We start from the raw sequence: 72,089 nt of genomic DNA on the forward strand, positions 1-72,089 counted from the left end.
GGCTCCACCCCAAGATTTAATCATCAGAGTCCTGAGCACCAAAGAAGCTAAATTCCAACCAAGGCAGTTCAACTCTGCCAAGGTCAGGGCCCTGGGAAAGAATGGGACCCTGACACCTGGGATGAGACGACTTGGTATATACTCCTGAATATCTTGAATTTGCAGATTCCCTCAAACCTCCGATCCTGAAAAAGTGAATTATCCCTCCCTAAAGAGCTAGCACCACTATCCTAAGGGCTTATCAACCAGCACAGAATCAAATACAACATTGTATTAAACCAGGGGACCCACTTTACCTAAAAAAGATACAGGAGTGGGCCCATGAATATGAGGCCCACTGATGATGTCACCTCAAAATTGCTGGTGTGGCCAAGGATTGGGGCTCAGCAGCAGCACCAGCTTCACGACCTTACTTTATGAGGATGGAAGGTCCTCTTCCAGCTGCTGTACACTCCTTGAGTCAAAGACTTTATATGATTCTATGTCTCCAGTAAGAAGAATACATGGCCCATGAATCAGGGAAAGGAGGCAGGATGTCCTGATTTCTATCATGCTCAGTGACCTACTGAGAAAATGTATGCTTCCCACCCTGCAGCTCTGAGCAGGTCAGAGTTAGATATGTTCATCCCAACAGGAAAACTCTTTCGTCAGAGCACACTGCAATAAGATTCTCATTGAACTGTAAGCTTTAGCTGCTACCTGGGCACTCTGGGGTTCTTGTGTTTAAAGACCAGCAGGCAAGAAAAGGGTAGCGTCTTGGCAGAGAGGACTGGCTGTGACCACCAGGAAGTAGGGCTGCTGTTACACAGTGCGGGGTGGTGGGAACAAATGATGAGAAGAGCAGTGATGAGGTCAGCAGATGAGAAAGAGCAGGCAAGTGGCCCAAAGCATGGGTGAGGAGGAGCAGGAGGAGAGCAGCTGAGGGCTGGGAGGGGGGGACTGGAGGGTCTGAGCTGTGCTCGGGGTGGCTCCAAAGGTCCAGGCTTACAAGGAGGTCAGCCATGTCCCCTGCACACCCACTCCTCTGCCCTCTGATTGCTGCCCAGGCCTGGACTGAGCTGCAAAGGAGTCTGGGAAGTGCTTGTGAAGTTCCCAGGAAGAGGAGAGTCTTGGCCATAGCTGATCTCCAGGGCTTGTCAAGTTTTCTTCTTCTCCACAAGTACGGTTGTCCTCAAGTTCCTGTCAGTCTGGGTGGCAGAAATGGCTGTTTACACAGGTGTCTTGCAATGCTCTCAACCATCCATACCAACTCTAATAAGTCCTTGTTCTTAGAGCTAAAAGATGGAGACTGAGCATGCTCCCTAAGCAACACTAGGGCCTGGCCGTACCCACGTTACATTTGCTTGTAAGAGTGGTCCTCTGGTTCTCTGTTTCAACTGCTTGGATTTTTCTAGGATACTCAGGATGGCACCCTCAAGTTCCCTGGAATTTGCAATTGAGAAAAAAAGAGAACTTTAAAAAAATTTCCTGAAGATTGTTCTACACCAACTTCAGCTTTGGAAGATAAATTGAGACAAAACAAAGAAGGCTTTAGGAATGTGGACCAAATGTTGAGGCATAAACAACTACTTGTGTTCTATTTTCTCTACCTTGACTGTTAAAGTATAACAGTCTCTAAATATCCAGAGAAATTATTTATGCTCTTCAGGAAAGCGGCTCAACATAGGCCATCTAGGTTTGAATTTCAGGGTACTTCTTTCTAGTGGTGAGTCTTGGGTAAGCTACCTCACCTTGCTGAGCCTGTAAAAAAGGGGAAAATATTCATATTCATACTCATGTCCTTAAATGTGATGACTGTTGAATGCAATGGTCACCGTAGCTAGCTGATTGTGGGGCAATGAAAGGAAGTTCTAACCTATGTTGTTATAAAACCCTTAAATTTGAACATCTTCACTTTTATTTTTGATATTTTTGATATATTATCAATTTCAACAACAAATTTAGGAGTTTATCCTAACAAGTGTACTCTGCACATTATTATGGAAATTCTATGACAAAAGAATATGTTTACTGTAGACTAACGGTAACCCGGTAACCCGTGGGAGAATGTGACCTTGTCCAAGGCCTGTATGGGGAGCTTATAGGAGGGGACTCTGTTCCTCAGTGTCCTCTGCTTCTGCTTGATTGGGGATGCAGGGCCTACACCTGCTGCTGCCTCTGTTTTCGATAAATAGATGGGAAGTAAGTGAAGTGGGGGAGCAGCACACTCTAGGGAACCAGTCATGTTGCTGTGCCAGTTTGCTTTTTCCCTTTCTTCTCTGAGACCTCAGGTAATGGAAACAGCAAGGAAAGGGGAAATTAAGAAAATTAAGGTGTTCTTGTGCCAGATCTATAAAGTTCATTGTTTGACAGTGGGGTCTCTCAGTCCTTGCAGGACATGGTGGGGTTTTTCTTTCAGTTTTTGTTGTTATACAAAGGTAATGTGGGCAGAGAAAAGAATTGGGGGTGCCATACATGGGCCATAATGAAAGAGAACTGGTGTAGCAATAGGGAGGATCTTGGAGTAAGTTTTGCTGAATATTTTCCTCCTTAGGGCTAGGATAGAACATGGTATATAGAGACTGCTTCTGATGGATCCATTCAATAATATGAACAAACTTTTCCGATCACTAGCTCAATATTTTTTCTCTTAATTTTTTTGATGTTGTTAATGAAAGGTATTCTAAGACTTCATTTGTTAATTAATTTTCCAGTTATCAATTCATATTCCTTAATATTCTAAAATTCAAGTTAGCCTAAGACTATTCTGCATTCAGGAATATCAGAATTGACAAGCTTAGTTCAACTATACATAATTCCAAAGAGCTATAGTATATATTTTCTCCTTTCAATTATGCTTTTGCTCTCCATTTTGATTATTGCAAGTTATGCAAATCAACAAGAGAAGAGATTCAATTTAATCACCTGTGGGTTTGCTTACACAAATTTGAATATTAGCTGTCGTCTATATGTAAATGACTAGAGAGAAGAAAACTTGTTGCTATGCACTGTGACCAATTCCTGACGCCATTCTTGCTGGCTGACCTTGTGTGAGATCTCAAGGTCAGGCACAAAGTCAAAATGGTTTTGAGACATTGTTTGTGGGCCCTGGAGGAAAACACTCCACCTACCAGGTTTGTGCTCGGGGCAATTCTAAAAATGTGCTGCTTTTAAAATAATATCAAGAAGACTTCCACCTTGTCTGTTATTTATGATTTGTGAGAGAAAACTAGAAGGAGAGACAGAAAGAGGGATTATTTCTCTCTACCAAGAATTTACCATTCACTCAAACGAAGGGGCATTCTTTGCATTCCGGGTCCAGGAAGGCAGCTAAGGATCCATCCCTTGAGGGAAAACAGGAGATTAGGATATTTGGAGTTGTTAGCTATCCAGGAGGAGAGAGAAACTCTTCTTCTAAATCACCCAAAGGTAAAGAACAGAGAAATTATCAGCACATAGTGAGTGCTGAGCCAACAGGGGAGCAGAGGACAAACTAAGAAAGAAGATTCTTCTGGAACCACCGCTCTAGCTGCCCACAAACAAAATACTCATCTCTTTGAAATGTTAACATTGCTTTTTGGCTGGGGGTGGGGAAGAAGAAGAAAAAAGCTGGGAGTTACAGGGTTATAAACACACTATCTGTTCATTTTGAAGGTGCAAGGCAAGTTTCCAGGCCCAGATGTGGTTTTGTTGTAGAAAGCCACACGTGCGTTCTTCATAGGAAAGCTGACCAAATCCTAAAATTGATTTTTCTTTTTCCTCATCCTCCTCCCTCCCCCCTCCTCCCCTAAACTGGGTCAGGGAGTTTCATATTTTTGTTGTTGTTGTTACCCTGCCAGCTCAGAAGTAAGATGATTGGCTGAGACTTAGAGCTTAACAATTAGTGTTAAATCAGGCAGCTGGCTGTGTTTTGATTAAAAGCCACAATCAAGAAATCTGGCAATCTGAAATTTTGCAATGGCTGAAGCCTTTTTTTTTTTTTTTTTTAACCCCATTTGCACAATTGCTAGTTTTTTGGGGCCTTCTCCTTTACTATTGCTACGGTTTTTTATGTTTAAAAAATTGGCAAAAATCCTCTGAAGTCACGCAAGGTCGCTTGGTATCTGAAACAGCCAAGGTGAGCTGTGTTGCTATCCATGTGATTTGTTGTTTCTGCTCTATTTGATGATAATGATCACTGAAGATATGAATCAATTTATTAGCAGAGTGTTTATTATTATTATTATTTTCTTTTCAGTTATGCATAAGTGGGAAAACAAAAAATGAAATCGACTCCTAGTGGTAGGGCTGTTTTGGAGCCTAAATTTTTTTGCTTCTAGGGCCACCTTGTGGATGACAACTGTATTTAGAATTTGGAAGTGAAGGATGGATTCATTTGGAAAGTATAGTACTCTACTGTCAATGTAACTTTGGACTTCTTGGTTATAAAATCTGTATGTAATGACCACTACTTAGTTTCTGTTAGGGAAACATTTCAGAAAATACTCGATGATAAGAAAAATCAGCTGTGGTGAGTATGGAATTTTATGCATCACTATGAGATATATGAAGAAAATCCAGGTTTTGTACGTTATATAAATCACCTGCATTTCCTTACATATCCCCAAGTATTGGAAGTTGGGAAGGACATGTTTACTGACTCTAAGTTTACTGACTCTCACGGTATTTCAGGTTTCTTCTCCTTTCTGCATATCAGGCCTCTTGAAGCAGGTGTGACTTTTGCGAAGGAAACAGACTTCACTTTTCTAGAATCTCCCAAGCATTTTTCCTTTGGATTCTTCCCACACTGAAGGCATAATAATACTTCTATTCAAACAATTGATATTTTACTTTCTATCTGCTGAGAATCCAGTGGAAGAAAAACACATCTGATATTTCCTTCTGTTGGGTAGAAATTCTTGATCGAAAGTTGGAAAAATAGGGATTAAGGCAAGAAGCAGTCATAATTTAGCATTGATGAGCAATATCACATCATACCTTTTTTGTAAATATGATTTTTGTGAATTGTGAATTCTCTGGCTGATCACGATCTGGATAATAGAATATCTATGAGTGGAGCCCTCCCTAAAGAAAAAGGAGAAATTTCCTCTATTTATTTTATTTTAGTGTTTTTTATTTTTATTTATTTTTTTTAAGTTGAGACAACCCTCGGTTGACCTCATGGATTACAAGGAACTTGTCAGCTTACAATCCCTTATTTTTAAAAAATTTTTTACCCCTACAGCACCTGGTCTTCCTACGTGGTCTCCCATCCAATTATTAACCAGGCCTGACCCTGCTTAGCTTTCGAGATCAGAGTGTATGTCTTTTTTAAAAATATGATTTACTGTGCTATAAATATTCAAACAATTCAGAATGATATAAAATAGAAAAAGTTTCTCCACGCGTGTCCCACCTCCTTCAAAAAGTCAACACCACTCTCCAGAGACAATCAACAGTTTTCTGGTGTCAGATCTAGTGGTTGCCATTGGAAATTAATATAATATATTTATACTTCTCTTTCCTGATTGGTAAATTTAAACAGTATTTATCATGTTCTCTTCGGAAAACAGTTGATCCCAAATTTAAGTATTGATTGGAAACATCTTGAGGGTTTCTTAAAATATCCCCAGAGTTTCTGATTCTACAGATCTGGGCTCAGGACTGAGAATCTGCATTTCTAGCAAGTTTCTAAGTGATGCTGATGCTTTTGTCAAGGACCATATTCTGAGAACCACTGTCATGAAGAATAAGAAGGTATTTTTGACTTATACTACTTCCTCTTCTTGCTCATTTTTAAATTGCTGATTTTTAAAAATTATATATATTTTAATTCTGGTGCGTATCTTTGTGTCATATGAAAATATATTTCTGTATTTATTTCTCGATTGGTCATCCTTAGGCAGTATTTGTTGACAGCCACAGCTTTTATAAAAGGTGAGGAAATATAAGAATTATTTCTGCTTTATAATTTAGTTACATGGTGTCAATGGGGAAATTGCATTTTCAACCATTTGGTGCTGTTATAGAAAAATACAATTAATTTATAATTACATTTTGTTCTTATATCTAGTCATTTTGCTAATCCTTTAGTAATTCTAATTAATTTGTAAAGTTTTGCATGTCGATACCTGCAGCTCTAATTTATTCATTGTTACTGTTGTGTAATGCTTTATTTTCTAATTATACCACACATTAATAATTCATCCTCATACTGATGGACATTTGGAAGTTTAGTCTCTTCCTCCTTCTTTTCCTTCTTTGCTATTACATAATAATGCAGCAATAAAATTTTAGTATATGTGTCCTTGAGGTCATATATGATTTTTCTTTTCCAAGACAGACCAAGAAGTGGAACTCCTTAGTTATGGAGACTCAGATATCACTACTTATGCACAATTCGTTGCCTGTTGGCCTGACCTGTTTTTCCTGTTATTGCCATGGCAACCAGCTCTGTGTGAGTTCCCAGTGACTTTGCACAGGCGTTCCCTCTTGTCTGTTTTGCCAGCCTTTTGCTTCCAACCGAGGACCAGGCAGGGGACACTGCAGACCCTTGCTCAATGTCCATGTGTGCACGAACATGAAGTGTGGGGAGTTGATACGCCATGGGTCAAACCTTTGGTGCTGGGAAGTAGAGGTCAGTGGGTAAACCTCCTCTGTACTATGCTTGGACTAACTGCCCTGCAGTGCAATTCGTTTGGTTTCTTTAAGGGTGAAGTATTCTTATCTAAGTGGGGAGGGATTAGCGTATAGGGGTTGTGTAGAGAATACAATCGATTGAGGTTTTGGGACTTAAATACCATAAATGCTGTACATAGGACAACATGGAAATCCAGCCTTCATCTTTGGGTTCAGACTAGACAAAGTTGGTGCTTGCAAAGATTGTACTTTAAGGGTCAGTTTAGAGCAATGAAAATTAATTAGGGATTTAGTCGTATTCTCAGAATCAGGAGGTTAAAATGGATGTGACTTGGATGCCCATTACCAGCTTGGTTTAGTAAACAGCTTCAGGGCAGATGGCTCAACAAACCCTAAATCTTCCCACTTTACAGTTGACATAATTTACTACTGATTGAATGTGTTACCTTATAATCTATGATATGATTATTCATAAAATAAATATTGAGAACCTACTATATACAAGATACTGTTCTAAGTGCTATAAAACATTAACTAATTTAATCCTAAATCAACCCTCTAAGTGAGAAGTATTATCTCATTTTATAGATGAGGAAATTGAGTGACAAAGAGGTTCAATAATGTATCTAAAGTCCCACAGTGGTTGAGCCCTATCGGAACCCAGGAAGTCTACACTTAGGCCCATGCTCTTACTCACTTTGTCACACTGGTTCTCTTGTCAGTGTTCTTCCTTCCTTTCCACCCTTCCTTCCTTCCTTCCTTCCTTCCTTCCTTCCTTCCTTCCTTCCTTCCTTCTTTCTGTTTTTTTTTTTCCTTTTTTCTTTTCAGGTCAAATTTGTTGAGATACAATTAACATATGGTTAATTATACAATAATCAAGATATAGACATTTTTCATCACCCTAAGAAGTTCACTATGTCTTTTCCTCCCTCCCAGCCTTTGGCCATCACTGATCTGTTCTCCCTCTCTGTGGTTTTGCTTTTTGGAGAATGTCACATGAATGGAATCACAGGTGTGTAGTCTTTTGAGTAGCCTTCCTTCCCTGAGCATAAACTTTTGGTGCTGGGACATAGGAGCACATGAGATTCACCATGTCATTGCATTTGTTAGTAGTTTGTTTCAGTTTATCATCGAAAAGTATCCTATTATAAAAATGTATAATAGTTTATCCATTTTTCCTTGATAGGTAATTCCAGGTTTTGGTGATTATGAATAAAGCTGCTATAAGTATTTGCCTAAGACATTTGTATGGACATATACTTTCGTTTTCTTGGGTAAATACCTGTGAGTGGGATTATTGAGTCATATGATAAGTGGATATTTAACTTTATAAAAAAGAGCTAAACTACTTTTCCAAAAAAAGTACCATTTTACATTTTCACCAGCAATGTATGATTTTGCCAGGTGTTCTATATCTTTTTCAGCACGTGCTATAGTTAGGTTTTTAAAAAAACAGCCAATTTAATAGATGTATAGTGGTATCTCATTGTGGCTTTGCTATGCATTTCCCTCATGACGAATGATGCTGAGAATGTTTTCCTGGGTTTATTTGCCATTCATATGTCTTCTTTGGAAAGATTTCTTAAAAATAAGGTTTCATTTTCATTAACCATATGCTTACTAACAAATATCATAAATTTCAACTCTACAAATGAATATTCACATACAATTTCATTAAAATTTTTTTAATCGTTATGGAGGATACAGAATAGTATAGTGGTTAGGGATAGGAACAGGGTTCAAACTGCAGCTCAGTAACCTGTTAACCACGTACCCTTGGGCAAATTGTTGTGAAACTCTGTGACTCTTTCCTCATCTGTTAAATGAGGATAATAAGAGCATCTACTGTAAAGAGTTGTTGTGAGGATAATATGAGATGATTCATGTGATATATGTAATACGGTGCTTACTTAACACATAGCAAGCACTATAAATGTCAGCTTCATCATCATCTCTATCATCATCATGATGTCCATGAATGAGTTCCATGAAAGTATACATTGGCTAATATCCATTTAGAAAATTCATTTATTTCTATCTAATTCCAGAAGTGTAAAGAGACCTAGTCCAATTCCTAAATATCACCAAAAGAAGAAAAGATCTGGAGAGCATGTCTTGATTACATAGCTCACCTGGCCAGCAATTGGAAGACCCTGAAAATACTTTATGAAATGCTAATTCGAATATGGAAAATTTCGATAATTTCCAGAGCCTCTTTGGCATCTGGAAAAACATAGTAACTTGTTCTTCATTGTTCCTCCAGTTTCTCTAGCAGTCAATAAACCCGTTCTACCCAAACTCAGATGCTTCTTGAAAGGCTGAGACTGAAGTTTAAAACATGAGTAGAATTAAACAAATGTGTAAACTATTTTTGCAACTTGCAAAGACTTTTAAGTGAATAGACATCATTTTAGTTAGGTGCAAATACATCTTTGGTTTTTGTTCGTGTAGCTCAGTATTGACTCTCTGATAGTCCATTGTGATATTATAAAATTTTAATGGGGTTTTGGTTGGTGGAATAAATCCTTGGAAAAATGAATTTAAACTAAATTTAATTTAATGCTATGAAATGGCTTTAGCTATTATGTTGGTGACCACCCAAGCAGGACTCCTGTTCTTAAATGTGAAAGGGGAGGATACAGATGTAATTACTGAGTAAGTCCACTAAGGGGAGCCATTTCCATAGGAAAGAGATAATAGATATGCACCGGAGATTGTGTTCAGGATCCAACATCAACTTTAGGATAAACTTTATGCAACAGGTCTTCAGATTACTAACAGCACGACGATTTTATAATAACCAGACACAACAGGTTCAAAAAGGCAACGCAAACACTTAGCTGCACTATTTAAAATAAAAATCCCAGGGAGAATAAAGAATATGTTTTTCCCTCTTTGCACTCTCTTCAAAAATATAGATGTTTATTGAGGGTTTGTTATGTGCTAAGTCTGATATAAGTATTGCAACATTTATCCTCATAATGGTCCAATAAAGTTTGAAATACTTAACATCATCCCCATTTCATAGTTGGTATACAGAAGCACAGAGCAGTAAGTGAACTGCCCAAGGTCACAGAGCTAGTAATAAGCAGGCAATCTAGCTCTAGAAAGGTCAGCCTTAAACTTCACTATGTTGCCTTTCAATAGGAGAGTCCATAAGCCCTAGCTGAATGAATGATGAATGAATGAAGGAGAAAGTGTGATAGCGAGACAATGAAGTAAGGTAGTCTAGGCAATTGTTCCAGTGATCAGGATCAGAAGTATTTTCACTTGAGACCAAGAGAGAAAAGTCAAAGTAGGAAAGTCGGTCCTCTGAACAGTTGCATGAACTAACAGTTGTATTATCACCGAAAGAAAAGAGATGAAGAGGAACTTGTTTTACATATATTTTAATATTGGAAACTTTGTCAAAAGTTCTTAAGGATAATGACTTGGGGAATAGAAGAAGAGGCATTGACCCAGATAAAGTGAACACAGGCATCAGAAGCACATTTTCAGTGAAAAACATGCTCTGTTGTACAAAATCGAATTTTATTATGGTTTCATTTCTCCATGTTTTATTAACATTTCCAAATTTGCTTCATCTTCTGGACTGTCTTTAACATTTTTTTCTCCTCTTTTTTATTTTTGTTTTTGCAGCTGTTTTCAAATACTCTGACTTTGCCATAGTTTCTTGGCCTCGATGATATGTGAACCCCAATTTGCCCGGTGTTAAAACAGGTCTTAACAGAGAAATCCAAAAGTTAGACAGCTAAGCCGGTTTTCCCTGACCTAAAATGATTTCAGTCACACTGTATTCAACACATGAAATATCAAAGATGAAAAATATAACTGAATCATTTATAGCCCAAAAGAGAGGGGAAAAATTCTATTAAAGACTCTTCTGAGAAAAAATATCTAACATGGAGACTAAGAAATATGCTCCATGGTCCTTGGAGGACCTCATGACCCATAGCTGTGTTCACTTTCAGATTATTTTCTTGGCTAAAGAAAACACACAGTAATCTAGAAAAATTGACTTACAGAGACTATCTGGTTTGCCAAGGGAAGTGAGAAAACCCTATTTTATTATCCTTGTGAGTCATCTCTTTTCCTTCGTTCTGTAAAAAGATGGTTATGAAACTCATCAAATATTACTTAGAAATAAAACCAATATTTGTGATTCATTTGTAAAGCAGAAATTAATTCACACATTTAAATGTAATTTTAACTTTAGAATGCTGTAAAAAAGACATTTGCCATTGAAGATGTGACTGTTTGCCGATATCAATTATTTGTCTAGACGCCTTTCTGGACCTTCTCATGTGCCTTATTTCAGTTCAGAATAAGACAGTTTCAGAATTCTAGTCAATTGCTTGGCCATCAGCCTGAATGGTGCAAGAAAAGGGATCTTTTTCTTTTTCTTTTTTTTTTTTTAAACCCCAGTTTGATCTGACCTCATGAAGGGCTTGCATAGCTAGAAGGAAATCTCAAGCCAATGGGAGCCTAGGAGAGTGGGGGGTGGGGTCAGAGCTCAGTCAGCTTTCAGAGAAGGTGGGGGTTCAACCACAGAGTGCCGAGACTAATAACTAGAGAACCCACATCTGTCAGTAAGTTCCAAAGGAACTGGGGGTCTAGGAGAATGAGAGAGCCACCCAGAGCAAGGTCTGTGCAACCACATGCACAAAACAGGGGTTGGAGAGCATAGGCAAGAGAAAAGGCTGTCTAAGAAGCTGCCTCTGATGGCCCTCGGGCCACTGCTTGTAGCGTTGTGTACTTGCCACATGTCCCACAGAGAGGTTAGATCCATTAAAGTTCACGATTGGTCTGAAACCACAAAGTAAAGAAAAAAAAACAAAAACGCCCACATCTGACTATGTTAATAAAAATGTCTTCCTGGTAAATGGCATTTTTAAGAAAAATTAAGATACTCTCTCTTAAGAGCTCAACCCTTGGTCTATAAATGGAGAGAAAGGGGCTGGGCGAGGGAGTAACTTGGGTTGTTTGACCTCACACATATATGCCTTCTCTTTCAAGACCCCCACAGTTTTCCCCTTCACCTTCCTTCCTTACCTTTCCCACTCTAACCATTTTGATGGAAGCTGATAGTGACTCAGAACCAGGGTATCCCAAGGCCCATGACTGGATAGGTATCTGGGAGAAGGGGTTGGAAGAATCTGTGTATAGAGGTTAGAACTATGCTTCTTTTTCACTGTTACACCCTGGGTGTATGATGGCTCCCATGAGTTTCTGTGGGCAAGTTCGAGAATCAATTTTATATATATATATGTATATGTATATGTGTGTATATATATATAGGCAGAAAATATCCCCGAACATATTTCCATTGGGAACTCAATAACTGGATATACAACCTGATACTGACCCATATTTTTTTTTCATTTGAACAGGATCTGAGCATTATTTTGCATCTTTATGGAGCCTCCTTTTCCAAGGAAAAGGATTAAGATGGATCTATTAGAAAGTATATTGACTTGGATCATCTGCTTGTCACACTAGGAACTTGAGGAAGATGCATGATGTGTGTGACAAGATACAACTGTTTACATGAGCACAGCAAACACTGTGCTTCCTTCTAAGTACCTTACGCACTTTAACTCATTTAATCCTCACAAAAGTCCCCTGAGATGGATAATACCCATTTACAGATGAGGACGCTGAGATAGCTAGTAAGTGCCAGGCTGGCTCTGAGGTCAGCTCTCTTAACCATGCTGAAAGCCCGTCTCTGAAAATGGAAGAGCATTTCATTTGTTTTTTTCCCCCTTCATTTTTACGTTAGAAGAATGGGATGAAATATTTTTCTAGCCCCAAACTTCCTGGAAAATTGGATATTCAATCTTTTAGACTCTCAAGGAAAGAGAAATTAGTTTTGCTTTGGGAGAAGTTTCTGGGTCTAATGGGTCATGTACTCTAGAGTGAAAAAACTAGATGAAAAGTGGGCTTGAGATGCAAATGACTTTGAAAGTAGGACAAGGTCTCTAAGACAAAATGAGGTCAGAGGGTGGGGGAGGAGGAGAAGAGGAATTAGAAAAGGGGTGCCTAGGAAAATGAGGCTGATCTGAGAGAAGTCGCCCAAGGAATAAGGATTCTCACCCTGGGAAGACTTGCATGGGAATATACACTTAGGCAAAGATCACCATTATGAAGGATGGAGATATTGCCGCTTTTGTGACTCTGAGTGAATCCTGCCTGCCAGTACTCACACACTCGTGTTGTATCTTCCTCCTGAATCCTTCTTGGGCCTGTGAGTTACTTTAAGCAGTAGAAGGATGCAGAGGTGCCACAGTGCCAGTTGTGGACCTTAGTTTTAAGATCTGATAGTTATGGTTGTGTGTTCTTGGGAGCCTCGAGCTGCCATATAATAAATCTGAATATCCCGCCGGAGAGACCACATGAAGAGGCCATGTGGAGAGGCTGCATGGAAAGGGAGAAGCCCTGAGATTACATGGAGGACACTAAAGATCCCAGCTGGCAGTGAGAATTCAGGCCACAAACCTATGACCCCAATCAAGTGGCTTAGTCTGCTCCCAATTGTTTGAACCATTCTAGCGAAAGCTCCAGAAGTATGAGAGACATACATGGGATAGGAAGAAGCCATTCCCCCTGTACCCTGCCTAAATTCCTGACTGCAGAATCATGAGAAATAATACAAAGGTTGGCAGTATAGGCCAGCCACTAAATTTTGAGTAGTATTTTTTTTACGGAAATTGATAACCTAAACAGGTGGTACTGTTTGCATGCCTAGGAGCAATAGAGAAATGGGGGCTTCCTCTGCTGCAGGCCTAGCCCTCTTTACTTGCTCCCAGCTCCATGGAACCTGGTGACAACTTTACTTCATCTGCATCCAACATCTCACCTAGCAGTAGTGTTGCCATGGAATTTGCATAAAGTCTTTCTCATTATACCATATAGGTACATCCCAACCCCACCCCTCCTACAATATTTTGGGATTTTCATAAACCCAAACAAGTAGAGAGGGTAGAGACTTGGACATCTGGTGGGGTAATGTGATGGTTAATTTTATGCGTCATCATGGCTGGGCCACAGTGCCCAGATATTTGATCAAAGAGCATTCTGGAGATTACTGTACAGTTGCTCTTTGGATGCGATTAACATTAAAATCAGTAGTCTTTGTAAAAAGCAGTTTACTCCCTATAATGTGGATGGGCCTTGTCCAACCAGTTGAAGAACTTTATAGAACAAAGACTGAGCTACCTAGAATAAGAAGACATCCTGGTAGCAAATGACCTTTAGGCTTGAACTACAACTCTTCCTTGAGTCTTTAGATTGGTAGTCAATCCTACTAGATTTTTGACTCACTAAACCTCCATAATTTTGTAAACCAATTCCTTGAAATCTCTATCTATCTATCTATCTATCTGTCTGTCTATCTATCTATCTATCTATCTATCTATCATTTATATATATACACACATACACACACACACATACATACGTACATATGTGTGTGTTTATGAACCTATTGGTTTTGTTTCTCTGGAGAACCCAGACCATTGTAGATGGCAAGGTTTGCTACTATATTCTTCATGTCGCTGAATAGAATAAGCTCAGGACTTTCTGAGCTGGAACAGTAGTGAATGACCCCTTGTTACGTGTATTAAAGCAATTATTAAATTGAGAATTTGGACCTTGGTGTTAGGCTTCTGGCTTTGCCCCTCTACGAACTTGGGAAAACCAATCAACCTTCCTGGGCCCCAGTTTCATTATGGCTATAGCTCTCAAAAATTTTTGTAATTTAAATATGGTTATTAGGATTAAAAAACAAACAATGGAGCCATTGTTACTGCAATAATGAGTGCTTAATCATGGACCAGGTGGGGACCATATAATAAGCTTTTTTAAAAAGCTTTAAAAAGTGGGCATATTTTTCACTTCCTACTTTCTGCAGTTTAAGTTGTGTGAGCTGAAAAGAGGCGGCTTCTTGGGGGTTAACATACTTAATCAATTACCCAGAGACATTAACTGGCACACCTGTTCACATTTACCTTTTTATTACTTGGTCTCAGAGCCAATAAAATTATAGTTTGTCCAATTCATTTTCATAATGCATTGATTACTTTTAATCATACACATTCTCCCAAGTGTCTGAGTGGACTGGGGAGGACGGCCATGTAAGTGTCAGGGTCCGTCACTTAAAATGAAATCCAAACAGATTCTCTTGGCCTGGTCTAGGAGGTGTGCCTTTTGGGTCTGGCCATTTGCTGTCTGGTTTTAGTGTGTGTTTGCCAGAACGACTGCAGGTTCATGAAAGCACAGTAGCATAAAGAAGGTGCCACAACAAGTGTCTCATGTCACTGAATGCCCACTGACCAGGGCTGACTCAGGATATTTTTACAACAAAACAGGTGTGACTCAGGGCCTACAAACAGAGCAGATCTTTGACGTGATAGGGACAAAGACCACGGAGGTGGAATGACTGCAGTTAACGCCTCTTAAGTGCTTTCTGACCCCTGAGAAGACCCTCTCTCTTTTGCTGCCTGAGACTTGGTCTCTGGAAAAATAGTGACGGTAGATTGGGTACTGCTCTTTGAAATTCTGGAACCACTGAGATTTAAGACTGGAAGGTGTGACCTTAGAGATGGTAGGCTAAGTGGGTTTTGAACTTAATTTTAGCTGTGGAGCCTTTCGTTTAAAAGAAATGTGGTGCAGAGGCGCGGTACGGAAAGCTGAGGGGAGACATTTCAGGTTCAAGAAGTCAAGACAGGGTATGAGGGCTCATACCTCTTAGGGCTGCTCCTCCAGTCCTCACAAAGACCCCGAGGGAGAGCCTCTGAGAACCAGCAATGTGGTCCAGTCTTTCTTCTTACATATGAGGACACTGAGGCCCCAGGATGTGAATGAAGGGTCTTCCCAAGAGCATCTGTGAGTGAGCGGAGCAGCCTGGGGTGTTTCTTCCGGAAGTTTCTCCCTTAAGTCATTCCCCATACTACTACACTTCTTTTACCCATAACTTGAAATAATAAAATGTTTTTTTCCTGCTATAAATCATGGTGGGCTGCTTCGCCTGATGTCCTGGAAGAAGTTCTGCTGTTACGTATACCTTCTTGGAGATGCTTCGCTGAAGTGGCAGAGCCCCATCCTAAGAGCTGGTGGCCCCATTTTCTAGTCCTGACCCCCTTGCTGTCTAGCTTCCCGATGATGGGGAAGTTGTTTTCTTTCACTAGGCCAAAGTCTCCTCATCTGGAAAAAGAGACTTGTAACATCTGGGATGCTAGTCACACACATCTGGGATGCCAGTCACATGAGCTTCCAAGCTTCTGGTGGCTACTGCAACAAATCGCCACAGACTTTGGTGGCTTGAAACAGCAAAAATGTATCCTCTCACAGTTGTGGAAGCCAGGAGACTGAAACTTGTTTTACTGGGCTAAAATCAAGGTGTTGTCAGGGCTGTTGCTCTCTCTGGAGAATCTGTTCCTTACTTCTTCCAGCTCCTGGAGGCTGCCACCAATCCTTGGCTGGTGGCCCCACGGCTCCAGTCTCTGCCTCTGTGGTCACATGGCCTACTTCTCTTCCATGTGTGTCAAATTTTCCTCTGTCTCCCTCTTGTAAAGATACTAGTGATTACAGTTAGGGTTCATCTAACAATCCAGGATTAACTCCTTATCTCAAAATCCTTAACTTAACCACATTTGCCATTCTAGATAGTATTTATGGGTTCTGGAGATTTTAGGACTTGATTATCTTGCAGGGCGATGATGTAGCCTACCACCCTAGTCAACCTTAAGGGCTTGTTGTGGTGCACAGGGGAGATAATACATACAAAAATGCTTTTCTAATCTTAAGTGAATGTGTTATATATCACTTTCTGAAGTAATGGCAAATATATTAAAGTATTTTTATTGTAATAATGGTAATATCTGCCTCAATAGCAGAAGGTATGTTAAAGGACTGCAACAGAATAAGATGTTAACAACAATAGAGATGTGAATTAAATTGGGGACAATCATTCATTGTACAAATATTGATTGAGCACCTACTGCATGCCAGGATTTTTCCAAGCACTTGAGGTCCATTAGTAAATAAAGTAGATAAAAATTCCTGGCTTTATGGAACTTATATTCTAACAGTGGAAGCTGGAGGGGGCAGAGAATAAACAATAGACATAGTAATGATAAATTTACATTTATGTAAATAATATAGTAAATTTATTGAGGACATTAGGAGATTAGACAGTGATTATTGTGGGGAATGCAGAGGCTGGAGGTTAGCAGTTGATAGTAGGCCTCATCAAATGGAGATATTATTTGGGCGGGTGTGCAGGAGGTAAGGGCGTGCACCCTGCAGGTGTCTGAAGGAAGAGGGGTCCAGGTTGACTATGGCTGTGAAAGGCCGAGGTAGATATTTGAATAAATTGTTAATAGAAATGAATCAGGTCTCAATTTTTTTTTTCAACACAGTTTCACTGTTTGTCTGTTTCAAGGCTTGTGAATAAAAATGCAAATGGAAGCCAGGCACATCAGTGAGGCAGGCCTGCGGCAGACAATTGGAAGTCATTTAGATGGCAGAGAATGCCTCACCCACCAGGACAGCCCCCCAGCACTCTAGCAGAATGAAACCAGTGAGTGGTCAATCTTTTAGAGGAGATGCTGGAAATCCAGAATTTTCATGTGAAAGCTCCAATTTGAAAATGTCAATGGCTGTCAAATTTTATAACATTCATATTCTGTTCTGTAAATATAATCTCTGCCTTTCTTGTTCTTTTTTATGTTCATCTTTTGATTGACTGAATCTTATTTAAAGATGGTCTTCCTTTCTTTATCTCATATAGGAGAAATTTTCTGAAGTTTTCAGTATTTAAGAGTGCCTGATGTTTACGTGAAGGAAATCAGGCCTTGGTTATTCATTGGTCTTCGCTCACCATTCTTTTCTTAATCTTTTGAAGATTGTAGACTTTCTTCTACCAGTCAGTTCTGCTTATTTTCTTCCTAGAATCACAAAAAATCTTTTCTTTATTTAGTTACTTATTTAAATAAAATTACACACATGTATAATGTTTAAAAACCAAATAATTATGCTTTATTTATAGTAAAATCATAGGACTTACTGATCCAATTTTTAAACATTGAGAGGTATGTATGGAAGGGGAAGTGGGAGAATATATGAGTGGTAAATGTCTTTCAAAGCCTGTTTAAAATTGAAATGTTTCAAGAAACAAAGCATAATGGTTCTAAAAAATAATTTTCATGGAAATTCATTTACTAAAATGGTGGGTCAAACTAAATATCTACAGGCCAGATTCAGCTCAGATGCCACCCCTTTTCAACTCCAGTTTATGGGACGTATTTATCGGACTTTAGAATGTCTGACCAGCCAAGGGTGGGTAACAGTTTCCTCAGGGTCAGCAAGAGGTGTACAGAGTGGGGAAATCCAATGTCTACACTCCATCCTTGAGGTGACCGGATGTCTATCTGCAGCGTGGTTTCCAGTTGCCTTCTCGTGAAGCTCTCGGTGATGTTGGGCCCACACCAACCACTCTCTCCTCAAATCTTTTTATACATAGATTCAATACTCTGTCTAGCCCTTGCTGTTTATTTCATAGCATGTTGTGAGAATTCGAAAGAAAGGAACACTTGAAAACTTTTGGGGATGCTTCTCGCATTGTTGGGTAGAGTTAACATACATGAAAATGTTGTGTAAATTGTAAAGCACTCTATCTGCTTTACAACTTATTGCCTAAATAAGTGCTATGTTAAGCCTAGAGGCCTAGAGACCAGTTGTAATCTGTGAAGACTGTACAACCCTGACTCCCTGAAGTTAGACATGCTAGGTGACTTGCTTCGATTAGTGAAATATGAATGGAAGTGACCTATGTGGCTTTTCAGAGAAGACCTTTAATTGATGGTGCTTCTCTCCAACCTCTTTTTCGTGCTTCGGCAAATGTGGAAACATATACGGGTGTGGAGGTGTGATGCCGAGGCATCATGTGGAGGACAGCTGCCCTGCAGAGTGGCCCTGACCACTAGGTATATTTCATGCCACCACGATTTGAGAATTTGTCTTCATAGATTAATCTTAGCTTATCCTGACTAATATATGTATATTATATAATATGCATATTATATATAATATATATGCTACATATTTTATATATATATATATACATATCTATTTGGCCATTGTACATATATTTAACAGGCCATTATATACTTAATAAGCTATTTAATAAGGCGTTACATATTAGACATATAGTATCTTATGAAATTTACTATTTATAAATGCATTATGCCATTATTTGACGAAAAGTCACACTACGCTATGGAAAAGCACAGGCTTTATAGTCAATCCTGGGTTTCACTCTTGGCTCCTTTGTTTGTTTGCCGAGTGACCTCCAAGACCTACTTTCTGCAATTTTGCAATGGTGAACAATGACTAGGACCAATTTCTTTTGGCTGAATGAAAATGAGAAACTGTGCAAGTCACCTATATATCACCTTCAGGTTTTCAGTGTGTGTAAAAAGTATGTATCCATTCAGGAGGGTAAGACAAACAAGGTGTTCAGGGCGCAAAATGTAAAGAAGTGCTTCCTATCAGACCCACGCCAGAGTGGACACATGCTTGTGTAAGTATCTGTCACTCCCTGTGAGAAGATCCTAAACTTCTTGCTGGCAGAGCTGTGTTGGCTTCATATTCCTCCAGGGCATCGTCCCTTGAATGTTATAATAACATGATTTTCATTTATAGATAGACAGACAAACCAGCACTTTTTCCCCCTGCAATCAGAGTGAGAACTGATACTTCAACGAAAATTCCATGGCTAGCCCTGGACCAGCAACTTCTTTAGAAATAAATGCAGCTCTTGCCTTTCAGTTTGTATTAGCTGCGATGCTTTGAAACAAAGGGAATCTTGGGAGTCAAGGGTCAAGCTGGGTTGTCAGGGGTGGTTGGTGGTGTCCTTTCGGTTCAGATCCACTGTGGTTGGCCAACTCCCAATCCACTTCAGAATGCTGTCAATGAAAAAGCTGGAGGCAATATTTATGCCAACCAGGCACGATTCCAAATTATTGGCTAAACTAGACTAAACTAGGACTCATGGAAAAAACTTGCCAGTGCCTTTTAATAGCTAAGTCAGTTGAGAGGTTTGGATGCAAAACTGTCAGTGTTCTAGACGTGGCACTTAGAAATACTCCAAATTTATCAGGTAACTTGCAACACAGATCACTGGTTTTGCTCCTTCTCTGTCTGTCCTTCTCCACTACTTCACCAATTCACTTGGCAAAAAAAGGGGAGAGAGAACACTCTATCTATTCATTTTGCCTTCTTTCACATGATCAAATGTTCACTAGAAAATGAACTTAGAAAAAGGGCCTGGTTTGGTTTACTTAGCTAATGTAGATGCTCGATGTTTCGAGCTTAACAATCCAACCAGTGTTATGGATTCTCTATACCAAGATTATTACCATCTAGATAAATAGGCAAATATCATTCCATTTCATAGACACAGATGTTCCTGCTGTCATGTGATATGTGCATTCCAAAGAATGTTGAGTTCTGCAAAACTGAGCAAATTAAAGAACAGGGCTTATTTTTGACTTTGCACCTTTGTAACCAGACAACACAGTCATCAGAAAAATATGAACACATTTTAAAAGACATTAAGTTTTTAAAAAATAAAGAAACACCACTAACATATAGGACTTTACCTTTATAAGCTTGATTAAGGGGATCTAATTCAAGGAGGGCCTGCTAAGTTCTGAAGACAAGGGACAGTGCACAAAGTTTGAAGACAACTGAGAAATATGCCTTTGCTATACATAGCACATGGCTGTACTAAGCAAAGAGGAAGGATGTAGAGCGAGTTGGCATCTTGTACAGTATTGTATTCCTTCATGCTTTGCAGCTTTCAGCTGTTATGTACTTGCACTGAGCTGTGTACCACTTGAAAACATGGGGACAAATCACGTATGAATCCATGTAACTCCTACTTATATTTTTCTATTATTTATTAATTATGTATGAAATAGTTTATGTTCTAAAAATATGCATTATGGCAGAACTGACTGGATTATGTTTATATTCAGGCATGAACTGTTATGATTGAGATCAAGGGAGTTTTCAAGGAGCACGAGCAAGTTGAATATCAACCAAAAAGGCTCATATGGTCTCTATTCAACTTTTTCCACATAATTTTCTCTTCTCTTATCCAGAAGGGAAACTTACACCATCTTTTTGTACTGACATATATATAGTATTATTTCATAAAAGAAACTTCTTTCTTTTTTTAAAGCATTAAATTTATAAACAAATGAATTAAAATAGTTTAAATAAGGTTAGTGAAAATTCTCAGAGTAAATGGATCCAGATTCGGATAAGGGAAGGAGGTTTGGCTTCCTGGTTTCTCTTATTTTAGTCACCATTGGTAGGAAAAATTGTTATCCTAAAGGCATCTAGATATTTTAGGAAAAACAAAACCATAAGATTTTTTTTAAGCTATTTTGATTCTTGGCAAAATCCCATATATGTTTGCTGTTTTTGGTTTAGTTTTTGCTGAACATTTTGTCCATTAACCTCAAAACTGAAGTGTAGTTCAAGGGAGAGTTAATCTGCGCAATATGTTTTTCATTATTTGTATATAACTCAGCAGAATGGTGTTTGGTTGGAGTTATTTATTTATTTTTTCATCTCTTTAATTTTCATTGAACCTCATGAATTTTTTCCCATTTCCTTTCTTTGACTTTCATGTAATTAATGTCTTTTTCATGAACAATAAAATATTTGCATTTTGAGAGGCTCAAATTTTGTCGGAACATCGATATTCCCAAAGTGGGACAAGATTAATTCCCCATAAGAAATGCTAGGGTTTCTTATAAGCCGAAGGTGGGGATTTAGAAATATTTTACTACTTCTCTTATTTTTTGACTCACCTTTTTGTTGCTAACATGGTTGCTTCGGTTTTGTGAATAATGGCTTTAGACACAAGAACAACAACAAAAACAAGATCCCATTCTTATCAAGCCCCTCTTTCCTGTACAAACATGGAAACTCAATCTCTAGTCATTGCTTTGAAAAAAGAGTAGCTCTAAAGTAACATATCTAAGAAATCTGCAGTATTTTCATGAGCTAAAAAAGTAAAAGGAGTATTTACGATCTGTCAACTTTGAGATAGTATTAAGGTCTGTTGGGGAGTTTAACTTATTTTCCCTCCTTAATTCTTCCAAACGTCTTCTTTTATCTAGTTCTTTCATCATTCTGCCTTCTTAAGTGAATTTATTCAGCTTTTTCAGATTTTGCAACTTTGACGAGTGTCAGAGAGTGCTTTGCTCCCAGACTGCTGGATTGGAGAGCTGGCCTCAGCAGGAATCCATGGGAGGACAGCTGGTATCCGAGCCCAGAGACTGAGAAGAGTCTATGCTTTGTAGTGGGTCCCAGGCTCCTGCTAACAGCCTTCATTTGCAGAAGGCAGGACTCTGGAGCTTGTTATTGGACATCAGATGTCTCCAAAAACTTCTGCAGGAGCGTACAGGATGTTGGTGAATTCAGGTGGGAACTGGGAACTGAGATCCTAGGGTGAGGGCGGGGTGGCACCCAAGAGGGAAAACAATGGGGATGTAATGGTGTTTATTCTTTGTTTAAAATGATCCAACTGTGCTGTTGGAAAACAGGTCCATTTTTTCCCCACCCATGAAAAACATTTTCTCTGCATAACACCTACTCTCACAAGCTAAAATCTTGAATCATTACTGGTTTTATTTACATGTCCTTTCTAACTTTAATTTATGATATGATTTGCTTGGGTTTAAACTGTATTTCCTTCAGCCCTCAGCAACGCAGATTACTTCAACTAAATAAAATTAATAACTTGTTTAGTTTCCAGATTCACTGCCTGGTATAGGTTGGAAAGTCAGGAGAAACAGAAGGAATGCAATTATATAAAACCAAATTCAAGAATATGGTTTAATATTTTTAAAATAATAACTTTAGTGAGATATATTTTACATACCATAACAATTCAGTAGTTTTTAGTATATTCGCAAAGGTGTGCAAGCATCACTACTATTTAATTTCAGAACATTTTCATCACCCCAAAAAGAATCTGGTACACTTTAGCATTCACTGTCTATTCACCTCTCCCTGTAGATCCTGTCAACCACTAATCTATTTTTTTCTCTTTGAATTTGCCTATTATATGTATATTAAATAAAGTTGTACAATATGTAGTCTTTTGTGACCGGCATCTTTCATTTAATATAGCATTTTCAAGGTTCATCCATGTTGTAGCATGAATCAGTACTTCAATCCTTTTTTTATTACTAAATTATATTCCATTGTGTGTGTGTGCTTGTATGTATTTGTATGTACATATAGATCATATTTTATTTATCTATCAGTTAATGGCTATTTTGAGACATTTTTGGCTATATGAATAATGCTATTATAAACATTCATGTACAAATTCTTGTGTGAACAAATATTTTTAGTTTTCTTGGGTATATGCCTAGGAGTGGAATTGCTGCATCATGAGATAACTCAATGTTATTCTTTCGAGAAACTGTTTGATTGTTTTTCAAAGTAGCTGCACCATTTTGTATTCCTATAAGCAGTGTATGAAGGTTCTAATCTCTCTACATCCTCGCGAACATTTGTTATTATCTTTCTTTTTTATTTTATCCATTCTAGTGGGTGTGAACTGGTATCTCATTGTAATTTTGATTAGAATTTTCCTAATTGCTAATGATGTTAAGCATCTTTACATGTATTGTTGACTATTTGTATATCTTCTTTGGAGAAATGTCTTTTCAGACCTCTTATCTACTTTTAAATTGAGTTTGTATTTTTATTGTTGAGTTGTAAGAGGTCTTTAAATATTTTTGATACAAGTCTCTTACACATGATTTATAAATATTTTCTCCTATCCTGTGGAATGTCTTTTTTGCTTTCCTAGTGGTTTCCTTTAAAGTATAAAATTTCTAATTTTGATCAAGTCTAATTTATCTATTTTTGCTTCTGCTATTTGTGCTTTTGGTGTCTTAAGAAACCATTGCTTAATCTGAGGTTATGAATATTTACTCTTGAATTTTCTTCTAAAAGTTTATAGTTTTAGCTCTTATATTTGGGTCTTTGATCTATTTTGTGTTACTTTTTGTATATGTATATAATACACCCATGGTTTTCAATATTAAATCTGAGGTCTATGGCAGTCAAAGCTATACTACTAAGCTGTTGTTTGCTTTTTCCATTGTCATTCTCTTAGAGTGTACAGTGGAGTTTTCTAGAAGCCAAATGATGTGTGATAATGTCATTGCTCTGAGAGCTAATAGAATGTGTTTTAGAATTTTTTTCTTTTAATATAGAATATGGTAAATATCAAAAGAAATAAGTCTTGTGAACAAAAGTTCTTTCCAGTCTTCTGTTACTTTTTAATTGTAAAGGGATTTTGAGACCAAAACATTTGAGAACTCTTATAAATGGAAACCCTTAGATAACAATACCAATGTATTTTAAAACATCTTCTATATACCAAATATTGTGCTAAGTGCTTTCCTTAAATCATGTCACTGAAACCTGATGTTGAGCCATTGTTATATCTCATTTTAGTGATGAGGAAACTGATCCTGAGAGTGGTTAAGTAAATTGTTGAGGGTCACATGGCTGGGAATTAGTAGAAGTAGGACCTGTACTCATTGGATTTTGTTTCCTGAGCTCTCTCATAAGATTCTTTAGCCTTGGAGATTCAATGGATATTTAATTGCACAGTGAACCCCTGGTATGGGATCTAAGGAGCTGAAAGTCTGAGGTATGTACTGAGCACACTTTTAGATGCCAATTTTGGATTATGAATCTCTAGTTGATTGAAACAAAAAACTGAGGCCAGGATTATGCCCATAATATTCCAGAGATCTTGCCTCGACACTCCCAGCTCTTTCAAAGACGGGTTTCTTGGCTGTCCTCTGTCTCTACCTTGTTAGATTTATGAGCTCTTGACTGCAACAGAGGAGTATGGGCCAGCAGTTTAAGCCCTGGTGTGGGGGCTGATTATTCATGAGCTTCCAAGTGAAACTTGGGCAAGAGAGTAAGACAGCCAGGAAGGTTATGTATGGGCAGGGCTGTGCTTCAGCATGTAGGCTTGTTTTGGTGCCAATGTCTCTACTTTTGGCATTTAAAGAAAAAAAGGGAACTCAGGTGGGGGACTGTCACAACACTGTTAAAAAGAAAGAAAGAAAGAAAGAAAGAGAAAAAGAAAAAAATCCTAACACTTGTATATTGTGAAAAATTCTTGATCTCGACTTATACAATGGTATGGATATCTGAAATTTACCTAATAAATTTCCATTAGTAAATTTTTAAAAATAACTATTTATTATGTGTGTGATCCACAGAAGACACCAAGGCTTGACTTTGGCCATGTCACCCAGCCATGTACAAGCTCATCTTTGGCGGGTGCACAGGCCCAACTCTCTGCTGAAGAAACTAATGACCAAAGAATCTGAATGGTTTGCTTGAACTCCCAGCTGGTTTACAACATAGATATCATGCTATTTTTCTTTTTTCAGATGTTCCACATTTCTGAATTTTAAGGACCAGGGATTTTTTTTTTTTTTTAAAGAAATGGAACTGGGGGGAGAAGGAATATAATTAAGAATTGTCATTTTTTTTTCTTTTAACAAGTAAAGACATTAGGAAGCCATAACCACTATCTGATGTCAGCACTTCTCATAAAAGAAAGGACATTATGTGTATTTTAACATTCTTTGGCTAGCCTAAATTTAACTCTATGTAAATTTAGAGGCAGGCTTAGGTGAACTTTGCCAAAGACAATTCTTTGTCCTCAAGCTGATATTTGATCACTATTGAGCTAAACTTTTAATTCAAGAAGAAGATGGAGCATAACCCTCCCAGGATCTCTTTTTTGGGGTTGGAAGTGAAACCTGCTTTCTAATCATTTGAATAGCAGGTGTGAATTCTCATGCTTGCAAGCTGAGCTCCCAGGACTGGACTACAGCCAGTCCTTTGAGAACCAGAAGCAATGCCTGAATTCCCATGAAGTCACTGTCCCTCTGACCTGGGTCCCTGGCTACCTGTTGAGGCCATTAAAGGGACTGATGAGAGTCTGTGGGATGGTTTTTTAATTTCATTTTCACTTAGACCTCAAACCTACACAATGGAGCAAAAGGTTAATGCAAACATTAAATGTCTTAATTATCTAACCTTCCGCAATTAGGACTCTGCAAGAATCAAGGCTCTAGTTTTTATGAAAGCTGGCCTCAGCTGACCACAATAAGATAGAAAGAAATAAGAGAGCTTACTTGGATTTCTCCACTGCAATCCATAGTCTTTGGCTGTCTGCAAAAATGAAGTTATAAACATATTAGATTGAAATGAGTGAATGAGATGGTACCACATGTCTGCAATTATAGGTCCAAATGTGAAAAAATCCCTCCTCCATGTGGTTGCATTTACTCCCAAGTCTCAGTAAAAAGGAGACCCTCAAGGTTAAGATGTCCACCAAACCAGTGGGATGACCAAGAGGCTTGGTCATTTCAGGTGAGTGGCTGACTTGTAGGGCGATCAAAAGTTTTACTCCTAGAAAAAGGAACCCTCATACACTGCTGGTGGGACTGCAAATTGGTACAGCCACTATGGAAAACAGAATGAAAGGTCCTCAAAAAACTAAGAATTGATCTACCATATGATCCAGTAATCCCTCTACTAGATATTTATCCCAAAGACTTGAAAACTCATATCCGAAAAGATATTTGCGCACTGATGTTCATAGCATCATTATTCACAGTGGTCAGGACAAGGAAGCAACTAAAGTGCCCTATGATAGATAATTGGCTAAAGAAGCTGTGGTACACATATAAATGGAATATTACTCAGCCATAAGAAGAGATGAAATACTGCCATTTGCGACAACTTGGATGGACTTCGAAATAATCATGCTAAGCAAGATGAGTCAGACAGAAAAAGTTGAAAATCACATGATATCACTTATATGTGGGGTAGAAACCTAAAAGCAACGAATGAACAGGACAAACAAATAGAGACTCATGGACATGGACTATAGACTAGTGATTATCAGAGGGTAGGGAGAGGGGAGGAAGGGGAAGGTAGATAGGGTAAAGGGGGTCAAATATGTGGTGACAGAAAAAAATCTAACTATAGGAGGTGAACACACAGTGTAAATATATATATATATATATGTATATATATGCCTTATTGTTAAAGTGTACAGCTGAAGCTTATTGGATTTAGTTAACCAAAATCATCATAAAAAATAAATTCATTAATTAAAAAAAAGTTTTACCCTTAAATCCTAGGATAGTTTTAGAAACTTTTAGGTCTTCTAGAAGGTTCTGAGAAGTCTGAATTAAAGTGAGTTATTGAGGATTTCCCAGAGCAGTGACCAACACCCAACTTGGCACTAACCCTTATTCACATTCCCAGGACACTAATTATTAGACATTATTTTAGATCTGGAGAGTGGTCCTTCCCATCCCTGATCCCTCTGCCCCAACTTCCCATCTCTGGTTTATTTTTAAGGGGGTAACCTGGTGTTTCTGGGGTTGGCAGAGGCTATCGTGCCTTGGAGTGATGATGGGTGTTTAGTCAGAGTTGAGAATATATTTAATAAACCAAGCTAATAAGTACTTCCTGAGCACTTACTGTGTGCATGGTTATATGCAAGTTCCTGACTCTTGTCACCTGTTGCAGGTAATGGCAAAGGAAAAAGTGATGAGAAATTTGGAGTCTTTGGAAAGGGTCAAATTGTCAACATAGGAGTATTGATTTTTTTAGCACATGGTTTATTTAGTACATACTTTCCATTGTGATGTCATTGAATAACCCTGCAAGGTAAGTACTGCTATCTCCATTTTATTGAAGCTCAGAGAGGCAAGGTGTTTTACCTGAGGCCCAGATGGCTAGTAAATGGCAGCACCGAGGTACAAAACTGTAATTCCAAAGCTGACGGATGCCATGTTATGATAATTCCCAAACTTCTTGTCCAGATTCTGTCCAGGAAATAAATTATGAGGCCACACCAGGAACTACAGTGCATCTCAAACTCAATGATCTTTTAATTTAATCACTCTTTTGTAACATTTCAATAGTCATGTAGATCACACCAACCTCACTCCATCTGTCTGAAAGATTGCGATGCGGAAAAAGAATTTTCTGGCATACTTATCTGTGTGGAAACTCAACTGACCACAGCCTAAAGCCACGAACCTAAGGGCTGTAGGAAAAGCCTCTGACTGTCCAGCCTGGTCAGAAGACTGACTCTCCTTCGGCTGAGAGATGACTAATCATTTTTCCTCCTTGCTGCTAAAAATGTCCACTGGGCATGGTGTCTGAGTTCCTGAACCATGAATTACAAATGCAGGTTCAAAAAGGTCTTCAGCAGAATTGGAGGTTCTCAGTCCAATTAGATCCTTGGAGTTGGCTGTATAACACTGACCATCACCATATTCGAAAAATCAGTTTTGCCACTTTCTAGGCCTGAGCTATAGAAATGCCTGAGCTTTAAAGACCTTCTGTGTCCATTAAGGGATCTGATGGGCATGAAGTTTTATAAGGTAAGGATCAAAAATGGATCAGATTTCTGTCATCAACTGGCCATTAGGCCTGCAATAAAGGATGCAGTCGATCTACTTAGCAGATATATTTTGAGGTAGTAAAACTAAAAAAAATAATAAGACCTGTTAAATTTAATGCTTATTCTAGGGACTGATCATTTAAAAGAGAAATGTTTTTCGTGTGACTGGGTAATATGTTTTTCTGCTCTATTTTTCTTTGGAGGTCTAGTTACTTTTCTATTTTCCCTGGGGTGATAGTACACTTTTTTTCTATTGTATAGATTGATTTTTCTTTTACTCTGTGGGGTTGGGGTGGGGGATGAAGCAAACCCCCTGGCTAGCCCTCAATATTGGTATAACCCTGCTTCTCAGTATTTGTCTCAACCTCTTTAACTAAAACAAAAAAAGCATTTTTTTTTTTCTGAGCGTATTATTAACAATCACATGACTTGATAGGGGGTTGGTTAAGAGAGTGAGTTGAATATATCTATCTACTACCTTTTAAGGTCTTGAAGTGATAGGAAAAGTTGCTAAAAAGAATATGGCCTTTGAAACAAGAAAAGATTTCATCACCGGGGAGCCAGAAACTTTGTTCCTGGAATATGAGAGGACATGTGGTTCTATTTTTAGAGAAACCAGAGGGTAGAAAATGTAGGTGCAAAGCAACCTTAGGAGAAAATCATTGTAGAGGTAAGGGCCATTTCAGTGATGCTCTAGATTCATCTGAGTTTTGCTTGCTTCGGTGCAAGTGAAGAACATATGGAGCTGGGTTCAACCAGCATTGGTATTTGCCAAGTGTCCATGACAGCGGGGGACAGGAAAGGAGACTGAGGCTTACATGCACAGAGAGTTGAGAATCTGTGCACAGGATGATGAGAATGACAGGCTATGGGGTCTAGTTTGGGAAGAAAGAAAAGTGACAAAAGAGTGTGTTCAGCTATCTGGGGGTTGTACTAGGATGAGAAACTGTTGAAGGTTGGTACTGAAAGCGATGGTGGTGCTCAGAGACAAAGGGTAAGATGCTTGAACATGAGATGATCAAGGTGGTGTAGTTACAGGTCATGACAAGGTCCAGGAAGGGGTTGGGAGAATTGCTGTTTATATGGACGAGGTAGAGGAAGATGTCGCGTTAAGTGTGGAAGGCCAGGAACCTTGTTGTCTCAAACTAAACAAAAAACCCCAGAGAAGCCAGAGAAAACTCAAACTATAACAAAAACCCACCAGCACCACCACTAAAATACAGCTGTTTACTGTTTAACAGAAATGTGCCTCAAATGAAACAATCTAAGAACATGAAAAATAAAGAGAACAGGCAAATTCTGGCCAAAGGAAAGCCAAGTGCAGGAATACAGACGCCTGACAGCGATAATGTCTTAGGGAAAAGCATTAAATGAGAAGAAGAGTCATTATTTCTATTTGGTAAGATTTACAGTCCACGAAGGAAATGTAATCATGATGAATCTTTATGTTCTTAACAATGTAAACTTGAAACTTATAAAAAATCAAATTGCTAAGAGAAACAGATAATGTTGGCAAACATTAGTAAGTCAGACACTGTAATAGGCACAATTCAGAAACAGCAATGATATACTTACTTTATACACAGATGTAATGCACACTACATAATTTTTTCTTCGTTTAGAATCTATGAACATTTTTTTTAAAAGCAACTACTGAACATGTATATTATACAAATGGCTAACAACATTAAAATCCTATTAGCTATTAGAAGGAAATTCAGTTTATTAAAAGGTAGCTGTTTGTTTCTATCACACCAAAGCTTAAGTCTTAAAATTTAAAAGTGAAGGAATAAAATTTGCTCCAGTAATTTGATAGGATTCTGCCTCTAATGTTGATTCAATTCCTGTTCATGTATAAGGCATAAGCCTTAAGAGTCATTAAATTCTCATTTTAACTGGTCGCCGGCTGTAAGTTAATATGCAGACTTATTTAGCTTCTCCCCCTCCATGCTTATGTGCAATGCTTTGAATGTTCTGTGTTTTCCTTGCCTTTGATTGTCATTTCATCCCGGGATTCTCATTTCCTCCTCTCCCGAGTTTTGGCCGGCATAATTTTGGCACTGAAAAAAAAAATACACATCTTCTGTCTTTTTCTCATAGTCCTCGTTTGCATATTAGTCTATTTTAGATTTTTTCCCCCTGCAATATCTTAATGTGCTTTATTTCCTGTTTTCAAAAGCTTTATATAGCTTAAGAAAAATGTGATCTAAGACATGTCTGGGTTAGAGGTTATTATTTTTTCACCGTAATATGGAATATATTGACCTGTAGAGTATAAACTGGGCATGGCTATTTACAGAGTTGTCTTGAGATGACATTGACTCTAAAGAGGTAATTTTCCAGGGCTCTGCACCTTGGCCACTTGGGAAGGCAGTCGGTGGGTTGCACATGCAGGCATTTAGTATATATATGTCACACACCCTCTTATTTCCAAGGCAAAAGGGATGAAATAGTTTCTGCTCTCCCTTCATTAGTCTCATTTCCTTATTTTTTACATTAACACTATTTTATTATATTTAGCAAAATGCATAAGTCTTAAAGTGAAGCACCATGAATTTTGAAAAATGTATATACCCTGATTAAAATATAAAATAATTCCATCATCGTAGAAAGTTATGTCATACTTTTTCCCAGTCAATTCTTATCCCACAACCCTCAGCTCTGGATCACCACTGACTTGCTTTCTGTCATTATTGATTAGTTTACTATTTTTAAGAACTTCATATAAATGGAATTATATATGTGTTTTTTTATTTATACATCATTTTACTTAGCATTTTTTTTGAGACTCATCTATGCTGTGTATATCAGTAGGTTTTTTTTTTTTTGTAAACTGTATGGACATACCACAATTTGTTTATCCATCTTCCTACTGATGAACACCTGGACTATTTCTAATTATTGCTTTTTATACATAAAGCTGCTATTTATGGGATGGTCTTTTTACGAACATATACATTCATTTCTCTTGATAAACATCTGGGAATGTTATTGCTAGGTCATAGGGTAAGTGAATATTTAAATTTATCAGACAGTGCCAGTCTGTTTCCAAAATTATCATACAATTTTAAACTCCCACCAGCAATGTAGGAGAGTTCTCATTGCTTCATATTCTTGTTAACACTTAGTAGAGTCAGTCTTAATTTTAATCATTTGGGGAGTGTGTAAAGTATCTCACTGTGGTTTTGTTTTGCATTTCCCTGGTGACTAATGATGTTGAGCAGCTTATCATGTGTTTATTGATTGTCTTAGTCCATTTCAGATGCTGTAACAATCATACCATAGACTGAGTGGCTTAACCACAAACATTTATTTCTCACAGTTCTGGAGGCTGGGAGGGCAGTGCCTGGTGAGGGCCAGAATGTGAGGAGACGGCAAGAAAATAATGAGGCCCGGTCCCTGGCTTGTAGATAGCCATTTTCTTGCTGTGTCCTCACTTGCCACAGAGGACAGGGGCAGAGAGAGAGAGAGGAAAGGAGGGAGAGATGAAGAGCACTCTTCTCTCATGTCTAGCCTTATAAAGGGCACTAGTCCCACTCATGAGGGATCCATCCTCATAATCTAATCACCTCTCAAAAGTTTCACCTCTTAATCCCAACACTCTGGAGGATTTAAACGTTCATATTTTGCAGGATGACACAAACATTCAGGCCATAACACTGAACATTTGAATTTCTTCTTTTTGCGAAGTATCTATTTAAGTCTTAAACAAATTTTTATGGGGTTACTTGTGTTTTAATATTTCATTTCTCTTTGAAGTGTTTAAAGGATTAAAATGCTTTTGTCAAGAGTCAATGAGATGTTTGGATTGCCACAAGCTTTCAGATATAATATCTTAATCAGTAAAACAAACCTTTGAAGTCAATGTATTATTTCCATTTCGCAGAATAGGAAACTGAACCTCAGATAGATTGAAAACCACTTTTAAAGTTGCTTTCAAACTTGAAATATAAAGCTGCTCGTATTCAGTTTCACCAGATTTTATCTGAGAAAAAGGTGAGAAGAAAGCCATTGAAGGAAAAAAAACTCACCATCCTTGAAATTGGTCATGGCTTTTATGTTTTAATAGTTTTAGAAAATCTTTTATTTTAAAATGGTTATATATTTATGGAAAAGTTACAAAGATAATGCCAAGAATTCCCATATATTCAGCTGGTCCTGTTTTTTTTTTTTTTTTTTTTTTTTTTATTTAAACAGCTTTATTAAAATGTAATTCATATACTACACAATTCACTTAAAATTTTTTTTAGTACATTCACATATATGTGATGTGTAACCATCACCCAAATCAATTTTGAAACATTTTCATTATTTTAAAAAGAACCTGTACACTTTAGTAATCAGCTCTCTACTCCCCTTTGACTCCTTCCGCCCCTAGGCAATCACTAATTTGCTTCTATCTTTGAGATCAGCCTGTATTGGGTATTTCATATAAATGGAATCATGTAATATGTGGTCTTCTGTTTCCAGTTTATTTCAGTCCTGGCTGTTTTAAGTCTGCCTTTGTTACCACCTCTCCAGTCCTATTCTCCCTGGGCACTCTGCAAACTCCATTTCCAGTCCCCTTGTTGTCAGGTGTGGCAAATGGCTGAGTCCTGGCCAAAAGAGCGCAAACAGAAGAGATGTGTGTGCTGTTTTTAGCCCTGTTTCTTTGAAAACAGAACCAAGCCAAACATCTTAGCCCCTTGCCCTCACACTCTCCTCCCACACTTAGGCTGAATGAAGAGAAATCTGAAGACCCAGAAGAAGGTCAAAGCACGAGATTGAAGTCCAGTTCCCTGAATGAGGAGCAAAATATTCTCCAACTCCTATTGGGCTGTGCCCTGGGCTCTAAATAAATATTTATTGTGTAAAATTAGCCACTGTGATTTAGGAGTTGTCTACTATAGCAGCTTTTTATCTCTCTTTCCTACTAAAACACTCTTTGAAAGCCCATAATTGCATATGCTTCTGATTGTATCAAGGACTCTGATCAAATGTTGTCTTTTTCTTAAGGTGTCTTATGTTGGCCACTCACCCAAAGAATTATAATTCCTTTAAGATGATGCCCTTGCTTGTGGGCACACATTTTTGTTATTTCTGACCAGTCTTAAAAACAGATCTTTCCTAAAATTATATATCTTATTTAGTTGGAAAGAGTCAGAGAGAGCAGTCTTATGGAATAAATCACATTTATCTAAAAATATTTATCAACATCTTTAAACAAATTCTTCGAGCTTAGTATTTATTTCCCTGTCTTTGCTCCATAATCTCTCAGCACATAGGGAGCTACATAGAAAACGTGAGGAACAAGGCTCTGTGCATTGCAGGGCCTTTCATGAATTATAAAAATCTGTTTGGTTCTAAAGATCAAAACTTCCACCCATCTGGGGTATATAAATCCTATGCACAGAATTTATGAGGGGGGTTATCTTGAATTATGTATTGGGTGTTGGGTTTGGCACATAATAAATATAAATAATCCTCACAGGACAGTAGATTAACAGCCAGGAAGAAAAAAATCAGGCATCTGTGGAATTTCAATGGGAAGATGCCCTACTTTTCTCAGAGAGAAAGAGGTTTCTAATCCCCAGGAGATGAAACTATGATCCTTGCTCTTGAGCCCCTTACTAACTCTTCCCCATGGGAGAAGGAGAGACTTCTCTGCTCAGTGATATTGAAAAAGAAGCTGTGCAATTTGGTTTGTTGCTCTGGGTCTTCTCATATTCAAAAGGGTGCATCTGGATGTCTTCTGGGCTGCTAGCTGGCAGTGCTAAAGGAGGCTTTGGATGGCCAGCTGCAGCAGTGATGTGAATGAGTCTGTCCAATTACAAGGGGAGGTGTTAGGAAGCCAACTGAGGCTAATCGTCTGAGCCATACCCTCCAAAACAGTTTCAATTTGTGATAAAGCTCACATTTTCAGTTTTATCTACATGATCCTGTGTCTCTCGACTGGTTTTGAACTTGGAGTGTGGGGAGCATGGACAATGGAAATATTTATTGATTTTTTTGGATTCTAACAGATGCACAGCTAACTTTTGCATGTGGTACACAAATCAGTGAATGCCTTTAGCATCCCAGCTATGTGCAAAACTGCACTGAAATGGCGTGTAATTTCAAAAGAAAAAAGCATTTTTGAGTCTTCTTAAATAGACTATAACTCCTTGTATGAAAGGCAAGACCAGCCAAAGATATAACTAAGAGTTGTGTGATGTGGGAAAGAGTGCAATTCTAATAGGAGTTCAGCAGTATAGGATGCTGTTGTGGGCTGGAATATTCCTGAAGATCGAGGTTGGCAGATGTCTGTGACACTTGGATGTGTGTAAGTTTATCGTCAAAGAGACAAAAAAAAAAATTTCTATTTACCTCAGCTTCTGTGTTTTCAGTGTTCCAAAAGTCATTTCTGGTCCTTTCTGCCCTTTTTTCCTTCTAGTTGTGGTTTCTCCATGGCATATGAGAAATAATATAGTCGAATACACAAAGCTAATCTAAGGAGTTTAAGCTGATGTATATTTATGTGTTTAAAAATAATAATCTATATTTTTTGAAATATTCGTAGCACATCAATGTCAAGGATGTGTGAACAGGAACAATATAAGACTCGACATGATCTTTTGTCTTTCTTGTCTTTACACTCTTCATCATATAGGTTTCTCTATATACTTCTCCACTTATTCTCGTTCCATAATATGTCGCTTTTAAAAAGAGCTAATAAGTCATCACTTTCTAGGACATTATCACAAATCAGAAAAGAATGAACATAGTCTGAAGAATGGATGTGAACATTGGGTATGTGAACACAAGGTCGATACTGTGAAAGCTCTTGTTCCTAAGATGGCCATTGCCCCCGGTTCGCCAACATCTGAGTGGTTTTATAGGTGGACCACATCACTCCTGGTTCTAATTCCCATCAATCACCTGAATGTTGGCCAATATCTGCTCAGCCAACCATATGGCCTTAATATACCTTAATATACCTTTTAAAAAGCACATCGAACTAACCTAATGTTACAACAAGTGGTTCAGTGTCTTTAAGAACAATCCCCGGCAATGTTACTGAGAGAGGGGCACCTTCACTTGGAATTGGATGTGAGGCTCTGGTGGGAAATCCTGGGAGTTAGACTCTGTCTCCTGCTCACTAGCCTGCATCCGTCATCCACGGAGCCGCTTTTTCTCTTCTTCCTTGTGCTGTCCTTCACTTTGTAGGGAAGAAGTTGGGTCAGGAAGCACTGAACTTGAGCACCTTTAAGACTGATTCTGACATGGAGAACCCAGGAGTCTTGCCAATTATGTGGGTGCTCAGTTCTGAGCCCCTTTTACCCCTGGCAGAAGGTCATTCCCAGCAGGAAACTGAGATGGGTCCTGGGAAAGAAGGAAGGAAAATCCTTGGTTTTCCCGAGTGTAGTAGTGACTCCCTCTTGTTAGGGGTGCTTTACCTGTCCTTAGCCATAACATCAAGCACATGTGCCTTTAGGTTTATTGGGGAATATAAAATGAAAATGTAAACCTCATAGATCAACACTTCAGAGACTTTAAAGCCAAGGGCGTTTAATGGCTGACTGATATTCTTGATAAAAGCATGCTTTCTTTTTCATTTAGATTGATTTTTTAATAAGCTGGATAACTTTTAACCTCTGTATTATCTAACATTTGAGGCCATGGGCTATAATATGGCTTTGTTATACTCCAAAGGAGCAAGAATTCAGTCTTCAATACATCATTCAATTTTTCCGAGTGTCTAGTTTCATGGAACTAAAGGCACTATTAAATGCCAGATGTTTAAATGATTTTTCAGGCATTTGTGTCAGACAATGGTAGTTGATTATCTAATATTCTCTCTGGTTCCTTACTAAGAGAATCACATTTTTGGGGTTGGCAACATACCTACCTTACATATATACAATTTTTTAAAAAATTCCTCTTGCCTGTGATATAGTTCTAGCCAAAGAGCTATTAGCAGAAATCACTGGAAGGGGCTTCTGGGAAAAGAAATTTAGAGGAGATCGTCTCAACCGACATACACCTTTTTGTTCTTGACCCTTCCATCTTCCTTTTGCCTGGAATGGCTATTGTAATTGTTGGCTCTCCAGCAGCCATGTGGGAACCATGAAGACACAAAAAGACGGAAAACTATGTGCTAAGGACAGGAGCCTGCATCGGAATAACATTGTAGAAATTTCATGCCAGCCATCAACTTCTCATCTCTACACTTCTTTTAAGTTACTGCTGTTTACGTTTTCTGTTACATTGCAGTATGCTCAATCCCTGGTAAAATACTCAGTTTTCAGATTGTATTACTTAGAGATAAAGCTGAAAAATAAATGTCTGGCATGAAAACACTTCTTACCCAAAATAGTGTTAGCGAGATTCTAACTTTAAACATTGAGGGTGGGGCATGTCCTACCTCTCTATAAATCCTATATAGCATTGAGGAGACCTAGCTTAAAAAAAAAAAATAGTAGCATATTTTCAAGTTTAATTTACCCCAAGGAAAAATCCCTTTGCTTTGACTTAGTTGTCATTATATGCATGCAAACCTATGTTAGTAGAAGTTTCATAGAGGGCAACATGGAGTGTAGTGGAAACTATAGAGGCTTTGGCATCTGGCAGATTTGGGTTTGAATCTTGACACCACTATAAAGAGACTGTGCATTTAAAACTCACCATTGGATCTTACCTAGCCTTAGTTTTCCGATCTATAAAATGAGTTGGCCTCAGGTTAAAAAGGAAGAATTTGAAAAATAGCATATCAAAGGGACCCAGTGGAATACCTAGTACCATATATAATTACTTACTTTCATCTGTATCTTGTGTCTCATTCTTTCACGCAATAGATGTTTATTGAACATCTACTATGTGCTGGGAGAATGTTGGGCATTCAGTTCTTTGAGTCTCCGTGTTTATGCCAGATGGAATTATGGCTTCAGGGCTAAACATTTAAAGGATTAATGTTGGATTTATTCAGTTCACGAGCACTAACCAGGGGAGAGTGGGTTTCAGAGCTTCATCAAAAGGTTTCCGTTAAGAAACCAAATTGAAATCTTAGTGACATGGTGAGAGTTGGTGATCACCATTTAAAACCAGATGTAAGGGCTAGAGATGGTCTGGTAGACACATTCAGTATTTGGAAGCTGGAGCAAAACTTTGAAATTCCATCTGGAAAAAGTTGTACTTCTCCAGGAAACAGAATAGATTTGAGAATAGAGAGACCCTAAAAACTGAAGTGAAATGGGCTCGTTTCTTTGTGACTCCAGTCTCCATATGTCCTACAGATGTGAGACCGAATACTTAAAAATATTTAAAGTTAATAAATTATTTACAAGAAAGCATGTATGTCACCCAAGCTAGACACTAAGCCTTTTTCTGAACATCTTTCCTCAGTTACCTCTCAATGAACGTGGTCAACTGTGTGAACTCTCAAATGGTCAGCAAATTTGATGTTGTTCAATATATATTATATGTGGATCACAACATGAAATATTTAGAAGAAAGACTATGGATAGAGAGAGGTGAAAAAGTACAGAAAATTTATTTTGTGATAAGTTAAGTTATTATTCATTAAAACCCTGAGCTCAAGGGACTTGCAATTATAAATAGGAACTGTAATAGTGACTCCTCTTTGTTGAACATTTTTCAAGTGCCAGGACTTTATGTGGCATATTATTACTTTAGTCCTGATCATTAATAGCTGTATTTCATGAATACAAAACTTGATGTTGTTTCATTGGAAAGCAATCAGTAAGACTTGAATCTGAATCCTGATTCCATAACTTTGAGTACATTATTGAACTTCTCTCAACCACAGTTAATTATTCTCCATTGTTTCCCCCATTTTTCAAATGAGTGAACTGGATCACACAGCTGGTTGATAGAAGAGCCATTGATATAGGTAGATAGCTATCTTCTGTGACTGAAAGCCTGTGCTTTCCCACACGCTCTTATACTGTACAGATGTTAGAGACCCCACGGATCACAGATGGACAGGAAACACCTTCCTTTCACACATGAGAAAGCAGGGGTCCTGAGGGGGTGAACTGGCAGGCATCGGATTTTCAGCCCAGGCATCTGCTTCCACAGAGGACATGAGAGGGACATATGTGGAAGAAAATGAACAGTTCACCAATATTTCACCTTTATTTTTTTATTTTCTAGCTCTGGAATGGAACATAAGTCAGGATAAGATCTGGATTAGATCCATTCTCCAATATATCACATTTCTATAAGATTTATGGACATTTTCTCCAGGGCTGGAACAAATGCTGGGGGATTATTCAGTTGTGTTTACATTTTTCTCTTATCTCGCAGCATCATTTGGGTCTCCAGCTCCCTGGTCTGCTCTCCTGGATAAGCTTTTGCCATTCGACTCTTCACTGTCCACAACTTTCCCTTTACCTTCTCTGTCCCTCTGCCGTTTTCTTTGTTATCATTTACCTGTTTTCTGCCAGAAGGGCTATTTGTGTAATCCTCCTCCTTTTGTTTTCTAGTTAGTGCAGAGATTATCTCCTAAACAGTTGTGCACATTGGGGATCAGCATTTGTGATCCTTATCTCTCCCTGGAGGGAAATAACTTCTTTCTCCAGGCTCTCAATCCGGATCTCAGTCAGACTTTTCTCTCCTATTAGTAAATGTTTTCCTGGAGTTTCGAGTTTTCAGCAGTTTTGAGGAACATTTCCGGTAGATCCTCTGTAATGCAGAAAACATTTTTGCTCAGAGCCCCAAAACTGCATTTTGTGGAATTTTCTTTTTAAAAAGAGAACAAAGAGCAGTTGCAACTGCCAGTTCCTTGGCTCTAGTTGTTTCCTTTTAGGCCTTAAATGGTAACCAGACACTGACTCAAATTCCGTGGCTCCCGTGGCCTCCCTCCCCTTTTCCCCTTTCCTCTTGAGGTTCATTATTTCTCCAAATTAAAACGTTCTGGTTAGAATGAGTGAGAATAAAGAGACAGGGCAGCGGGGAGCTCTAGTTGTACAGAGGGATTATGACTTGGGGAGGCCTTCCTCACTGGTCTCTGATATGATTAATCGGCTTTGGAGCTGGAAGAGACCAGTTTAGAAAGGAAGTGTGCTCTTGTTACCCATGACAGTTGGGTTTTAAAAATAAGTTCTAAGACTACTTGAGACCATACAGAGTTTTTGACTTTATACAAATATGAAGCTGATAGTCATTTGTACTTTCGCTCATTCATTCATTCAATCTGCAAATGTTGATTGCATGGCTACTATCCATCAGGCACTATACTAGGCTCTGAAGATGCCAGAATAAGCAAAAACAGACTGGACCCTCCTCTCTTAGATTTTCCAACAAAGTGAGGGTGACAGATATTAAGTAAATACTCATATGCATAAGTGAACATCTGCAAACTGAGGTAGGCGTGCTGAAGGATAGGAGTTTCTTTCCAGGGCAGATAACAGAAGGGTCCCACCTAGGCCAGGCCAGGGTGTATTTGCTTGTGTGTGTCAAGACAGGCTCTTGCCTGAGGAAGAGATTTGTGAGCTCAGATGTGAAAAAGTGAGAGAGTTCATGGGGCAATGGCTGCGAGTCGGGTTTGGGTCTGCTTTGAGTGGTGCATGTTCCCGTTCCTGACAGAGGGAATGACATGCGCAAAGGCCAGATAGAGGAATTGGTGTGGCGCATAAGGAATAAACTTAGGCCAGAGAGGCTGGGTTTCTGAGTGTTTGCAGCCATTTCCATTGTTATAGCAGCCACAAGAAAGTAATACACTCAGTACCCTGGGTCAGACCTTCCTCAGGGGAGGGCAGGGCAGAGTAGGGCAGGGAGGGAGAATAGAGCTACAGGGACCAGAGGGGTAGCCGGACTCCTATTGTAGGCCGGGATGAGAGATTTAGTGTGTAACCTTAGCTGACTGATTCTCCAATGGGAAATGACATGATTAAATTTGCATTTTGAGAAGATCCTTCCTGTTTCATTGTCAGGGACATGTGTTCAGAAGGTCAGAGTGAATCTATTATATCATTCGTTCATGAAATGTTTTCTGTCCTCCAAAGAAGGACGGGACCCGGAGTACAATTGTACGAGAGAAAGAGATGGTCCCTGTTCTGTCAGAAGTTATAGTTTAGTGGGTGAGGAAAGATAAAAGAACGCGCAGATTAGGAGAAAAGATAACTTTCAACGGTAATAAATTGCAATTAAAATATCGACTAAGAGGAAGCCGGTCGTCGGCCCAGGAGCGCGGCGGCAGGGGGCGCTACCATCACCAGTCTATTGAGTGTTCAGTGAGACCTCAAGAGGCAAGACTTTTGTAAGATGCCGCATTTCTCCTTTTGGAGCCGTGTTTTGCCTAGACTGGAGCCATCATCACCTTCCTAGTGCTTTAAGAGCTTGTCCTTAGGCGCTGGCTCTGTAAATGGATCCTTGGGTCTCCCCTAGTTTTCCTTGGCCAAGATAATCTGCTTCAACTCTCATTTTACCGGCAACAAAGCAGAAGCTCAGAGAGGTATGTTAGGAGGTTAGCAAGTACCCCATTCCAGCATCCAAGCCGTCTCTTCTTGGGGCCAGAGCCCTCCTCCCTCCGTCTGGTGTTCTTGGTGAAGGAAGGGCGCAGCTGTGTTCTCTGAAGCCATGCAGCTTGTTCTCAAAGCACTTTTCATCCCAGTGCGAGTAGGAGACTCCAAATACCTGCAGAAAGTGATTAATGGTCCTTTTTGTCCCCTGGCATCTCTTCATGCAAAAAATCTTGGACAGCGACCAATTTAATTTAGACTCCAGAAAGTGCTACTTTTTTTTTTTCAACCTGGCTTATATTAATGATATTTTTAAAATGCCCCAAAGCTCTGAAGCGTGTTTAAGACCATGAAATAGCATTATAATAAACCATTTGCTATTTGCAGACTTGCATGGAATGCAAAGTCCAGAAAGAAAAAAAATTCTCTTTTCCTTTGGTTTCCTTAAGATTTCAAACTCAATAAGATATTTCTTATTTAAGAGTTATAAAAATAAATATTTTCCCCCTATATTGAGTCTTATTGGTTAAGGTTTAATCTAGAACATAGTTTTCATGGCTGTGTTGAAAATTCCTCTGGGAATCATGGTATAACCTAATCTGAAATAATGCTTCCTGCACTGGTTATAATTAAAATTTCTTCACATTAGGTCTCTTACTTAGGAAATTCTCTCTCTCTCTCTGTCTCTCTCTGTCTCTGTCTGTCTGTCTGTCTGTCTGTCTCTCTCTCTCTCTCTTTCTCTCTCTCTTTCTTTGTAAGATATTGTTCTAGGAGAAAAAATAGCAGTGTTTTTGAATCAATTAGATTCAGTTAAAGTCACAGGTGTTGAATAAAGAACCAAATGTTAATATTTATTTTGGTGGAAAACATTTTATTGAGGAATTTCAAATAAATCCTACTGCTAGGGAGGGTTTTTCTTTTTTGAATAAGGTAGGTGTTTTAAGATCTTTATTTTCAGATGAAATTGAAATCTAGAAAAATTAAGTAACTAAATTTATACAGCTAAACCAAAATCATCTGACCATCAAGTGCCATGAAGACATTTTGTGCATTATTTCAGCTTAGATGAGAGAGAGGAGCTCAGTGGAGGGTACACTTTATAGGAACCAGTAGTGGAGCTTGCAAATTTATGTTTGAATATTCTTTTGGGGCTTTTGTTTCTCTAAGTTTGTTCCCAAGGGATAGGAAAGACACAGGAGATGCCAAGTTCCGTGGGTCAGGTGAGGAGAAGAAATAAGTCAGTTCTTCTTTGGAAAAGTCATAGAAGTTAGTGTGCTAGGATGCACTTGGATGCACATGTCACAGTAATGAGTTTCATAAAGCTGCAGGGGCAGAAGATCTGACCCAGGCTACTGAGTGTATTACTTTCTTGTGGCTGCTATAACAACAGAAATAGCTTAAAACAACAGAAATTTATTCTTTCACAGTTTTGGAAGCTAGAAGTCTGAAATCAGTTTCACTGAACTGAAATCAGAGTGTCGCCAGGGCCCTGCTCCCTTGGAAGACTCTAGAGGAGTCAACCTCAGGTGGCTGCCAAGATTCCTTGGCTTGTGGCTGCGTCACTCCAGTCTCTGTCTTTGTGGTCACAATGCCTTTTCCTTTTCTGTCTGTGTCAAAGTTTCCTCTACCTCCCTCTCATAAGGAAAGATACGCCTGATTGCATTCAGGGCCCACACGCATAGTCCAGGATTATTTCCCCTCAGTATAATCCTTAATTTAATGACATCTACAAAGACCCTTTTCCCTTATAATGTGACATTTACATGTTCAAGGAATCAGGACCTGAAAATCTTTGGGGCCATTACTAAGCTTACCATATTGACTCTGAATCTATCATGCTGACATCACATATTTATGGCTGACAAAGGAAAAGGCTACAGGCAAGAGGGCAGCTTAAGAGAGCCTTCCTGCTCTCCAGACTTGGGGTGAAATGTCATAATCGGTGTCTGGCAGAACAAAAGACTGAGGGAAAAGGCTTAAGCAATACAAAGCTCCAGAGTGACCACACTAGCATGATCACTGCTGAGTTTGTTTATGAGAGGAAAGAAAGCGGCCATGTTGCACGCCTCGGGTGGTTTTCATATACTGGAAGTTATGCAGAAATAGTTGGAGAGGAATGCATTATTCAGGAGTGTAAAAAGATTTCTTATTCAAACAGACCACAAGACTTGTGTGGTTAAAAAATCTTCCCCAAGAGTAGAAATGTAAAATGCCCTTCAAAGGTTATTAATATGGCCCTCTGGGGACACAGGGACACATTGTCCCTAGTCTCTTGTTGATTTTACCCCATGGAGAAGGGTTGTTAAAGAGGAGCAATGAAATCGAAGCATCTGGCTGTGGTAACTGGACATTGTGGCGAGGAGAGTTTCTTTTTCCTGATCCCATTCACAAGTCAGGAATGGAGGGAGATGAGGATGCCCCTTTCAAGAAAACTACACATTCTTGCACATTTACTTTCTTTAGATGAAAGAGTGTACCATGAAACTGCTCTCCCAACAAATAAATAAATGTCATTAATCAAACTGGATCCTCTCTTGTAAATTGCTGAAGCATCTGTAGGAGTGGGCAGCAGAGAAGCTGCCAGGTGATCGACTTCACTGCTTTTCCAGTGGAAAAATGGGGATGAGGCTTTTCATTGAGATTTTCCAAATAACAGTAGAGAGCATTTCTTAGCTTCCCTTGGGCCTTTGTGGTTATTTTTAGGATAGAAAACACTTCTTTTTCATAATGACCACATATCATCTCAAAGTTCTGGGACTCTGTGAAGGTCCAAATGCCTCATCTTTTTTCTCTTCTTTCCTTTTTCCATTCTGACCACTAAAAATAATTCATATTATCAAATAAATTCCAGAAATGATGTTCAGGTAAAAAATGTTAACCAGCCCCAGTTAGCCAGCCTAGTTCTGAAAGCCACTGGTTCTAGAATAGAGGTACTCTAATTCAAGTTGATCATTTATTTGGCAATGTTGTGATTAAAGACGAATGGCTGAACTAGGAGCTGTTTAAGAGGTTTCTTCAGGCACCCCCAATGCAGTGACTGCCATCCTGTGTTCAGTGGGACAACATGCATGCTCCGTTCCCTGCTGATTCCTTTCAGATAAATAAATAATAACAACCTTAGTGTTTCTTGTCAAAGGACTATGGAGTAGGGCCACCCTCTTATTAAATTGTTTGAGCATACAGATGCAGAAGGCTCCCACCCCCCCCCCCCTCCTTTGCCAGAAGGAACTCTGTCTAGGACAATTCCATTCAGGGGCATAAAAATAGCAAAACTGAACAGTCCTGTAGCTTTAGTGACTGTTTTGGACAAGATCAATCTGAAGGACCTGGTGGGTTTGGACCCTTTGTCTTTCTCAAGGCTGCATTAAGGAAATATTATTGTTCCTGTCCGGTCACATAAATGCCTTTTTATCTCTGCTTGTTCAAAGCCCAATGTCCCACAAATCATCAAGAAATTGAGGTGTAGTGTCCCCCACATTATGTAGGACATTTTTACTCTCCTAATATATTTCTATTAGACTTGGTGTAGCTCACTTAGTATCCAGGCCTCATCCATTGTGATTAGATTTGTTCAATGGTCAAGTCATCGACAATGAAGTCATGGAAACCTTCTAAATATTTTCCATTTTTCTAGACCCCACTCAGACTCTACATTTGGAATTGAGTTGTCCCTTATATTCCCTGTGATAAAGTGACCTTTTACTCTCTGACCTCCTCTTGCTCATTTGTACAGAGGTACTAGCACAGCACACTGACCTACTGGAGCTCCAAGAACTGGAGAATATTTGTCACAGTTTTCAACATACAGTGATTTTCAATTGATCCAATTCAGAAGGACACATATACCTCTCTTGGGAGAAATATTGTTATCTCTGGAAGTGTTTGCAGAGTGATAAAATATATTCAATATAATTATTTTTCTATAATATAAACTTTCTGAAAGAGTGGCTAGACTCTTCTAGCATGACAAATTAGGAGATCTTCTAGATTGATGGGAACTATGGATGAACAGAAAATAGACAAAATATATGGACATAAGTTAAACACAGAATGACTCTATGTCCAACTTTCTCAGTTCTGTCTCAATTTATACTTATTGTTCAGAAATAATTATGTTTAGCATCCTTTATTTTGCTTTCTATGTATTTTGGCATTAAATTATCTGATCACTCTAGTTTAAAAAAGTTTGAGAACCATATGTCTGATAAGACCAAAACTGTTCCCAAAGTTATCATCATATTCAAGGTGTAATATCTGGGAGGAGTTTGGGTAGGAGAAAGGCATCTCAGGAAAATAAATTTCCCTTTTGGTCATGCATTTTTAATGCAAGAGATCAAATATTGTTGGCTGCTTCATGCTTATGAGTATATTGTTTCCTGTAGTTCTAACAGATACAGAGAAAAAAGGTTGACAAGAACCAAATATAGTTTTTGCAACTGAAATATTTAAATATCATTATGAAGGGGAGTGATAGAAGCCTTGTAAAGAGGGAGTAGGAACAGGAAAGCTTAAAAACCTATTAGGAGCTTTTTCCTTTGCAAAATATAGATATCTACCCTTTGGTGACTTTGTTTCTTAATTATCTTAACTCTGTCTCTATGCAGTATGAGTTAGACAACTTGGTTCTAATATCCTCCTCTTGTAAGGAGAGAATGACATAGCTGAAGACAAAACCTTGTTCGGATCCTGTATTCACACAGTTGTTCCTTGAGTGGTCATGTGGAGGACTTGGCCCTGTCTATTCTAGAGAAAAATTAGCCCAGTGGCTTTGCTTCATATCCAACAACCTGAGTAACAGAATGCTGTAACATATGATGCAATTAGTTGTTAGTTTTTCAATTAGTGCATGAAAAACCGATATAAACAACTAAAACAATAACGACATTAGCATCAAAACAAGATCAATGCTTGCAGCCAAGTTATGTAAATGATCATTGCCAGTATATTTTTCTCTTGCTATAATCTCGTTTCCGGATTTCAACACATTAATTCCCTCCTTATATGATTAAGTTTGTAAGCAAAGAAATAAAGTGAAAACCTTCTGAGGCAGCTGTCCGGAAATCACTACGGCTGGTATGAGTCCTGATGGACATCAGTTGCCTGATGGTGACTCTTCCTGGTATTTCAGAAAAACCTGTACTTTTTTTTGTTTCAATTAGTTTTATAGATGTTTCAAGCTGGGGCCTGCATTTTTCTGTGGTAAACTCACCCCTCAGCATTCCCCTGGAGGCTCACTAACCTTGGCCACATTCATATTTTATGGGAGTTGAGCTGTACAAGCTTGATACTGCCATTTGCTTTTCTTGTATTGAAATAACTTGCTTTTCCCTTCAGGGATGCTGGGTTTCAACAACTTGAAACTGGACTACAACCTGAGAGAAGAGGAAATTTGCTCCGTGGTTATCCCATCAGAGAGATATGTTATCTAAAGATTGAAGAGATCGACATTGCTTTGTTTGAGTCAACACAAGCCAACTTATCTGTCCTCTACCAACATGGTTCATAGGCTTCCTTGGTGAACAGTTTCCCAAAAAGTTGGGTCTCATTGATAATGTTTGAAATTAAGTGCTATCTGTGTTAAAGTGAGTCTTTAAAAGGATGACCAACTCCATTCCTATTTGATGTAGTTTTCAGCATCTGTCTTCATTATTCCTCTAATATATGGAGGTATTCTGCACATGTTTGACCATTTCTGTGGGCTGACTCAGAGCACAGGAAGTATGGGCAAATAGTAAAAGAAAAACTCTCTGAAAGGTTCTCTTTTGCTTATTCTTTGCTCTTTTGGTACTTGAATGCCTGAAAAGAGGAACTAGATGTTATCTATACGGTTTGGTTCAGGGTAACAGAAAAGTTGTCATGAATTAAACATTTTTGTCCTATTGGTCTTCCAGGACCCTTAAAAATCCCAACCTTTAGACCACACACTCTTAATTGTGGCATGTGGGTTTCTAGGAGTTGAAATTAAAAATAAAACTAAAACACACACACAGAAAGTTATTTAACAGTTCCAACTTTTAAGTGTGTCCTTCTCTTTTCCAGAATCAGGCCTTTTGGCCAAGAAGGGTGAAAATTGGGTTAAGGCACTAAAGGCCTTTGTCTAAATACTAATCTTGGTTGGAAGGGAAGAGAGGGAACCAGTAGAGGACGATGCCACCAGCAACTGTGATAGCTTTACTGGGAATTTACTCATCGATTAACCCAGTCACTTAAGAAAGCCATGGGGAGAAATACAATAACAGGAAGAGGGAAAGGGGTAAGGAGAAGGACCCCAATTGGTCTGTTATGCGATTTGCCTTATGTTGTCCTAAAGGAATGTGGCCGGGGTTCATGAAAATATGTACCTGAAAAACCATGAATGACTTTATCATTTATAATTTATTTTTATTCTTTTTAACAGTCTTATTTAGATGTAATTTACTTGCTCTACCATTTAACCATTTAAAGCATGTAATTTAACAGTTTTTTAGTTTATTCACAGGCTTGTGCAGCCATCGATTAGGACTTTGCTCATCTTTTCGTCTTGCCCTTTCCTCCTTCTGCAATAATATTCTTATCCCAGATGTGGCTTACTCCCTCCTCATCATTCAAGTCTTTGCTTGAACGTCACCTTTAAGGAGTTAAGAACTTTCCCTTTACCTAATGTACCACACTGCCCACTGTGCTTTCTCCTATTAGCGTAAGTATGTCTGTAGCTCTAACACTTTCCAACATTTGCTTACGGTCTGCAGTCCTCAGCTCTGCTGGGGCAAGACTTTCATCTTGTTCTTCTTGCTTCCTCAGTTTCTGGCCCAGGACACATTAGAAGTAGGGACTGGAAGGAGGAAAAAAGGAGGATGGCTGCCTTCTCCACACCCTGCCATTGGTAGAGCGGATGTGACTGGAGCAGCATCTGAAGGGAAGAACTGGCTAACCACAACTTGTTACGTCTCCCTGATGGCTGGCTCTGGAAACAGGTACTGCTGTTATCACCAGGTGCTGGCCTGACATGAAGTAAAACAACCAAGCTGGGCCTAGCGATCTGGGAACTTGAGTTATAACCTTCCATATGACCCCTAGAAATTATCTGGCCTCTTTGAGGTTCTTTAAGGTGAAGACATCGAACTTTGGCTTCTTCCAGTTCTGACACTGAAAATCTGATGAATTCCCTGATCAGGTGTAATTGAACAAACACAAGTGTTCCTGGGAGCACTCTTATCTTTAATAAATCCTGCCTCTATGGCTACCTTGGCCAAATTAAACTGCATTTCTCTCTGCCTTTTCCTCCATTGCCAACCCACACCCTTTTGTAAAGATGGAATTTTCTAATGCTTGGGGTCTTAGACTCATATAACAGAAGAAAGGGCAAAATAAAAATTGTGCTTTGGATGTGCTATTTGAACTGGAGCTAAAGTTGAGTAAAAGCTTTGTTTGAGTTTATAAACATACAATTAAGGCTCTTATAGTTATCTAAATCCACTTTCTTGCCTTATAATTTTATGGTTAGAAGCATTACAGTTGTTTTTAGATTTTCATTATAACTGCAGTAGCCACAGACGGAACCAAATAGTGTTTGTTTATTTGTGTAACAAATTATGCCTCTCAGCTAACTTTACTGTGTAATTTGCATTGGGTGTGCATTTTGCAAAAAAAAAAAAAAAAAAGTATACATTGCTATGAGGGTCTTCTCTCTTCTTTCCTAAGTAGTACTGACAATAGAAAATTGAGCAATAAATGCATGTATGGACATTTTACGTATGAGTATAGTACACATAATTTTATATGTGCACTGCACACATGCCTACAGATAGATGGACTAGTAGAAAGAGAATTGTGCAAAGAGAATTGAATTCTGATCCGAGTCTCCAATGTCATAGCTGGGTAAACCTGAGGAAGTCAGCTTACTTCACTGAACTTTTTATTCACATTTAGCTCTAGCCACAAAGGACACCCAAAACACATTTTTGATAATTTACAGATATTTTGTGTATAACCAAAATAATAGTTCTCTTGAGTTCCTACTGAGTTCAAGCAAGATTATTTCTGAAATCCCACTGCGAATTGTGAAGTGCTTTCCAAATACATGCTAGAGGTGACTAGAATTAGAGTGAATGAGTGCTATACTTTACATCAGGTTAAAATTTGTTCTTATGTAACATTTTTAAAAATAGGCATATGTGGACTTCGAGTCTCAGAATGAATGAGATAAACTTCTTTCCGTTTGTCCATTTGAGATACTCTGTATGAGCAAGGACATTGCTGACCCGGCTGACCGTTTAAGGTCCGGTGTAATAAAACTGTGAAGACTACTCATGAGGAGGGTACATCCCTTCTTGTATTCTTTTCTAGGTCTGCTCAGCAATCAACGAATTTCCACTGAGACTTCTTTGCCTGTGGGTGTGTGGTGATTTTGTCCAAAGATGATTTTATCCTTAGATGTTACTTTTTCTTTGGTTTCATGAAACCACTTGTAACCAATGGCAGAGAACTGTCTGAGGTAGTGGTAAAGTTAACTTTATTGAAAAAGAATGGAAAATATGTAATATATTTAAATAATCTGAATTGATTATCAGCTTGAGTAGGGGTAATATTTTAGCTCAAAACTGATGTGGGATTTCTAAATAAATGATCAGCTCCTTATATTAAGCATAGTCCATTCTGGATACCCGCTAAGATAAAATAATCACAAACTTATAACTAAAGAAAAATGTAAATACATTACATCAAAATGTGCTTTATAGTTATATGTGTAGACAAAAAGGGCTTTATAATAAATCTAACTGAAAGTAACCTCAGAGGGTGATCCGATTCCAAATTCCTAACTGGGCAGATCATGGTGTATAGTCATGCCTCAGGGCTATAACTTCCCTAGTAAAAGATTATCTTTGCCTTTAATAAACCCTGTCTGTTGTTTTGTGCATCTAGGTTAACACACCTTTGAAACACCTCCTTTTCATACCCTTTGGAAGAATAACCACCCTGTTTTTTACTATCCTGTAATCCAATCCCCACCTTGCTTTCTCCCCTGTTCATGTAATCTTCCTTACAGTCCATCCTTAACTCCGAGTGTATAAAAGAACCAGAAAACTGTCATTTTGGGAAGCATTTTCCTCAGTCTGTTTAGATCTTGCCTGCAGGCATGTCCTCTGTTTAAATTAAATAAATTCTAATGCACTCATAAATTTTTTTTCTATAGGTTTAGATGTTCTTACATCAACAAATAACACTTTCAGATAAATCATACCTGAGAGATCTTGTCTCTTTTGTAGACCTGCTAATGTTCTTGGTCATGATCTCTCAGTTCAGGGTCCTTAATTTCCCCTTGTCCCTTCCCCACCAAGGGTGGGAGGGAGAGGCAGGGTCATCCTTCCAGCAAAGATCCTTCTAGCTCAAAAAATCTACCACACAGGTAACTTCTACTTTTACTTTCTCTTCTTTGTAGCTTAGAAATGAGAGGAATCACCAGTCTCTTGTGGTTGGATAGAATGACTTATTTTGCATTATTTTTAAACTTATTTGCAATTTTTAGGAGGAAAATACTATTTCCTTCCTTCAGTCCTTGGGCTCCTGATATATGACAGGCATTTTCCTAATGCTGAAGATATAGGAGTGAATAAAGCTACCACCTTGACCTTCTAGTGGGGAGTAGGGTGACTCATTATCTTGAGTTTCCTGCTAAAACTGGGAGGGTCCTTGGCCAACTGGGTCCAGTTGGTTACACTAAGTGGGAGAAGATAGAGGAATAAAAAAAAAAATTAATGAATTAGGTAACTTCAGATAGTTACAAGTATTATCTAGCAAATTCCCAGGATGATGCTATGGAAAGCATTTACAGATGGGAGTTTGTGGAAACTTTGGCATGGGTGGTCTCAAAGCTATCTCTGAGGAGATCACATTTACACTCAGGTGGGGATGGATGAGAAGGATGAGAACATGTGGGGAGCTGGGGCATTGTGTTCCAGGCAATTGGAACAGCAAGTGCAGGGGTCCTGAGAGAGAAAAGGTCTTGGCCCGTTTGAGAAATAAAATGGTGGCCAGGATGGAATGTTCTGGAGGGAGTGGGAGGAGTAAGGGCTTTGTGGGCCCCAGTAAGGGATTAGGCAATATTAATAACAGCTGATATTATTGATATATTCTGGATGTTCACTTGTGTCACCATGTCACTCGTCACAGTCACCCATTTCACAGATAAGGCTACTGAGGCACAAAGACTTTAATAAGCAAAGTGTCTCAAGTCACTCAGCTTGCTAATGGTGGAGCCAAGATTCAAACCCCACTGGGTGATGCAGAGTGCACACTTGTTGTCACTACACTTAATTGAGGGGGACCCCTTGGTCAACATGACAATGTGTCCATCTTTTCAAACTCTCCATGCCCACTGGTTCCCATAGTCACCCAGGAATAAGGACAACCTTTGTCATTCACATGTCCCCTCCCCCAGACAGTCGCAGTTTTTGCTCAGCGAGTAACAGATGCTGGAGGAGGCCTCTGCTGCTTTTGTGGATTTGCTCCAGCCCTGGATGGCGGTAGTTATGAGATGGCTTATAAATAGTCACTCTATGTGTAATCAGGTCACTTCACTGTGAAAACATTTTTGTTTCAGCTTCCTTCCTTCCCTGGGTCTTATCCAGGGAACAGTGTCTCTGACCTTCTAAGCCACAAAGGCCAGAGATAATGGGGCACAGCAGGTTGGACGTAGTCAAAAGAGAGGAGAGTCTGTGGTCGGGGAACACACACACACACACACACACACACACACACACACACACACACAAACTGTTACTCAAAGTATATTTACAGCATAATACTCAGGGTATTATGCTGTAAATATACTTTGAAAAATATGGCTAACAGATAGATGAAGAATTTGCAGTCTATAATTCTTTTTGTTTGCTTGAGATCTCCCTTCTGCTCAGAGTAGAGTGAAGGAAGAATGCGCTCTGCTCTGAGCAAGTGCAAAGAATCACAGGAACGTTTTCTTTCCTTTTTGTCCTCATGCCTAGCAGTTTGCATTTAGCGCCAGCCTTGCCTTTGTTGTTTGAATTTCCTCTGATTGCCTCACCAGATGTGTAGACAGCACCAAGAGATGGGATTTCACACTTTCTTTTAAGACTGCTTAAGAATGAGACAGCTCTTTTCCTGTAGGTGAAAAGTAATGCCTTGTAATTAATCAGAGCCAGAGATGAAATTTAGAAGCTACATGAAAAATTCAAAAGATTAGGGTTTTTATTTTAAATTTTTAAATTAATTTGAAAGAAACTTAATGAATTACTTAGCCCCCAAATGGCAAACCATAAAAGATATTTTTCAGAATTATCTTTTTTTCTTTGTCACAATACATGTGATAGAGGCTTAAGATCTGGTAATCAGGAGAAAAATGCAGAAAGACCATCATAGCTTTTATTTTTAAACTTTATGTTATTTGATTTTTGACATTCAAATCTCTCTTTCCTTTGTAAATTTCTGACTTCTTCCTGGCCTAACCATGATTTTCTGACTTTTACAAACCTACTGAGTAGAAATCTTGTTTAATTATAGCATGGCTCAAGTGTACTAAAGAGTTATGTTCATGACTAAAATGATGTTGATTAGAAAGCAAAGATAGATTTTGTGAAGAAAGAAGGAGAGGCCAGAAAAGGTTTGGGGTCCAGGCAGGAAACCTAGATTTCTTTACTTGCCCTTCTCCTGACCGCACAGCTTCAGGGTTTCCCGTTACCACGGCCAAGGATGCACCCTTGTCAAGGCAGAGGATGTGAAGGGAGGTGTGTGCTCTTTCCTTCTCATAACATCTTCGTTTTTCTCCATGTTCCCTCTGGACACTCATGTCAGCATCTCAGTTAGCCCTGAGGCATTCGTGTGCCACTTTGAAGTGCACTTGACTTGAAGCTGATTTGTATTCTAGCTCCCTTTCTTATCAGCTATGTGATCTTAGGCGAGTTACTTAACCTCTCTGAGCCTCAGTGTTCTTACAATAAAAGGATGTAGGCTCATAGGATTGATAGGCTTTGCTCAGATATTGTATGTAAACGGCAGGTACCCAATGTTTTTGATTATTATTACCATTTTAAATCTTGAGTGTTGGGTCAAAGTCAAAAGTAAAGGAAGTCAAGCACTAGGGACATCGTGTTTGGAAGTTTTTGAGGCTCGGTGCAGTGCTAGGTGTGGCAGAAAGCTGGGGATGAGCACGAATCTGGCTGCAGCCTCTAGTCCCTCCTTTGCCTTGTGTTGGCATTCGTCAGTTTTGTTCCTAAATGGGCACTATTAGGCTTTTTTTTCTTCTGTCAAAGGGCATATCTGTTCTGGTGTTTGTCCAGCTCGAGGCAAATCTTGATGGAAGTATAAATGTCTCTGGGAAAAGAGCACTAGACTCTGAAGTAGAAGGAATGGATTCTAGTCCCATTCAATGGGTCACTTTGCATGAGCAATTTCAGAACTTGGGTCCCTCCGATAAAAAGTTTACATCCTCTGTAACATCTCACATGGTTTCAGAGGGGAAATTAAATAAAATAATGTGTGTGAAACACTTTACCTATTCTAATAATCATATCAGTAATAATAATAGTAGAATTCGCTTTTTTCTCTCCAGGGCCCAGAATTCTGCTGTGCTTTCCAGAGTCCTCTCTCAAATGCTTTCCTTTTTATTTTACTTTTTTTAGTTTTATTTAGTTTTCTCTTTCCCAGGTTCCATTTCTAATCTACACATGCAAACTGCCACACAGACACACACATGCATACACATTCAACTTGTTCTATAATCTTTTAAGACTTTTCTCCCTATTAGTTATCCTAAAAAACATCCTGATAGTATCTTCAGAACTGTTAATGGGTTAATATAACATAAAACTGCTTTTGGCAAAAAATACCAGACCAGGGATCAGCTAACCTTTTCTATAAAGGGTCAGTTAGTAAATATTTTCAGCTAATGAGTCATATGATCTCTGTTACCACAACAGAGCTCTGTCGTTGTAACAGGAAAGCAACAGTAGACAATACAGAAACAATGGATATGGCTTTGTTCCAATAAAGCTTTATTCATAAGGTTGGATCATGGGCTTGATTTGGTCAGTAAACTGTAGTTTGCTGACTTTTGCCACAGACAAAAGAATTATAGTGATGGCAGCAATCCCAGATGTGGCAAGTTACGAGGAAAGAACCTTAGAGCAGATGAGAGCTTTGAAGACCCTCTCTTCCTCTCTTCCCTGCCTGACCTGAGAAGCAGGCAGGGCTGTGCTCCCCTAAACCTCGGAGTATGCTGAGCCATTGTCTGGCCTGGATGGTTTGGAGGGTGGAAATTTACAAGTCGGATGAGAGCCATCTCTGCCAAGGACTGATTCAGAGTTCAGGGATTAAGCCTCTGGCATGGGGATTAAATTGGAATTTCACATGCACAGACCCCACTGGCACCAGATGTTGGGCTGGGTCTGGTACACCACGTGCTGTTGGCTCCAAAAAGTTCCTCAATCCTGCTGTGGGCATAAAAGTAAAGCAAGAAATGAGGGGGTCTGGTTTTCTGCTTTCGGCCTTGATTTTATATTCTTTATTTCTACTGAATCTGAGATGAGAACATACTTTGGAAACAAAGGAGCATGAAGGAATTTATCCCAAGGCCAAGAGTGACTAAACTGCTGAGTGTTAAGTTCTCAGTAGGGATGCAGAGAAGCGTGGGCACAGAACTCACATTTCATTCCGGCGGCTTTGTTCTGCTGGCTCCATCATGCTGCTTCCTGTGGGTCTGGAAAATGACCCCCACTTTCCAGGAGCTTGACGTGCATGTGCCAGCAGACAGGATCTATTTCAAAAGGAGTTTTCCGTTACCCACGGTCATTTTTGCACCTCCTGTTGTTGTCAGTCATTCAGTAAACAGTGTTCTTGTGAAAACCCATGAGGAGTAGAGTCGAGGAAGATGCCTCTGGCCAGTGCATCCATTTGTTTTTCACATAGGGAACTTGAAATTCGGAGAGGGAGGTAAGTGGTTCAGGGTCATATGACTAATTTCAAGTGAACTGAGGACTAGAATCCAGTTCTCTGGGCTTCTAGTTCGGTAGTTCATTCATGAGACAGAATGACACTGCTGGTCTGTGGTAATAAGGGTGAGAGGGGTACAGGCACCAAGAGTCCACTTGAAGCCATATCACAGACTCTTTGACTTTGAGACATAAAGAAGTTTTTGCCTCACTCCATAGATGCATGATCTTTGCATAATCATGTATTAGTCAGGATATGCTGAGTTATGTTGTAGTAACAAATGGCCCAAAAAGCTAAGTGACATGTAAAACAAAGTTGTATTTCTCACTCATGCTACATGCTTGTTGTAAGTTGCTGTGTTTCTGCTCCTCATCTCTTTATTCCAGGACTGAGGCTGACAAAGCTTTCTCTATATCAAGATTGGGAAAATATAGACCAAATCCAGCCTATGATTTGTTTTTGTAAACAAAATTTTATTGAAACATAAACATGGTTGTTCATTTACATTTTATTTATGGCTGCTTTTGCACTACAACAGAACTGAGTAGTTGGAATAGGGACAGAATTGCTCACAATGTCAAAAAAGTTTTTAATTTTTGGTCCTTTACGGAATAAGTTGGCTGGTCTATGGCCTATCTGAAACATGTCTCCCCTGGCAGAAGGAAAAAAGATAGAGCGAACTATAGGCTGGTTCTTAAAACTTCTTCCCACAAGCGACACGTGTTCACTTCTGCTCACATTTCCTTCACTTAGACAAGACATGTGGCCACTCTTGAATTCAAGAGAGAGAGAGAGAGAGAGAGACAGAGAGAGAGAGAGAGAGAGAGAAAACAGTCTCTTCCAACATGATTTGTATTTTATTTGTGCAGAAGTGGACTCCCTTTAACTGGAACAGAAGAAAGATTTATGTGAAAGTTATTGGGTAATCACATAATTGATAGGAAAGCTGGAGAATAAGGCTCGAGAGGGAGCGGGGAAGCACAACCACGTCCCACCACAGGTGTGGCTTCTGTGAGCTGTGTGCTCTAACATCGCCGGCACTCCCATTCCCTATGCCACTGCCCACTTCCCTGAAGCCGCTGTGAGTAGCTTTAATTGGACCTTAACATGCATGTCACTCCCTCGAGATTTAAAGTGCTAGTTGGGTGTCACTTATTGACCACATTTAAATCACATGACCATGTCCTAGCTGCTGAGAAGGCTGGGATAATGAATATCAAAGGTTTTTCATTTTTATAAAAGAGAAGGGATTCTGCTTACAAAGACTTACAAAGGGGACGGGGATTTCACCAACATAGGAAATTGGGCTGGGAAGCCTAGAAAGCCTGGGCAATGTCCCAATATTCAAGTGCTAGAAGTTGGAGGCTAAATAGAAATCCTGGCAAAGTTTGGCATTGCTTTGGGTCCAACTTCTTAACTGAAATTTTTGGAGCCTCATCTTTCAGGGTGCTTTTAGCAGGCAGCCTAGAAGGATCAGAAAAGGATGGGAGAGCTTCCTCTTTTCTGGATGCTTCAAAGCCAGAATGACCTTTGTTACCTGGACCTTTCTTATTCTCTTCCTCGTCATCCATTGTTCCAATCTCCACAAAATATTTCCATTATTTTGGGGAAAGTAAGTCAGAAATGTAGTCATGGCAAGAATGAAAGAGGGAGGGGAATACATATGGAAATCAAATTGAATGCATTTTGGATTATCACTCCTACTAAGTACATCTACTGGTGTGAATCATTGGGATTGGAGTGTGTCTAAGCACCTTCAAATTCATGGGGGATGGTTTGATAAACTGAGGTGAGGTTCATTTCTAAAGGGGTGCGCTCAAAAAATACAGTACCCTCCTCTGGGTGGGGGCCAAGGAGGTCACTCCAACCAGTGCTCATTTTCACCTAGGGCTTCCAGTTTGAAATTTGAATTCATATACAAGTGAATTTATGTAGAGTCTAGGATATTCAATGAGAATAATTTAAAACTTTGAATCCTATTATCAGACCATGCTCTCTGCAAACTAATATTTCTAACTAATCTTCTGTATTGTGAGTAGCGCAATTATATTCCATCATACTTTTTATATTAAAAAATATTACCTTCTTTGGTGCAAATATTAACCTCAGATTTTAACTCTATTTTGGTATTCCTTTATTTTTTTTTTAGTAAACTTGAAGCTTCAGAGCATGGATGTGGCCTGGAAAATTCTCGAACTTCAATGCTTCCCTATCTGAGATAATTAAGGCAGGCAGATTTGGATTCTCAAAAAGATATGATGCTCCGAAACAGGAAGAGCTGGTGGGAAAATTCTGAAGGTCCACGATGGGTAGGAATTTGGAGTCACTGATCTGAAGACTTGGAACTCTAGTTGTCAGGATTGAGTGTGGCTGTGGGTATTACTCAAATGATTATCTTAGAATTAATTATTGATCAAGGACTTTCTAGTAGTGTGAGATATATGGGGAATGGCTTACAACTGCACTCTTTGGAAATACCTAATGGACACTATCTGTGAAGTAGGTTCAAATCTCTATTGGTGATGTCAAATATGTTTTTAAAAATGACTAAAAAATAGTACATCTGGAGTTGAGATTTTATCAGTAAGTTCCTATCCTGTCTAGATCCTGCAGTTTTTGCTAAGGTGTTGGCTACGGTTGGAGGCAGAACAATACCCCAAGGGTCAACAAGGATACTGGGGCCTTCCCATGGCTTTGTAGCATGTGATGAGCCAGAGAAAGGTGAGGATGAAACTCAGCCAACTAAACGAGAGCTTAGGTCCCAGCTAGAAGCAGAACAGTAAATAGGTAGGAAAGTCGCATGTCTAGACTAAATAGAAGAAGAGTGGAGTACAGCAGGGTGGGAGGGAAGAGGGGCAGGGCCAACTTTCTTTTCCTCGTTAAGGTTTGATATCGCCATCGGTTTGGGAGCCCACCTTGCCCAGGAAGCTTTGATTCGGTAGGCCTCACCCTGTCTGTCCCTGAAGCGTAAACTATATTCCAAGGTTGGCAATCCAGTTTCTAGCTGGAGCCAGCACCCTGAAACCATGGCTAGATTCCTTGAATCGTGGATCTTACCCTCATGCCTCTTGGCCCCAAGTGGCATCTTGGGCCTGCCACGCATTCTGACTTCTTTTATCTCTATGTCATCTTCTTTAGCCTCACCTGCCAAAGCAGTCCTCCTCAGGGGCTCAAATTAAACTCAGATATCAGTTCCAGTAACTGGGTGTCCATTTCGGGCTGCTCTCTCGTTCTTCTTTCTTTTCTCTTCAGAGGAACTTGACCAGAGCAAGAGACTGAGGTCTGCTTCTGTCACTAAGGACCTCCCTTAGGTCAGGCCCAGGGTTTCTAAGTGTGACTCTACCAGATGGCTCTCTTGACATTATCAGGAGATGGTGTTGGGGAGACTGGCCATGCTTCTGATCATGAATGATGACTTTGTTCTCTATTTTCATATCTGCTGCTGCTTACTACTGATAATGGTTTCAAACCTCTGGAGTCAGAAAAGAAATTGACTCTATCAGCTAGCCCAAGTTTGCCTTTTTAAAAGTACTTTTCATGCTCAATTCTTTAAAAGGGGGGGAAAAACCATCTTAATCTCTATTCCAGGTATTATACATGATTTGTTTTCTCCCTTTGTTCCCACTCTAAAAGTGTTTACTTTTATTGATGACAAGTGTGAGATTTTGGTTTCACATCTGCTTCACAAAAAAGACAACATTATTAGTCAAATTAAATTTATAATTTTACTTTTTAATGAGCCATATTCAATATAATAGAATCATAGCATTTCAACATAGTATTTCAATCATAGTTTTCAGTAGTTTAGGGACCATCCGATCTAATCTCTAATTTTACAAATGAGGAAACTGAAGCACAAAGAGCAAAAGGAACTTTCCCAACATTATCCCAAAGTGTTCCTTCAGAAATGCTTTTTCCTCTTCTTGGTTCAAGGTTTTTTTCTACAAAATACTTTTCCCTTAGTGAGTGTGGAATCATGATGTGGGCATCAGAAGGTTTGATAGCTCCTCCCACCTGCACAGGTCTCTTATACTTTTTGTACTTCTCTGCCTTGGAATCAGAAAATTCAGGGCAGGGCTGAGGGACAGTTGAGAGATCCAAGAAGCATGATGGAATAGGAGACAGGCTGGCTATGATGGACAGGAGGGTGATGAAGCTCTGTGAAGCCTGATCAGGCATTGGGCTGGGGGACTCCCCAAGATACATTCGAAATAAATACTGCTTTTCCAATTGCTGTTTACTAATTCATAGTTGTGGCTGTTTGGGGGAAGCTCAAGAAAATGTTTTCACAGCCCTTGGGGATCACGTAATGAGAATCATATGTACACTGAATGTTGAAGGAACCACACCTGGGACACATTTGACCCATGGCAGAAACTCATGTGGGAAAACAGCCAGTGTTTTTTGACCTGGCCCGTTTTGTGAAAAGATGCCTATCGAAGCAAACATAAATACACAAACAAAGCAACAACAACATCGAATACCACAGAGTCTAAGATTAAGGCATAGTTTTCTGAGTTTTCTGAACAAAAGACTCAGCAACACATGCTCAGAAGGAGAGCCAGTGAAAGAAAATGCGGCAGTCTGAAGGACTGCCTCATATGCATCCCCCACAGGGACTATCGTGTTACCTTTCTAATGAAAAGCAGGCACTTTAAAAATGACTTCATACCGAATGAAAAACGATTCTAAGCTGAGTATAGCTTGTTGGGGGATGAGCATGGGGCTTGCATGAGGATATTTGTGGCTCCTCTTATCTCTTGGGTCTGGTGTTACCTGGAAAGTAGAGATAAGAAAAAAGATATGGCAGATTTGAGCAAAAATGCCAGACCAAGGAATGTCTTCAGACTTCTGCACTCATCATATATTTTGTTCTCTTTGCTACTGAAATGTGAAAAAGCAAAACTGTGTCTTGCTGGTCTTAATTCAAGGACCCCAGACTTCTAGATTTTATTCTGTTAGCAAATGAGGAGTCACTGAAGGCTTCCCCTGTCAAATGTTATTCTTGACTTGGCAGAAAGGGCCCTTCATAATGATATGTTTGCTTCTTGCAATGTTTCCCACTCTTGCACAAGAGCTCAGCTTACCAAATCCAGTTCATTAAATGTCCCAATGTTTCTAATGACCCATTTGCTTTGTTTGTGCCTGCTCAAAAATCACTTGGTCCTGAGTCCCTTCTTCCATCTTTTAGCCTGGGGCATGTGCCCTTGTCTTTGCTGCATGCTGATCTCTGAAAAGACATCAGTCAGATCCTATCATCATTGCTGGGGGAATTGTCTGCATTAATCATGGGCTCTAGGACCCTTCGGTGAAGGAAATGTGCTCATTTATTTTTGAATCTCCAGTGCTCAGTAACTTGCAGAGCATCTGGTATGCAGTAGGTGCTCAAAAAATAGCATTGGTTGAGTGAATCAAAGAATCTTAGGTCCATGGGTTCATAAAGCTCCACCTATTTGCCAACTTTGGATAAAGATATTGAAGAACTGGCTCACAATCCAGCTGAGGTAACTGAATCCAAGGAAGAGAATTCTGGGTTCCCCTTCCGTGGTCCGTGATGTCTCTGAAAGTTGACGGAAAGAAAAGTTTTGCCAAACAAAAAAAATTTTTTCCCCTTTTACCTCTGTCTCTAAAATTCTATCATTTACAGTTCTGTGCAAGCTCCATATATTCAAGAAGCTTTAACTCTCTTCCAGTGTCTCAGTTATTGTTTTCATCAGAACTCCTAGGGAGATCACATAGAAGGAGTGGCTTAGACTATGAAACTCCATGGTGGATTTTTCTGCTTTTGCTCGGTGTGGTTTGGGTTCTATCCTTGGGGTGTTTGCAGTCTTATTGTAAGTATTACCAAGTAAATGAAAATGATAGTTAGCAAACAACGAAGACCTCTTGGGCTGTTGGCCGATAATCCATTTGAAATTTAAGGCTTTATTTCCTGCATTAATGCAAAGGAATATGTAATGTAAAACTTTAGGCATTGTTACAAGATCTGTGGGTAACATAGGACTCTTCTGGTTGTAAATAAAAACTGAACATGGACAGGCTTAAGCAGGGACAAGGGAGCTCATTTACTCACAATACCAAAAAAAATCCAGAGGAAATCTAGCTTCCATCAGGGATTGATTCAGGGCTCAAGTGAAATCATTGGGGAAATCTTTTCCTGGGGATTAATCTTTTCCTATATTTGCTTCACTCTATGGTGCCAACTTTTGGCCCCCATAGTTCCAGGGCCAATCTCCCCTTGTCTATATTAAATGTAAAAGAAGGGAATGTTTCCTCCTGGAACCACCTTTTCTAGCCCTGGGATTCATTTTGATTAGACTAACTGAGCCAGGTGCCCTCACCCATTCTTGTGGCTCTATGGGTTGGGCGCCCTTTTGGTCTAGGCTGAGACACATGCTCCATTTTGGAGACTGGGGGCAGGGTAGGGCCTGCTCGAGTCACACTTCCCAAGGAGGGTCCATAACTCGAATAATCAAAATAAGGGAGGATGGACATTAGTGGCCCCAAATCAATGTCCACTCTATGGAGATAAAAATGGAAGTGCAGCTATATTTTTCCCAGAGCCAATCAAAACACAGATGTTGTATGTTGACCATGGTCCAGGCCAGCTCTATAAAAAGTATTTATTTCTCACTCAGTACTTAAAGTTTGGGAGATGGCTCTGTTAGATGGGGCAAAATAGGAATAAGTCCTTGACTGGAGTAGAGGGTGAAGATACTTTTCAAACGCATGTGAGATGCATTCTTTTCAACCCCTATAACCCTTGGCTATCGTACGTAACACAAAGAAGATGTGTTCTAATGACTGTTGCTTTGTCAGAACTTCTTGGTTGCAAGCCAAGCAAGGAAACAGGAGAAGGGCTGAAACCAGGGGCTCTGCAGCTCTGGGCAGGAGTGGAGAGCACACAAGTCTGGAAGGAGCTAGGATGAAAGGACAAGTTTCTGCAATTATATCCAAAAAGAGCATCTGCGAGGTCATTCATTCATTCATTCATTCATCCATCAATTAACATTTCCTGAACACCCCTATGTACTGGAAATACTTTATAGTACTCAGTGTACTGTATATTCTTAGTAAATGTTTATTGAATAAATAAAACCTGGGGAATCAGCTTTTTATTTCACAATTAGAGATGTAGGGTCAAACAGAAAACACATCACCGATTTACACATCAGTGTCAATGAGGTTCTGCCCTGTTGGAAGTACTGGTTAACAGATCCTTTTCATTTTGAATGGTGATCAATAGAAAGAATAACATTACTGATGGTTAAAATTAGAGTTTCCTAGATGCTGCTATGTAGGACTTGTTAAAATTTATGATTTGTCACAGGTAATAGTTGATGAGCCAGGTCTTTCTAGGGGCCAGTCTGCTTTCAGAGCTTGAGCCCCAGTGCTAGAGGGGCTAGGTGTGCAAGGAGGGAATTGGGAACAGAAGGACAAAGTCACAGATTTATTAATACTGTCTACCAGAAAAATTATTTACATTCGACGAAATCGGGCAATTTCTAATGAGGGCTTTTATGTTCTCTCTCCCTCTCCCACCCCTCCCCCTCCTTTCTCTCTCTCTCTCTTTCCCTCTTTCTCCTTCTGTCCCTCCTTCCCTCTCTTTCTCTTTCTCTCAATCTTTCGTTATACAACAAAGCTGACCATATGAATTTGTCACTGTATTTTAAACTCATAGTGTTGATTCCAAGAGGATCAATGCCAGACGGACACCACTTGAGACAGGAAGGATAGGAAGAGAAGAGAAGTAGAAAGAGGGTTTTCCTCTAATTCTAGATTCTCCTGCTTCTTCCCTCTTGTGGGTCTGCATTTTCCTTTGTTCTCAGGTGGAGACTGGAAATCTCAGCACGGATATCTATTTTGGAAAAGGTGGGACCTGGCATGCAGGGCCAAGCACATGTGAAGCAAGATGGTGAGTGAGGCCGCTCAAGTTCTGTCATTTGCTTCACTAATGTGGGCAAAAGACTAAAGAATTGAGCTGGGACTTTAGAGAACACTTTTTATCAGAAAGTTTTGACATTTACTAATATATAAATAGAATACTTTGCAATAGAAATTTTTCCTTCCTATTATTTCTGTGCAGTTATACTCAAAGAAGCAGAGAGATATTGACATCTGCCAGAATGCTGGTAAGAGAGAATTCACAGTGAATACAATGTGATAATTATGGCTCTTTATTTATTGAAAAAAAAATCATGTAAGAGTTTTCTGGTGTGGAGGCAAGTTGTGTTTGTCATTCTGATAGCTATAGTGTTGCTAATACAAGACTTGATACCCATCAAGACTTGAATCTCTTTAACTGTCGTGAAGTTTGCAAGGTTTTGCCTTAGGCACTTGATCATCAGTTGGAAGTAGTTGTCATGAGGAGTTGTCATGTGTTGGTAGAATTTGTTTTCCTGAAACTGTTAGGTTTCCATGTGAATTCCAAAATAATATGCAGCATTTCACTGCTGGGAAGGAGCTTGGAGTTCTTGTTATGGATGGGCGTGACCCTAAATGTCCATAGCGCTCGGTTGGACCTAGAGTCAGTGCTTGCTCCTAACACTTGCTTGGCCCTGCCCGCCAGTCCCCACCCTTTCAAGAGGAAGAGCATTTCTCTGGAAAGAGCCCCTGTGCTTCATCCAAATGATCCCCTACTTACTATTCTGAACACTCAAGGGCTGTTATCTTGCCTGGACTCCTTCCCACCCTGAAGCATTATCTGGGCCTGATTTTATTTATTATAAAGGATATAGAACAAGTCCTAAGAGGATACACAACAGATGATACTGCAGAGAATACACAACAAGTTTTCAACACAGACCTGACTGGAACTATGCAAAAACTCTTATGGGGATAAGTGGTCATAACTTGTCCCCTGAGCTTTCTGTTGCTCTTTATATTCTTATCTATCTATCTATCTATCTATCTATCTATCTATCTATCGATCGAAATTTCATGAAAAGAAGCATTACTGTGCCATGTAAAGAGAAGTCTCTCTGGCTCAGCCATTCACTAGCTGTGTGACCTTGCTGAATCTCTTCGTGCCTCAAATTTCCTCATCCATAAATCAGTACAATAATAGAAAACACCTTAAAGAAGTTTCCTGTGTGTAAAGTGAGATAAACATATGTAAGTACTTAGAGCAGTGCCTGGCATATAGTCAGTGTTCAACATATTAATTATTATTATGGAAGTTATATAGAATATATATAGAATACAGATATTTAGACTTATTTCCTGACATGAATTTAGCTGTTTATTAGGCTGCAATATAAATATATAGATGTGTTATTAATGAATAAGTGACAGTCATCTGAGATCATATCTTATAATTGGCATTCATTCATTCATTCATTCATTCATTCACACAACACGCACACTCTGGAAGGCTCTATGCCATGCTTTGAAAGTCTGGGAAAGAGCAGGATAGATGCTTGAATGCACTCTGAGTTTACAGTCCAAAGGAGCAGAACTTATTAAGCACTTGGACAATTCTTATAAATTCGGGGCACAAGAAGTCATAACAGTGAGAAGGTCTTCATACCTGCCTCAGCCTGGGGGTCTGAGAAGATTGGGACCTATCTTACCTCCTTATCCTCTTGTGGATGGGCCAGGAGATGTATGGCATTTATCTGCTGACCAATGAGCAGTGGCCAAGTCTGGTGCTGTCTAGCTTTGAAGGAGTTTAGGAGGGAATTTAAACTAGAAGAACTACAAATTTTTTCAAGGATGAGATTTCACAAATCCAAGAATTTCTGTATATTTACTAAGCATTTACTAAGGCAAAGTACCATGCTAGGATATGGAGTAGGTAGAGTGGGACTTGGATGTAGAAAATAAGATAAAATAAAGAGAGTGCCTGTTTTCAAGGATCTTATAATTTTTGTTTGGAAGATAAAGTACATACATATTACAAGACAATGGCAGGTCATCCCTGACTTAAGTAAAATTTATATATGTCCTTGTCATTAGAATGGCTCAACTAGATAGGATAGGAACACGTATCCCCTCAGGTGTCCTAGACCTGCCAGCTCCCCGTACCTGAGATGTGGAATGCCATTCAGTTTTTCAAATGACTGTGCCTACTCAGGTAGCTTTTATGGTCCCCTCTACCCTCTCAAGTCTTCTCTTTCTCAACTCTCTGGCCCTGGGAAGATGAATCATTGTCTCTCTCTGTGCTCACAGTAGGGGGAATAGACCTAGCATTTCTGTCATAGTATTTTTCACTTGACCTGAGATCGATTTATGAGTCTCTGCTGGCTTCCACCCACTATGGATTAGGTTATGTCTTATGTTTCAGTAATATGGCTGGATCACCAACCAACCCAGAACTTAACTCTTTAAAACTAGAACTATTTAATTGTCCATGATTCTGGTCATGAATTTGGGTGAGGTGGCTCAGGTGGGCTGAGAATCTACCATGGCCTTCTTCCCATGACAGGGGTCTTGGCTGTCAGCTGGGGCATCTCAGTTGTCCTCAATATAGGTTCTCTTTCTCCAGAGGTCTGTCATCACTCAATGGTCTAGCTGGAGGCTTCTTACATGGCTTCCAAGAGGACAAAGGGGAGAGTGCAAGGTCTCTTAAGGCCTAGTCCAGAAGTTACACAGCAACACTTCAGCCAGAACAAGATGCAGGAATGCCTAGACTCAAAGGCATAGGAAACAGGCTCCACCCTTTGATGGCTGGATTGGCCAAGTCATGCTTTGGAAGAGAATGAGGGATAATGAGATTGATGTGGCCATTTTTGGTAACAACTTATTTATTCTCAATATTTAGCATGTGGCTGGAGCATTGTAGTTGCTCAATAGTAATAAGATCTGGCATTTAACAAGCTTCACTAAACTAAACATTACATGTATCAGCTTGTTTAAACCTCACAACTCTTTGAGGTATTATTATGCCCATTTTGCTGAGCAAACTGAGGCTTGGAGATGTTAGGAAAATTGCCCAAGATTATTAAACTGGTAAAATGTGGAGCTGGATTTCAGATTCAACAGCTTGGTTAAGCACAGAACACTCTACTGAAAGACTGAATGGTCAGGTTTTTTGTGATTTACTCTTCCATGGAATCATTCGTCACTGTTACAGCCTTATGACTGCTTCTATTGTTATCTTGTTTGGATCTGAAGTAGGTAGATGACATCTACTAGGGGAATCCCTTTGAAACCAGAAGGGACATGAGCATGTCACTAGGGCTGGGCTCTGGCTTGGAACCTACTCTTGTTGCTCTCGCTCTCTCCCGGAGGAAAACGCTTCTGGAAGCTGAAGCCTTGCAAACAATTGGTTTCAAACATCTCCTCTGTGATGTGATGCCAGCTGGTGGTGGAATTTTCACATTGCTGAGATTTTCATAAAGTTTATATTTATTTACTTTTAAAAGTATAAGATTTCATCTTTCCTATTTTTTTTTGGAATTAATATTTTATTTTATGAACTAGATTATAGATGTTTTCAAGTGAAGATACTTGGGAACAATAATGTTGGCAAGCCTATATTCATTACCAAACTATGTTAATTTTAACATTCTTTTGATTCTTTGTAATCTGGGAACCTTTGCAAGTCAAGGAACTTCTACTCCAGGAGAGGGAACAAAGGCCTCAGGGTTGCACTGACTCCCATAACTGACCTGAGATCATGGACATCTTCACACTTTCTTTCTTCTTACTATTCTTTAGCCTTGCTACAGCATGAGCAAAGTGGATTTGGAATTATTGTGATAATTTGGTGGCATTATTTGCAGAAAATACTTTCTTCAAAGAAGGTCTGGCATATAGTAATGCACAATAAATGTGAGAGAGCATTATTATTATCAATCCCTAAGGGATTCCTATACACAATGGTGATTGGCATTCTTGGAACTATTTCCCCCTAACTGTCCCTAGCCAAACAATTCACATGTCCAAACTGCCCTATGAGGACAGAGATGTGGAGATGAAGAAATATCAGTGATTATCTGAGAGCCTTGTAGATTCCTGAAACAGAATCAACTATCAAAATAAAAGGTCTTTTGTCCCCAAATCCTCAAGCTAACTGAAAAATTATCTCTTGGTTCTCAAGACTCCTGGCTGAAAGATTTGAGTTATAGCCAAACACCACTCTTTAAAGGAGGTAAGCAAATGAAATATTGTCAGAAAGAATTTTAAGATTCTTAAAACTGCATCTAATAAAGGAGATTCTGAGAAGTTGGCAGTGCATGAGCACTTCTGGTGCCCTCCTTGTCTAATTCTTTTTGATTAAGTCCCAGCTGTCCCGGATGCACAGCTGCTGGGCTAGCAAGTGGGCGAGATCAGAAGGATGTGACCCTCAGATCCTGCAGGGGCCAGAGGAGGCCTAGCAGGTGCAGGACTTTGCACTTCTGGGTAGGAGCCCGGGCATGTGAATGAGGATGGTAGAACTCCATGGCCCTCAGAGCATGTGCATGTAACCCTAAGAGAACCTCTGGACTTCCCAGGTTTGGGAACTGTGAGAAGATGTGTGCTGACTTCCTGCCTTCCCCTGAGTCTAGGTTCTCTCTGCTGAACATTCCCAGGGAAGGACATGCTCTCTTCTGGTGGCTCACACAAGTTGGCCAGGGTCTCTACAAATACTCATAGGGTCTCTACTGCTCAAGTTTCCCCATTAAACTTACCCAAGCCCTCAGGATGAAGAGAAATGGGCAGGCAAAGAAAATCTCTGAGGTAACCCCAGAGAGGGAGAACAAGCTGAACTTGGAGAACAGGTGGCTGAAGGAGACGAATATATCATAACTTGCACAATAAAAATAATATAAAGCTAGATTTTTTGAAATAAGAAAGATAATTTTTTAAACTAATAATTTAGTAGCTGTATGAAAGCAGATCACTGCTGTTAAAAATAAAAAAAAACTATTGGCCTGGAAGATCAAATAAAAGAAAGCTTTCAAAGCAAAAAGCAAAGAACAGAAAGTAATCTGAAAAAATTTTTTAAATTTAAAATTATAATTGGTATTTAATATTATATTAGTTTTAGGTGTATAGCATAGTAATCAGACATTTATGTAATGAGTTTAGTACCTACCTGGCACCATATGTAGTTATTACAATATTATTGACTATATTCCTTATGCTGTACTTTACATTCCTATGACTGTTTTTTAATCACCAATTTGTACTTCTTAATCCCTTCACCTTTTTTACCCAGCTTCCCAAACTCCTTCCCATCTGGCAACCATCAGTTTGTTCTCTGCATCTGTGAGTCTGTTTCTGTTTTGTTTGTTCATTTATTTTGTTTTTCAGATTTCATATATAAGTGAGATCATATGGTATTTGTCTTTCTCTGTTTGACTTATTTCACTTAGCATAATACCCTCTAGGTCCATCCCTATCATCACAAATGTAAGATTCCATTCTTCTTTATGGTAGAGGGACAAAAGGTAATCTTAATAAAAAAGAGGTGGTTGATAAATTAGCAATGATATGTAATTGATTATTAATGTAGAGAAAATAATGCCTTATTATGCCTGCGTTGATGGTGCTGGGTAAGTGGCAGACTTCCCGCGAAAGCTAAAGATATTGTGGTCCTAGAAGTAGCTCAGATGTCACAGAGCAAGAATGCGTCGAACATTCTGCACCAGAAAAGGCAAGAGATAGGTATGCAAAGGTATTAGTTCTTTTTCATGTTTGATCTTGCTGTTCTTTTTATTGGCATGGCAGGCTGTGCCCAATGACAGACATGAACAAAATGTTTTGGCTTGATGCCAAGAAGAGGAAACATTGGCTAGGTATTAAAGAACCTTTTAAACAATAAGAGTGATTGAAAAACTAGACTGAATCATCTCAGGTGCTGGTAGAAATACCATACATTTCAATGTTCAAAGAAAGAATCGAAAATGATATTAAATATAGTCATTGGCTTCAGAATGCTAGCTGACAGAGTCAAGTGCCCTTTCTTGAAAAAGAAGCTCCTGCAATGTGACTTTGCAAGTTTTCTCAATATGTTACTGGGCTCATTGCAAAGCTTGTTAGTATTTCATTAGCCAGTTGATTTGGTGATAAATTTTCAAAAACGTACTCTTTGAAATGATTGCTGTAACAGATGGACCTCTGGGAGGGACTAAGTGTTATCGATGTGCGGGAAGAAGGGTGCACATGAATACAGCAGAGGAGACTACTATCAGTCCACCAAAAGTATTGACAGTAGCTCCCAGCATCCCTTGCAGTTATCTGTGAATGAAAGTTCTCTACACAATGGGATCAGAACAAATTTGTGCCATATTTAAATCAGGCCCATAAAATCTTTGCATTCATGCCCTTTCAAGCCTTTTCTCTTAAAAATGACTCTGGAGTCTTAAAGGGAGGCAGCACTTTAAGACAAAAGGAGCCTGGGAATCTAAATCTTCATATAGGGGACAGTTGCCTATTCACCAAGACCACTTGTTTTGCCCATTATGTCTATAAGAATAAACTTTCATTGCATCAAGTCATTGAAATGTTAGTGCTTATTTGTTGTAACATCTGGCAATACCCTAAAATAGGAGCTGTGGAACTGGCCATTGCGCTCTATGGAAACTTGCCTTGACATATTTGAAAGTATTTTTTAAAGGCACATATCAGTTCTGTATTGTCTAAAAACATGCTGTGCTTCCCCACCCCCCAGTGTATTTTGCACTCCCACACTCCTGTACCCTCTGAAGATTTAATAGAGTCAATTTGTTGGAAAGAAAACTGGGGCATGTTTATTTAACCAGTGATGTTTGAGTGCCTGCCACATGCTGAGATCTGTACTAAGCTGTGGGACACAGATGCAGTCTCTGTTCTCTGCTCACTTGTCATTGAACTTTAACTCAGGTAAGTGTCAATGCTGAAAAACTTTGGTGATAGAAGACTCTGTCCCTTTAGTAGTCACCATTTGATTGTAAAATAACTATAATAATTAGGAATATCTTCCTAACATTGAATACCAATCTCTCAGTAATATTCGCTAATTAGATCTCTCCCTAAAAGCCATCTAAAAGTTGAAGACATTTTTCTTCCCATTAGGATTTCTCTTTTTCAGGCCAAACATACTGAGATCCTCCTCTCGTTCCTAATTATCTTGGATTTGAAGGCCTTCTCCATCTCCTGCAGGAGGGTTCCAGTATGTCCTGTAGTACACTTATGTTCCAGAATGCCAGGTGACAGTCTCCCCTGTGATGTTTCTCCTGCCCTAGCCCAGGTCCTCACCTCTCAATTCTGGATCACTACTGTAATCATATAGCTGTTTCATTTTTTAAAATTCTTTCTTTTTTATCCCCATAGTTCTGTCTTCTAGGATCATCCACTTTTACCTGGCAAACTAAGCCTTGATTCCATGATCGAACTCCTATGAATTACTTACCCAAGTACTGATTTCAACAGGTAACTTCCATGCATTAAATCTTTAGCGACTTTTTAGTCTCAGCAACTTTAAGTCTGGATTCCACACTCTGGTTTTCCTGTGGCCCTGGAACACCAGGAGGAAGGGCTTGATCTTGAAGGTTGAGTCAAGCCTGTCAAGGACCTTGGACTTTGTCTCACTGGCCTGTGTTTCCTACAGACAAAGAGAGTCCTGGGGGTAGAAGCAGAGTTCCAAGGAGAGGGAGTCCACACAGTCAGAAGGACACAACTTTTCAGAGCATCCGTTTTTACTTGGAAATGTAGGAAAGAAACTTAACTTTAAAATTATGATATATAAATTGCTTAAGACAGTATCTTATAATGCTCATACAAATATTTAATGTGATGTGGGAGACTAGATAAAATATACTTTTGAGGGGGGTTGATCTAAGCTTTACCTCTAGTTATAGATTTACTCTTTTATGTTTTTGGACATCTAAAAGCTGTGGTTCAGTGTTTTTCAATTTCCAGGTCATGCCCAATTCGTGGATTATAAAATCAATTAGTAGGCTTCAATCAGTAGGTTTCTTTTTTAAAGAAAAAAAAAATAGAACGGAATGGAATGGAATGGAATGGAATGGAATGGAATGGAATGGAATGGAATAGAATAGAATATGCTGGAACAAAGCAGAACAGAAAAGAATAGCCCAGAAGTCAAGATATCTGCAGGGTTCAGAGTTGTTTGATTCAGCGGCTCAGGAATATCATCAGAAACCCGGATTCCATCTGTTACCCACAGTTTGGTCATCATCCTAAGGCTACTTCCCTCTAGTTTTCTTAACAAGCTACATACTCACTTACTCTGTCCAACAGGACAGAAATCTTGGATTCTTGATTTTCTTTTGAGAGTAAGGAGACTCTTGAGTTTTATTTTCTAGAATTGTGTCTCAGTCAGTGTTACCCTTGAGCTTAGATAAATTCCTTCAATGGGGGATGGAAGTAATGGATAATGGAGAGTCACGTCCAATGTCTGTTACAACCAGTGTGACTGTGATGTGCAGGATGGATGGTGGAGGGTGCAAGGCTGGAAACAAGGAAACCATTAAAAGGAGCATTAGCATCTCCCTACCGTGCATTTTCCTGCTCCCCATGTGTCTTCATCTTTTCCAACCTAGAAAAAACCTGGTTTATGACCTACTTTTTCAGTAAAATCTTGTCATACTACTTCACCTTGCACTGTTTCTACTTTCTCCTGAGTTTTTGCTGATTATTATCTGAGTCATGCCATTTCAGCATGTCTAAATCTTAACTATTTAAGGTATACATTTCTATTTTATTATAAAATATGCGATAGCAGTAATCATGTTATCAACTTCTCTGTACCTCCTATACGGTTGGAAAGAACTATGTTGACTCTATCAGGGAAAATTTCCACTAAGGTATATTTTGGATTTTGTGGCCACCCAAGTTGACTTAGAATGAATGTGTAGGGATGTTATCAATATGCCACTGAGTCATCTACTTCAATCTGTTGGAATTCCAAATTTTAACTGAATGTGGAAACTTGGTATTTAGAATTGACTTCCCCCTGAAAAGTTATAATCAGGAGATTTTGTGTTTCTACTAAGGTAAACTAAAGTCCAACTGCCCCCTTATCCTATCTTTTACATCTTTCTATTTGGTCACAATAAGCTTAGATGCATTTCAAAGATGAGTTCTGTAGAAAAGAAAAAATGCCTTACTTGCTTAAGATTTACAACAGACAATCTACTAATCCTTAAGGTACCTTGGTTTGCAGCTGCCAACCTCCATTCTCTGTATCCATATTCGCAAGGCATATTTTCTTATATCTTCACATCCTCTTCTTATCGGAACACTAGTCATATTGGATTAAGAGTCCACTTTACTCCAGTATGATCTCATCTTAACTAACTACACCTGCAACAATCCTATTTCCAAATAAGGTCACATCCTGAGGTACTGGGAGTTAAGACTTCAATACAGTTTTTTGGGGAAACACAATTTAATCCAAAATAAAAATAATACCATGTTTATGGATAAACACGTTATGTTTATGGGCATCTATCAAAAATATATGAATTGTTCAATTTTCAAAATAAAATTCCCATAAAAATTCCAACAAAATCAATTTTAGAATTTATATGAAAGAGACAATAGCTAAGAATAGCCAAGATAATTCTTATGGAGAAGAACTTGGTAGGAGGACTCACTTTTTCATATGTCAAGACTTATTATTATAA

The 72,089-nt window shown here is 39.1% G+C and overlaps 1 long non-coding RNA gene across 2 annotated transcripts; it reads left to right on the forward strand.

Annotated features, from left to right (window-relative positions):
* Positions 1 to 21,484: 21,484 nt before the first annotated feature.
* LOC107502871 lies at positions 21,485 to 57,365 on the forward strand. Of its 2 annotated transcripts, XR_004950057.1 has the most exons (4): positions 21,485 to 22,095; positions 45,925 to 47,266; positions 47,371 to 47,543; positions 56,681 to 57,365. It is a non-coding gene; the product is annotated as an uncharacterized LOC107502871 (long non-coding RNA). The 2 variants fall into 2 exon arrangements; XR_001595096.2 differs by having other exon boundaries at positions 45,925 to 47,543.
* Positions 57,366 to 72,089: the final 14,724 nt, after the last annotated feature.

This window comes from Rousettus aegyptiacus, unplaced genomic scaffold (genome assembly GCF_014176215.1).
Source record: "Rousettus aegyptiacus isolate mRouAeg1 unplaced genomic scaffold, mRouAeg1.p scaffold_m13_p_3, whole genome shotgun sequence".
Lineage (NCBI taxonomy): Eukaryota > Metazoa > Chordata > Mammalia > Chiroptera > Pteropodidae > Rousettus > Rousettus aegyptiacus.